The sequence below is a fragment of the Chanodichthys erythropterus genome, chromosome 7 (genome assembly GCF_024489055.1).
Source record: "Chanodichthys erythropterus isolate Z2021 chromosome 7, ASM2448905v1, whole genome shotgun sequence".
Lineage (NCBI taxonomy): Eukaryota > Metazoa > Chordata > Actinopteri > Cypriniformes > Xenocyprididae > Chanodichthys > Chanodichthys erythropterus.
The window spans coordinates 4,205,896-4,277,984 of record NC_090227.1 but is presented as its reverse complement, the minus strand read 5'-3'; the positions used below and the strand labels follow the sequence as shown (position 1 = coordinate 4,277,984).

The window sequence follows — 72,089 nt, the reverse complement described above, 5'->3', positions numbered from 1 at the left end:
CATGTACTTTGTTTGTTTTGTTGTTTTATTTGTTTATCATTTTTGTACTTTTAAATGTTATATACAGTACTATGCAGCCGAAGTCTTTAAGCGTGTGATTTATTGGATCATTCATTCAAACCGATTTGAAATATTCATTCAAACCAGAAAAAAAAAAAAAGATTAATTCAAATTAATTATGCATTTATAAATCGACTGCAGCAATTATTATTTTGTTATTACATATTTTGTTTAGTTGTCAACATAATAATGACAAGAACTGACAATGAACTGAAAAAGCACATGGCTTATATACACAGAACAAACCAATAATAATAATAATAATAAAAAAGAATAACAGGTGTGCAAACTGATCAAACAATGAAAAACCAAAGGAATGAACTAAAACTCGGACACAGAACTAAAACACTTAACACACCCACTCTAAACCGAAACAAATCCTTTACATTCCCCCCATCACATCCAAAACAGTCCAAAAGAGGAGGGCGGGAGGGGGCTTAAGAGGTGGGCGCAGGGTAGGCCCATGGGAGAAACACAGGAGCCAGGACGGAGCAATCAACAGGAGGAACCAAGGCGGAGATGACTGTCGGAGGAGGCAGGGTGGAACCCCATGATGAAAGCCCACGGTGGAGTCGAGGGAGAGAGGAGATTTGGCAGATGGAACATGGTGGACTACTGATCGAGACAAAGCTGAAAGGTGATGGAGACCTAGGCGGAGCTAAAGAGTCCTAGCCACACTGAAGGTCCTGGAGACTAAGGCGGAGTCAAGGGATGAATGGCTGAGGCGAATCCAGGGTGCCAGAGGACTGAGGCAGAGCCAGTGCACCCAAAGCCTGAGGTGAAGCCATAGGGAAGACGGAGGCAAAGGGGTGGAGGGATGAGTCACTGACGAAGTCTCGTAAGTCCATGATGATGACAGAGTAATGATTGACCAAGGCAGAGCTGAAAGACTGGGCAGTACAGGCAGGGGTTGAAAATCTCGGGAATGGCCTGACGCGAACATTTCAGGAGTGGCCCTCTTGGCCTACACGGAACAGGCACACATTTCAAGAGCGGCCCTCTTGGCCGATTATGTAACAGGCAGACATTCAGGAACAGCTCTCTTGGCCAATGCGGAACAGGCAGACATTTCAGGAGCGGCCCTCTTGGCTGGAACAGGCCGACATTTCAGGAGTGGCCCTCTTGGCCTACACGGAACATGCACACCTTTCAAGAGTGGCCCTCTTGGCCGATACACAACAGGCAGACATTCAGGAACAGCTCTCTTGGCCGATGCGGAACAGGCAAACTTTTTAAGAAATGGCTATCTTGGCCACTGTGCAAAAGGTAGAGAAGGTGGGAGTGGGAGGCAGGGTGGGAGCACAGACATCGGTGCTGGGTGACAAAACAGACTCAGTGGCTCGGAGTCAAGCTCATCCACACTTGCCTTTGCTGATGGGACAGGGCTCTACTCCATCCCTTCATACTCCACCAGTATTCCCTCAATGACGGTTGATGCTGCCGGCTTCCGCACCTGCTTAGACTGGTGCAATATATAGCACAGGCTTCGGCTCTGGCATTGTGGCAGGCTCTGCGTCTGCTATGGGATCTGCCATTATTTCCCTGGGGAAGGCTGCGGCGAGTGGCACAAAGTGTGGGCTGTAGTGTGATGATCCTCCTCCATTTCGCCAATGGTAAAAGTGGGCCTGCAGTGAAATAGGACCCAGTCCACAAACTCTTGAAAACTCCTGAAAGGCGCACTCTCATCTCTGCATTTAATCCTGCCCAGAAAAACACACACAGGCTATCGTCGTCATGGTGGACAAGGTGGCATAAATCCAGGAAAGCCTGCATGTGTCTCTTGAGGGAGCTGTCCCCCTGAGAGAGGAGGAGGATACAAACTGCCACTAGATCCATTATTTGGTCAGTTTTTCTGTTAGCAGCTGGTTGCAAAGGATGAGGTGAGCAGGATCTAAATGCAGCAGTATCAGATTTAATGATCAAACTAAAAGGGTTAGTTCACCCAAAAATGAAAATTCTGTCATTTACCCTTGTGTCGTTCCACATCCGTAAGATTTTCGTTCATCTTCAGAACACAAATTAAGATATTTTTGATAGTCTGAGAGATTTCTGTCCCTCCATAGAGAATCCAATGCAACTACCACTTTCAAAGGTCCAGAAAGGTAGGAATGACATCATTAAAGTACTCCATGTGACTCCAATGGTTTAACCTTAAAGTGCTTTGTTTGCACAAAAAAACATAATTTACCACTTTACTTACAAAAGTATTGATCTGCAAAGCACTTTCACGAGAGCTTCACGTCATGTTGTGTTGTGTTGTGTTCAGACTCGCACGTCAACTCAACGCACATGCCCTTCAAACCAAAACACTCAAGAACAGAACAAATGAACATAATAATAACAATAACTGACAATGAAAGAAGCACATGGTTTAATACTCCAAACAAACCAATCATTGAAATGACTAACAGGTGTGCAAATTAATCAAACAATAAAAAAACATAAAAACAAACTGAAAACTAAAACACATAACAAACACCCTATACAGAAACAAATCTAGATGATCCCTTACAATCAGATTGTTTTCAAAGAAATTCCATGTTATATGCAAGTACAAATCATTTCCCTTTTTTTTTTTTTGAAAGACCAGATGACACCCCATAACTTTTGCATTTCCTTTATAAAGTTGGGTCATCTGTTTTAAATAGTTATATCTTTCATGATTGTGACATTATGATTGATTTTATTCTCAGAAAGCTCCTCTCATTTGTCATTGGGGCATGCAGTATTTCACAGTAAAGTGATTTATTAAACTATTAATAATTATCGGTGTCCAAAGGTCAAATGTGTAAAGGACACCCGTGGGAGCAGAAAGGAAGTTGGAGAGTTACTACATGCAGAGAGCCAAATCATTTAACACATATTTAAAAATCATCTATGCTTTCACGCCTACAGAACAGGCAGCAAGACTGTGACATTTATAAAAAGGAGTTTAAGCCAGAAAATAAGGTGCTAATGTTAATCTGTGCTTTGTAAGTAATTGCAACAGGAGTCTCAAACCTTTTCCAGGTTAAGAACCTAACCTGAACCTTTGGTTTTGGTTAAAGTAAAAAAAAAAAAAAAAAAAGATATAGTATATTTTATATTTTGTTTAATTCACATTTAAATTTTTTCCCATTAAAATTATTTCAAACAATGAACAAATGTGTTAGTAAAGATGGTCTCATGTTCATATATTATTTTAAAATCATGTGACAACATAACAATACTATAACTATGGATTTTATATAAATAAATGGATATAAAATATAATAAACAAATAAATTGATTAAATACACTTTCAGGCAGTATCTAAATTAATCATATACAGTATATTGCTATGAATTTTAAGTCTAGTTTCTGCCTACGTGAGAAAAATGCATGCATAGTTATTTTAGCTGGCTGTGGAGAATCATGTCCTTTTATTTTGCTGCGCAATCGCTATTTGTCTTAAAGGTGACTTCTAAAGAATATCAAAGGATGTCTGTGGTTTTGGCCCCGAGTAACGGATGGGCTCACACATTTATCAAAAATATCTTCAGAAACATAACTTACATCTATGCACTGCCCACCCATGTCATCTCGACACCGTCTAAAACATGTGAGATCTGAAGATATCCTTCACAGTAACAAATCAAGAACAAGGATCAAAATCCACATCTCTGCTGATCTGAGGTATATACAAACCTGAAGTGTTTTTTTAAGGAAGGCCATTGGTTTCACATCAGAAGGTGGATTAGGAACAGATGGCTAGTCTAGAAGTCATTTGCAATTAAACCAAAAGATTGTGTATTTTTACAAACTGTAAAGGCATAGCTAGACAGTATTATAAACATGGTATGCTTGTGTGATCAAAGTGTAAGGTTATTCAGGTATGCTCCCATAGGCTAAAAGATCCCACCATTTTTGCATATATTAGCATTGCATTATACAAGGTGCAGTGAGCACTTGAAGACAAATTTGTTATTTCAGCCACATTATTATTTATGAGAATTCTGTTCAAGTGCAGTTCTCTATTTTCTGAGCAACACTGTCGCTTTGTTTCACATAGAAATGTATTAATGCATTTGAAATCACAATTTGGAATTCAAAACTGCGTTCCAAGGACATGCAGGGATTTTATACTTGATACATATGGGGCAGGTAATACATATGTAAGGTGCTGGGGTCTGATGTGCCGATTTAATCCAAGCAAATGCGTTCACTGTATCTGTGCTGGAGGATGAGATGAGACTGGCAGACACACTGATGGAAAATGCTTTGAAATAATAATGTGTGTGTGTGTGTACGTTCTATATAGTATGAATGTGTGTAGTATGTCACATACTGTTTTTCACCTACTATATAGTAGGGAAGTATGCGATTTCGGATGCAGACAGGGTGTCCCATTTAGGTTTCAAAAGAGTGCTCGCGAACGCCCCCCTTTGCGGCCGATATGAGCCCTCATTCTGCACTTTTGACAAGCCTGTGAGACTTCTTCCCGACAGTCAAAGTGGCATCACGTCATGAAAGGGTGAACTTCTGTGGAAGATTGCGAGGGCTTAGGGTTCCATTTGGGACAGGGCTCTGGTCAGGGAGTTGGACATTTTAAAGGCTGTCTCAATTGCAAAAACCTTCTGGTGCACTGAAACCTTCAATCCATAAAACGTACTGTGTTTGGACTGAATCAGTTGGATAGATTAATGATACTTGATCTTTACAGTTCAAAAAACAAAAAAACAAGCATGCTAATTCATCCCAAGTGTGCCACACGAGTCCCGAAAAGTGAAGCCAAAGCATCTTGATCGCACACAGGTGGCTGGATGCAGTGTAGGTCATAAACCCCGCCCTCTCCATGTAATGTAATGGGACGCGAGACAAACTAAACAATCAAATTGCACGTCAAATATTATTTCCCGAAGATGTTTCTGTCATTTCACGCTGATGTTAGTTCAAGTGTTCGTTCTTTTAAAAAAAATTGGTTTTAGTTAGTTATTTGATGCTAGAAAAATGTGGGTTTTGACGTCATGATTGACAGCTTCTCTGAGTGAAGTAGTCACTGAAGCACCAGCTTTTTTCTGGATCTTCAGGAGGTGATTAGAGCTTTAACTTTAATTTCTACATTTCTAGAACTGTTTATTTCACACCGACATAAGTTGTTCTGCAGTAAATTGTGTCAACCAATTCTGCGGGAGTGTGTGCGGGACCTTGATATCGCGGCTCCACTTCACGCTCACTACTGAGCAGAATAAGGCTCCAAGTTCACTAATGCACAGAGACTCAAGATATCAGCACCATATTGGCACACTGGCGACTTCACTTACTACAATGGAAGAGAGTGAAGGTGTGTCGTCCATCTTTTTTTACAGTCAGTGATGCCTAATCAGAGGTTCCATTAAATCCCTTGGATGATGCTATCAATTGAAATCCTTTGTTAAAATGCCATTGCATTAACCACAATGCAGCTCTGATATGTGTTTCTGTGGGGATTAAAGTGAATCGGGTGTGACCTTCATTCCTGTCATAAGTCCACCTCACGCTGGTCACAGAGCAGCAATAGTCACATTAACTTTGACTCTTAGGTTGTGATAAAACAGGTCATAGTGCTCCGCTGCTGAGCTTGATGGCACAGATAGGAGACCCAACAGTGTTCACAGAGAAGGAGAAGAGAGAATTGGGGAGAGGGGATTCCCTTGATGTTTTTAAATCAGACATCAGCATTCAATCTTTGTTGCTTTGTAAAAGGTCAATTACTGATGGTAGATATGCTGAGATGCTGGGCGGATGGTCTTTACTGCCTCAGTGGAGACGGTGCAGATGTCTGGCTCTGATTTGGAGCTTGTTTTAGCTAGTAGCATAATGCCCTGTGCAACACTTTTTTTAAAAAAAGAAAGGAATTTTGGAATGTGTAGTCTTCCACAACTTTTCGATTCCCAAAAAAAATGGTTCTTATGAGCTGTTTCTTTATTCAATTCAATTCACATTTATTTGTACAGTTTTACAGAGAATGCATGTCAACATTGCAATTTTAAGAATGTTAGCAAATAATGTAATAATTTAGGCAGTTAATTTACAATCACTGTTAGCAGTTTAACTGAATGTAGAAGCAATGAGCTCCTGGAAAAATGAATTACATATTAACAATATTTAGGATATATAGAAATTTGGGAATGTGCATGTTGATTTAGATGATTGCGTCTTCTGAAGTCCTCGCAGGAGTTGGCGCTGCCTCTTCATAGGTGTTGGTCATCTGAGGTCTTCTTAAGAGGCTAATCTAGATTTAAACTGGGTGAGCCCCTAACATTATCAGGAAAGCTATTCCAGAGTTTCGGAGCCAAATGTGAAAACACCCTCCCTCCTTTATAGTGAATCAAAACACAGTTTAACCAGTGTAGTTACTCTAGATTCCCAGCGAATGACTCTTAGGAGCCGGCTCTTATAAATGAATCAAAAACATACAGCTCAACCACAGTGTAATCAGATTTTCCAAACAAATGACTCTAGAAATAGAATTCATAGAATAAAAATCATGCAGCGCAACTTGTGTAGTCTGATTCTCAAACAGATGACTCGTACAAGGCCGTTCTTTTTAGTGAATCAAAAACATACAGCTCAATTACGGTGTGTTCCAAACGGGATATATCGCCCTCCGAAGGGCACTTCGGAGTGAATACAATCATGGCAAATACAATATAGTATTTTTCTATACTACTGTAATATTTAGACGAGTTAGATTTGGTACATTATTATGGTCAAAACGTCCTTTTTACTTCAACAAAAATACTTTACAGCTCCCTTTATCAGTCCTATCAAATGTTTCAAATACATAGACACAATATATAATGTGGTCCGATAAACCAAAAATAAATAAATAAGATAATGTTAAACAAATGTTGCAGTTTGCACAATCTACTCATCGTTCAGAGCGTGTTTTTTGGGTAGTCATTCTGCGTACAAAATGTGCAACAAATGTGCCTCCTTGATTGTCTTGTTAAGATGACGCAGAAGTGCGTTCCAAAAAATGAGGTTTTTTAACCCCTACACCCTCCATCCCTTCGAAGCTCTCACTCCGGAGGGTAAATCTTTTGAAGAGATTAGGGCATGGGGATGAGCCCTTCCGAATGGAACGCAGGGTTAGTCTAGTTAGATTCCCCGAACAAATGACTCTTAAGAGCTGGTTCTATTTAGTGAATCAAAAACACACAGCTCAACCACAGTGTAGTCTGATTCTTGAACAAATGACTCTAACGAGTCAGTTCTTTTCAGTGATTTGTTTATTTGAAGGAATGATTTAAAAATAATAATAATAAAATGGATTTTAGTAAAAATGACAATATCCTCTTTAAAATTATGGAGTGTGATATAGCACTGAACCCTGAAGAGCTGCGTGTGCAGTGGAGGTGTGACGGCTCTCACTCATGAAGGCCAAAAAGCTGTCAAAGAGTTTCATCAAAAGTGCCTCTAGAGGGAGAGAAATAAGAGGTTTGTGTGTCTGAAGAGGCTTATATAAACTCTTTGATCTGAGCCCATATGTTCAGCGATCTCACACATGACTGAATCTGTCACGAAACTGTATTCACCCTGTTCACTTTGACTCATGAGAGCTGCTTATATAAAGCTGTGAGTGCATGAGGGGCCTGGAAATAATACAATTTAGTTTACACTCATATTGAAGGGGGAAAAAAAGAACTAGGCTAGTGTAATTTGTTTTCGCAAATTTCACATAACTTTACCATATACAGTGGTGGTCAGAATTATTGGCACCCTTGGTAAATATGATCAAAGATGACTGTAAAAATAAATCTGCATTGTTTATCCTTTTGATATTTAATTCATAAAATTAGCAAAAATCTAACCTTTCATTGAAGGAAAAGAATTGAAAGTGGGGGAAAAATCACATTATGAAATTAAATGTTTTTCTCCAAAACACATTGGCCACAATTATCGGCACCCATTTATTTAATACTTTTTGCAACTTCCTTTTGCCAAGATAACAGCTCTGAGTCTTCACCTATAATGCCTGATGAGTTTGGAGAACACCTGACAAGAGATTTCTTCATGCAGAATCTCTCCAGATCCTTCAGATTCCAGCTCCATGTTGGTGCTTCTTCTCTTCAGTTCACTCCACTCATTGGTTCAGGTCAGGGGACTGAGATGGTCATGGCAAAAGCTTAATTTTGTGCTCAGTGACACATTTTTTTGTTGGTTTTGATGTTTGTTTGGATCACTGTCCTGATGGAAGATCCAACCACGGACCATTATTGGATTTCTAGCAGAAGCAATCAAGTTTTGATTTTTATCTGTTAGTATTTGATAGAATCCATGATACCATGTATCTGAAAAAGATGTCCAGGACCTCCAGCAGAAAAACAGGCCCACAACATTAAAGATCCAGCAGTATATTTGACCGTGGACATGGAGTACTTTTTATCCATGTGTGCACCAAACCCATCTGGTGGGTTTGCTGCCAAAAAGCTCTTTTTTTAGTTTCATCTGACCATAGAAGCCGGTCATGTTTGAAATTCCAGTCTTGTCTGACAACTGAATATGCTGGAGATTGTTTCTGGATGAGAGCAGAGGATTTTTCTTGAAACCCTCCCGAACAACTTGTGGGGATGTTTGATAATTTTTTTTGGCTTTCTGAGACTCAAGACTCAACTAATCTCTGCAATTCTCCAGCTGTGATCCTTGGAGAGTCTTTGTCCACTCAAACTTTCCTCCTCACCACACATTAGGATGATTTAGACACATGTCCTCTTCCAGGCAGATTTGTAACATCTTTAGTTGATTGGAACTTCTTAATTATTGCCCTGATGGTGGAAATGGGGATTTTCAATGCTTTAGCTATTTTCTTACAGCCACTTTCTATTTTGTGAAGCTCAACAATCTTTTGCTGCACATCAGAACTATATTCTTTGGTTTTTCTCATTGGATGAATGATTAAGGGAATTTGGCCTTTGTGTTTCATGGCTGGACAATATCATGTTCATGATCACCCTAGTGTGCTAAAAAATGTAAATACGAATGGGAATATACTTCAGAGATATTTTACTCATAACAAATTCTAACAGTGCCAACAATTATGGGCAATGTGTTTTGGAGAAAAACATTTATTTCATAATGTGATTTTCCCCCCATTTTCAATTCTTTTCCTTCAATGAAATGTTAGATTTTTGCTAATTTTATGTATTAAAGATCAAAAGGATAAAGAATGCAGATTTATTTTTACAGTCATCTTTGATCATATTTACCAAAGGTGCCAATAATTCTGACCGCCACTGTAATTTATTATTCATGCTGGCCTGTTAGTGCTTCCTGTTACATCTTTAACCAGTCTAATTTAAATGAATCAATTATTTCATGTCCAGGTCTGTTATTTTTAGGCACATCCACTTATAGTTATAATGTCCTTTCACCTTGCGCTCCAGGATCTTGTCAAGGTTAAATTTCCTCCCTCAAGTCTTATTCTATAATTATCCTGCAGCAGTGCAGTGGTAAAAATTATGATTTTCTTTTTGAATGATCAATTATTACTTGTCTTCTTATTTCTAATTATAATAATTCATGTATGCAGCATGTCATATGTGGAGTCATATCGCTATTCATTTGAATGTGGGTCATTCCGGTTTGGTTGTTTTTGAACTGAGCAGATATGTTGAACAAATGTTAAAATTGAATAATTCTTTAGTCTTGTCAGAGGAAGAAAATGTCAGTCTACCATAAAAACACACTGGTCAGGTGCTGGTTAGTATAACCTAATAACCTAATAGTCCTGACCATATATTTCACATGTGGTCTAGGAAATTTGTCCACTTTGTTACATGACATTTTACAATGCAGAGTCTAACGGGGTGGACCTTTTAAGCTAATAAATCCTGTTACTAGCTGGGAAAGAAAAACACGCTAGCAGATTACATTTAGGAAGAATTTTAATATATATAATAAAATCTATTAAAAAAACAAAAAAAACAAAAAACATTTTCATGTCCAGTATAATTTGACAACAGGGTGGACATGTGTTTAAAACTATTATGTAAGTCTTTGAAAAATGAGGAAAAGAGAGAAAAGTTTGACTTTGTTCTTGGAGTTTCTCTCTGAATAGGTAAATACTTTGTGTAAGAAATTCTGGTACTTTTATATGAGTACTGTGAATTTGGACATACTACTCTTGCCAAGTAGTATCTCCCTTCGCAAAACAATAAAGTATGCAATCTCAGATGCAGCTGATATCACTTTTAGCAAGTCATGTGATTTAGGGAATATGCTTAAGATTTTAAAGGGTGAGTAGCACCAATGTAACAGGGTGGAATGGAGTTTGAGAGACACACTAATTGAATGGATTTACACATTACAATAATATCACAATAAATAGTATTCAATGTCAAAAACAAGTATATACAAATACTCAAAATTGCTCATTTTAGAAATAAATATGTAAACTTTAGCCTTAAGACAGCCAAAGTGAAGTTGAAAAAACATGATTGGGGACATGGGAATTTTTCAAAGGCTTCAAAAAGTTTTAATTTTATGAATGGAAAACCACGTGGCATGAAAGTTGATTAACATTTTATGTAAAACGTAAGGTGTTGTTTCATGGGGACATAAAATCCACCAAACTGCAGGAATGACCCATGTGTTGTACTGCTACATTTCTATTCTCCATTTCCTATACACTCTGCAGTACTGCAGTGCCCTCTAGAGGCACAAGATGAAGAAAAAAATAGTGGCATGACAGAAAAACAAGCACCTTCAAAGTAGGTGGCCCTATTTTGCAAGCAAATATGCTCACTGCAGAGCCAAATGACATCCAGCTCCACCTCTGTGGCTCTAATGGGTGGAGGAATAGGGTTATATAGGTAGGACCTTCTAGCTCCACCCATTACACCGATATTACATCCAGACAGGGGGAGCTGGACTTTATGCTCCACACATGGCTCTGCAGTGAGCAGCTTCTCCGATTACGCCAGTTTTTGTTGGACTCTGATGCCACCTACTGACTGAGGATAGAAGAGAAACTGTACCAGCAGATCCCTCAACGTTTTTTTTTGTGGGAAAAGAGACTTACTAAGGCTCCTTTTGTAGATGGATTCAAATAATTATATCATATATTTTCCAATTACAACATTTTGTATGTTCACTAAACTAGTGGATAATGCTGGTTTCTCCCCACAATGTAAGCAAAATCTGACCCATACACACCACCACATGCAGACTCTATGATCAATGCAAATAATAATAAGAAGAAACACAACTTAGCTTGGTAAATAGTTTATATATACTGTATCTTTTTTTATCTTTGCAAATACAGCATAAAAAAAAACACATATGGTAACATTTCAAAACATTAAAGCGAGTCTGAGCCATTAAGACATGTAGTGAGAATGTTCATCTACAATTTTACAAATTAATAACAACAACAACAACAACAACAACGAGACACTCATCCTCACTCTCCTGACATTTCATCACTCACGCTATAGGCTGCCCTCCGCTCCCGATCCAAATTCACAGTTGGCCGTAATACTGATTCCATTAATGGTGCTTGTCACTTTACTCAAAAATATCAAACATTTAATGCAGTATTTAAAAGGAAAAAAATGGATACATTTGTATTTACATAAGCTTATCGAATGAGTTTCAAATACAATGCATATATCTTTTTTTTTATATATATATTTCTTTATATTTATAAATGCTTACTTCCCAGGGTTCTCTTCATCTTCCCAAATCCAGATGCAATCCCAATCCGAATTATAAAATCGGAATTCAAAATAGTCCGTTCATTCATCTTCTCGTTGCTCCACAATCCATCGTCCCCATAACAGGGTTTTCACAGGTGAGTGGAGCCGTGTGTATGAGCACGCATGCGTTACATTTTGAGCCAAAATAACACGTGTCTTGTCATCTTGTACAAAAATTGACTCTCTAAACCAGGAGGAGTCAAACTCAGTTCCTGAAGGGCAACAGTCCTCTAGAACTTAGTTCCAACCTGCTCCAGCACACATACCTGTAGTTTTCAAATAAGCCTGAAGTACTTGATTAGCTGGATCAGGTTGTTTAATTAGGGTTGGAGCTAAACTCTGCAGAGCTGTGGCCCCCCTGATTCTGACACCCCTGCTCTAAACCATTATACAGCTTTCAAATTACCTGCAAATACAAATGTATATTTAAAAAAATCTAAAATAATAAATCAAACAAGGCTTTCAGTACCAGTACATATATAGCGCTTGCAGCACAAAAGACATCATACATTCAGCATGGGGGTAAGAGACAGGCACTCTATGGACTGCTATGCTTTTGGGGTCCTCCCTCTCCTTGCGCAAACATTCACACAACTTTCTCTAAACTCATCAGAAATATATGCAAAACAAAGGACCGGTAACAAGAGTTTCTGTTTACGATCGAAACAACGTGATGTAGAAATAAGGTGCGGTCACATTAGCGAGATTTTTCCATGAAAAAGGGTCCATTGAGATGTATGAAGCACCTTCATTTTCAAAACAAGCAGCTTTCTGTTGGTTAGTGGCAAATTCACATGACCAACTCGAACATGAGCAAAATCTCCATAGGGAATTTTTTTCACCCTCACGATTCCTGTTGGATTTTGCTCGCAAAATTCGCTGAGCAACAGTAAAGGCACGTCCACATCAAGAGCGATGACTATATTGATAAAGATATAGTTTTAAGAATAGCAGAGTCAACAACACAACTATAACGATAATGGCACAGAGAAACAAGGGCTGCAACGATTAATCGTGATTAATCGTTTGCAAAATAAAAGTCTGTGTATATGTGTGTGTTCTGTGTATAATAATTATGTATATATAAATACACACACATTCATGTATATATTTAAGAAAATTTTATATTTATATATAAAATATTTATGTTTATATGTAATATAAAATATATATATATATATATATATATATATATATATATTTATAATACATGCATATATTTCTAAACTTTATACCTGTATGTATGTGTATTTATATATACATAATTATTATTATACACAGAACACGCACATTACGTAAACACAGACTTTTATTTTGCAAACGATTAATCACGATTAATTGTTGCAGCCCTAAACATAATCGTTGAAATCACTTTCAGAACTACTTTTTCCAGCTAATGTAAAGGTAAAAACATTAACAGCCAATCAGAATCCATCCAGTTTTAAAGAGTTTGAGCATTTAAAAAGTGGCAAACAACAAAACTGCAGCGCACGCTTAGAATAAACAGAATGATATCGAGTCTTTGTATAGCTTGCTAACCGCAACACCGGTTAAATCACTTGCCCACCGCACTAACATTTCGATTTTTTATAGTAATAAAAATCACTTAGTTTAGTTTAGAGAACAGACACTATAATTAAAAGCTGAACGCATCTGCTCAATGCAGCACAGACCAGTAGGAGGAGTCAGATTTCATTTATCATGAGAGTGAGGAGCTGACTGACAAGACAATGGCGGAAAATTTGGTTTCGAAGCGAAATGTAAAAGCACCTCTTTAGCAATATTTTGGATTTAAACCCAGTGCTAATCGGGATAGTTGTGTTTTTCATTAAGAATAAAAACCCAGCATTCAAGCACATGCCACCCCGAATTGGCGCTAATTTGCACGGGCATTCATAATGTGAACACTCGCTCTGCTCCGCACCATTTTGAATGACCGTGTGCATTTTACTCGAATCCTCTCTATTTCGAATTCGTCACATCCATATTATCATTATAGTTATTGTTCTTGGTGTGAACTGGCCTTAAATGCGACCACACCTATAGCCCTGCATGAGTGGATATATACCGATGCATCTGGAACGTCTCGCTTTCAACATCTCATTTAACACACGCACTAGTATTTTCTGTTTGAGAACACAAACACACTAAACTACACTGGACAGACAAGCACACTTAGCTTTTAGAAGCTTTTTGTAGTAGAGAACCCGTTCCATATTTATTCAAAGGCTCATGAGCTGCAGACAGACAAACCCTAGATCACACACACAATGACTTTTGGTATCTTAAAAAAAACAAAAAAAAAAACAAGAACAAAATAAATCGATGCATGGTCCCTATAATTACTATGGCCCAAAAAAAAGGTAAAAGAATGCCCTAGGCTGGCTGCCTGCCATAAATATCAAAATTATATCATTTTTCTCTCAACTTAGCAGAGGAAACACATCTCTGCATTATTAAAAAAAATGATTTCCGCACACACATCAGGATTTCCCAAGTCCCCAAACTAAAGGTGAACAGGCCCAAGGATTTGATTGGCTAAACGAAAGGAGAATAACAGTTCTTGCCACTTCTCGCGCCATATCAAAACCAGCTGCTTTCGAGTGGGAGTGTGACCTTCATAAAGTTCAAAACTTCATAATGATGTTGACGCTCAGATGCTTGAGTAAAATGGGCATGTCTGTCTGGCAGCAAAGATAAAAAAGGCAGGCTAGTTTCTTGGTTTGTGGTTTGAATTTCTGACACCATTTCCATTTTCTTTTTGTTGTGGTTTTGTTTTGTTATTTTTCTGAATATTCTATTATGGCACAAAGACATAAAGAGCGCATTCACACTTGCGCTCCCTCGCCTCCCGTTCCCGACCCCCCGTTTAAGAAAAGCTCGACCCCTCCGGCCTTCTCTCAGCCGTCGTCGGGTGTACTCAACTCTTCGGGAAACTCGTCGGACGAGCCACTCTTGTGGATGCGTCCGTCGCTGCGCATGCTGTGGAAGGTTTTCTTAAAGGCTTCCATCATGGAGTGGGCCAGTTTTTTAGCCTCTAGTTTGCTCTCACACTCCACAGCGTGGCAGTTCATCTGGAACGTCAGATCGTCGTTGATTTGCCGGTAGATCCACGCGAACACGTTCGGGCTAATGTCGTGATCCGCCGTGCAATATGCGATGCGAGCCACCTGGAAGGTGTCCATGGCGACCGTGGCCTCACCCCGCCCGTCCAGGTGATGCAGTCGTACCTGGAAGGGACGGATTTCCAGTATGGCATTGCTAGAGGCGATGGAGTCATCGTGGGCGACAGATGTCCGCTTTGTGTCGCATAATCCCACCACAGCCGACTCCGTGCAGCCAGACAGGAAATGAGTGCCGGAAATCGTCACATTGCCAAGGTAGGTCACCTGGTGAAAGCAAACACACAACAGAAAAAGTGAAAAGGGGTACAGGATTCGTGCAAAATGTCCACATGCATAACGACAGGCTCAAATAAATATAAATACTTATTTGTTTGAATTCAATATTCTGTACATTTTGGCTTTTATTATTACTAAATATATTCATATTTTTTGTCCTACTGAAAAAAAAAAAAAAAAAACATAATAATAATAATAATAAATATATATATATATATATAAAGCACTAGTATACTTTATCTGTGCCATGATACACAAACAGTATGTGCATGATATGAGTACTTAACCATTTTCAGATGAGTAATCATTTGTAAATTAGAAATTTTAATAAAATATTACCATTATTTGCAACACGAAGATGTGGTAAGTGGACGTTTCATAGCCAAAATTAAATAAATAAATAAAATTGATATACTTTTTGTCTTTTATGCTCACTAAAGCTACATTTATTTGAGTACAATTACAATAAAAACCGTAATATTGTGAATTATTACTACAATTTATAATGATGGTTTTCTATTTGAATATGTTTTAAAATGTAATTTATTCCTGTGATCAAAGCTGAATTTTCAGCATCATTACTCCAGTCTTCAGTGTCACATGATCCTTCAGAAATCATTCTACTATGCTGATTTGCTGCTCAAGAAACATTTTGTTGAAAACAGTTTTTTCTGCTTCATATATTTGTGGTACAATTTTTAAAAATAATAATACTTTTTCAAGTATTCAATTTGTAAGGAAAACATTTTACTGTTACTTGATGGTTACACCACTTCACGTTCCTAAATCAAAGCTTTTATTGAAAATGGTGTACCAAAATTTCAAAAACTTATGAAATCAAGAAGAATACATAAAAATACATGTCCATGGAAAGTTTTTTCCCCCCGTTAGACATTTATTTTTGTCATTGGTCCAGAGTTGTAAAGGTATACTGTTGTTTGCAAATCAGTAAACTTAAAGTAAACTGAGAGAATGAGTAGTTGAGAATACCTGTTCATGTTGTGTTTGAATGTGTGCTTTTGGCAAGAGTTTGGGAATAAAATGTGAAACTACAGAAAAAAAAAAAAAAAAACTTTGTCTGGCTGTGTGTTTTCCTCTTCCAGACATTCTGTTTAGTCTGCAACCACAAGGTCTAATTCTGGCCACGGCCTCTCCTCTCCCCCCCAACCTTTTTAACCCTCTTTAGAGAATACAATTAAACACAATAGTTTTTATTGCTCAACAAGACTGTATAAACTTTAAAGACAAGCAAGGGTACAAACATCTGTGCTGTACTTGGTAGGAGACTTCATACCAGACCAACTGTAGAATGCAAAGTCATTCCTCTTATGAACACGACTCGAAGAAAAACCAAACGCATCTGGAGACAGAGGCACTATATTAATCTCATTCTTTCTCGTGTCTGAAACAGAAAGAGGAGGCCTTGCTGCAAGCTGGGAGAGGAAATGCCTGTAATATCTTTTCTCTTCTGAAAACGATTTACATCAGAGTGAGAGAGGATGAGTGTTCTCTTCTGGAAGAAGTGTTGGAAAACATTAAGACCCTCACTACACTATGACAAACAGATGAGGCAGTGAGCGAGCATGTGTTTCCCAAACCCTGATGGATAACATTAAGCCTTATTATCGTAAATGAACACTATTACCACAACAAGAGAAATTGTGCAAATACTGTTGGTAAAAAAAAAAAAAAAAAAAAAAGTACACTACTGTTCAAAAGTTAGGGTTAGTAAGATTTTCTTTTCTTTTTTTTTTTTTTTTTGTAAGACATCAATACTCTTATTCAGCAGGGATGCATTAAACTGTTCTTTTGGATTAATTACCAAAGAGAAAAAACTATCACGGTTTCTACAAAACTATTAAGCAGCAAAAAACTGTTTTCAACATTGATAATAATAAGAAAAGCAAATTACATCAAATCACAGGAATAAATTACATTTTGAGATATACCCAAATAGAAAACAGGCGTTTTAAATTGTAATAACATTTCATTTTTTTTACTGTATTTTTGATCAAATAAATGCAGCCTTTGTAAGCAGAAGAGATTTACAGATCTTACAGACCCCAAACTTTTGAACAGTATTAACACATTTTTTTTTATGCACCCAAATTTCAGAAAACCCAAAAAATGCAATAAAACGGCCCACTGAAAAATATCAACTGAAACCACAAGTTCAACAGACTAGATGGCAAACTTTAAAAGAGCAGCAAGTACATTTTGACTAAAGATTAGGAAAAAAAAGTACAGATAATTTGTTCACAATAACACTAGGATGTAGTATTTGTTATAAAATAATAATAATAATAATAATAATAATAATAAAGCCCTTAAAACCAAAAAACTATTGTGAACTTTTCAAAACTACAATAATCCTGGTCCCTTCATGTATTTGATGTGTATTTTACTCTGTGGCGAGATGACAGATTACAGTTTTTTGTTCACATAAACCTTGTGATGTCTGTTCCTGGGTGGGTCTCTGTCTCTCTGTGTGTGTGTGTGTGTGTGTGTGTGTACCTCAGGTGGAAACTGTGAGAAATCATCAAACACTGAGGCAGATTGATGCTTCTCAGTCACCACAGAGTCTAGACACCAACAGAGCGCTCATTCATCTCTCCGGCCTCTTACCTCCGCAGGCGACTGAGAGCCTTCCAACAATATAGCTGCTTTTCCAGATCTCTGATGCACAGCTCTCAAAGTAAGAGTGCAAATATTGTGCAATTCATTAATCTGACATCAGGACAGTAATACCAAGCAAATACGGTGTCCTATGAGAAACACTTGTAAATTGTAGATCAACAAAATATATTATTTCTACACAGTTGAATCACATGCTCACACCTACACAAAGTACATGGAGAAACAATGTTGTTTGTCCAACACTGTTATGCAACATGTGGCCACAATTACTCACTCTGTGTGTGATTCACTAGTTCAGTATTTTATACTAAGGGCCAGGTGTTATAACTAAAAATAACTATTTTTCAGCCTTCTGATAAAATATTCTTGATGTTTATGTATTTACTTTGAGTATTTTTTTTGTCCAATCTGAAGAACTTTTGCTTCAACCAAACACACACTTTTGCCAAGTAGATTCAAAATGTATTCATGTTAAAGATACAATATGTAACTTTTTTTTGTTCAAAATTAACAAAAAGTAAATGTCAGTACAATCATCAATCCTTCTTCCAAAAAATGTTTTTGTCTTACCATGATTCACTATGGTAAGCCTGTTGTAAGTGTTTATACTATAGACCTGACAGGATAGTATTTGTGGGAATTTTGGTCCATACGTCATTCACCTGTGCGTGTCTCGTCATATCCGTAAATAGAGAAAAGTTGCTCTGGAAAAGTCTGCTGGCAAAAAGAGAACGCGACAGAACTCGTAATAAAACAAGAATCAACATGACTTGGCTGTTCAGAGATGGCGAGAACTGAGAGATTTAAAATGTTGTAAAAGCAATGTGGAGTTTACGTTTTTATTACTAAACAGGCGAGTAAGGCATTTTATTGAACAGATAAAATGCCATATGTAGCTCTCTAACAGAGTTAATTGTAAAGCATTATCTATTGTGAAAGCTCATTTCATTATGGTTGTTGTAGAGCTGTGCTCGAATTTATTTCTAAGGAAATACCGTGTCTATTAATGGGTATAGCAGTAACATCTTCAGCCAGTTATCTTGAGATCCTTTCTATCTAAACTGGTTATTTCTCTCTACTAGTGAATGTTTTATCATTATATGTTTAATCGCTCTCTTTTTTAGTTATGAGAAAGAACCATATTCATCCACAGTGTCAAACAGAGCTGAAGCACAACCAAAACAATGTTCTTCTGCAAAATGCATGCAACTTTGTTTTTAACCACTAGAGCGCACAGTTATAGTTACATAGTGTACCTTTAAAATTTTCAATCTCCATAATTTTCGCACTAAAATATTGATATGACACTCCAATTTGGTGTTCAAAGAACCATTATATATATATATATATATATATATATATTATTATTATTATTTTTTTTTTTTAAATGATTCATTATTTGGCAAAAATCATCCTTAATTTCCAAAAATATTATTTTTTTTTGTCCAATGGTGTGACCATCTGAAGTAACATTCTTTACCTTTAGACAACTTAAAGCTGCTGTCCGTAACTTTTTTTGGTTGAAATGATCCAAAATCAATTTTTGAGCAAGTACATAACCAGCCAGTGTTCAAAACTATCTCCTTACCTCAGCCCGATTCACAACGGTAAGCTTGTAATAATGTTTTATAATTCAGGTGGTACTGGTGGGTTTTCGCGGGAAATTCGAGCATGTCGCCGTTCGTCTTTACGTCATTGCGTCACCTCTGTATACATAAAGAATGAGTCCCAGCTAGTAGGCTAAATTGCATGTGAGGCGGATCATTTATAGCCTTTTCTCACAGCGGCTGCAATAATTAAACTTATCATTTTGATGGCGGATTGTATAGTATGACAAATTAACGTTAGAGATTAGACTGTACAGAAATTGAAATCTACAGGTAATGCTAAAATAAATACTCATAGTCACGCAGTGCTGATGTTGTTAACATTAACAATTTGAGAACAAAGTATAACGATAATAATAATCTGCACGGTTTGATGTGATCTGAGCTAAGCGATTGTTAGATTTAATCACCATTGAGAGCATGATTTATTGTAATGCTTTTTTCCCTCAGTTGGTCAGAACAAAAATGGCAGACATGTTACTTTTTCAGATGACATTTTCCAGTGAAAATTCTTACTTTGGAATCACAGATTGTGGTCTTGGAAGTATGACCAAAGTACAGTATCCACACCGATGTGGTAACTGACAGCAAACATTACATTCATCCGCGCTGAGGAGCCGTGCCGAGGCACATCCAACGTAAAAATGATAATTCCGCAAACAACTGCAATTGCAGGTTTCAAACAGAGATGGCGACAGAGGCAAAACTTACAGACTGCAGCTTTAATACTTTTATTTTAGTTATTTATTTATTTAAAATACTTATTAAATATAACAAGTATAAATGTATAAAATTACATTTATTCCCTTTTTAAAAAATCTTTATTTTAGGAAAGTAAAAGTTATAAACACTCTTTGGGAAACACAAAGGTGCATAATTACATATTTAAATTAAATATGTTCAATACATTACCCAGCCCTACTTTATTATAGACTAATTGATAAATAGCATATGTGTAATCGATAAATGCATGTCACAAAACAACAAAAATTTCCACTGCACATTCTTAAAGCTCTGTTTTACTTGGCTTGTGATTCACGTGTCCAGCAGGTGGCAGCGTGACAACAATCTAACTGGTGCTCAAGACTCTCCATGTATAATTGAGAAAAAAGGAATTCTTCACCAGTTTGGCATTCCAGAGCGGGACGTTAATGTTCCTGCCCGATTCCAGAATGAGAGGCGCATGTGTCCCCTGACGCAGCTGTACGATGAGGGCATGTGCACACATGTATACTGTGTACATTCACATGTGTGTATGTGAAAGAGTGCGTTTGTGTGCTTAAGCCAGAGAAAGTTTGTTCTGAGGGGAAGTGATGACTATATTTGGTGTGCGTGTCACTATGTTTGTTAACAGAATGTGTGTGTGTGTGTGTGTGTGTGTGTGTGTGTGTGTGTGTGTGTGTGTGTGTGTGTGTGTGTGTGTGTAAACAGCACACAGAACAGACTTTGTACATACTGAATGAATCTTTCACCTCTGACTCAATAATGAAGGCTTTCACAAAATACAGATCCAACATACACATAAATATACTCTTACCAAACACAAAAAAAGCATGTAAATGACGAGTCGCTAGTTCAAAAACAAACACTCATGCTATGAGTCACCCTCTCTTAGTGTTGCTACATTCTGAAGTCCAGACACATTCTCTAAACAAGTACTTGAACACAGATGCTAACAGCTACACAAGCTCAATTTCGTGCATCATTGCTTTTCGAAATTTGTCAGAACTCAAAAATACATGTTGGATTCTCAGAGTTGTGCGACATTTGCATAAACGTCATCTACAGTCGGTTTTCTATGTCATGGCACAGCAACAATCTGAACAGAATCTTGTTGAGAAAGTCAGTTAAGGTTCGTTAACGCTGACGTTTATATCTAATTACCTGAACAATAACGCATTAATGTCACGAACAGTTGACTTTAAAAGATTAGTTCACTTTCAAATGAAAATTACCCCAAGCTTTACTCACCCTCAAGCCATTATAGGTGTATATGACTTTCTTCATTCTAATGAACACACACTTTTTTCACAGGTTGAATGGGGATGGTGTAGGACGTAGCGTAAGCATTTTGAACTGTGAGAAGTGCTACACTTTCTTTGTAAGTTGAATACGCAAGGCGGTCTGATGAAAGCTAGATATTTTACTTTATAATTTGTTAAATATGGATATTTTTCTTACACAAACGCATCGCTTTGCTTCAGAAGGCCTTTATTAACCCCCCCCGAAGCCGTGTGGAGTACGTTTATGATGGATGGATGCACTTTCTTCAGCTTCAAACTCGTTGGTCCCATTCACTGTCATTATAATGCTTGCATGCATCAGAATATTTATTAATATATCTCCGGTTGTGTTCATCAGAAAGAAGAAGAAAGTCATATACACCTAGGATGGCTTGAGGGCGAGTAAATCTTGAGGTAGGCCTAATTTTCATTTTAAAGTGAACTTGAATTAACTGAATGTAGAAGAGGACAATTTATGCTAATATCTGCTGTAGCACCCCTTGTGGCAACACTGAGAATGCAACCGCTTTAAGAACTTTGTTCCGACACATTTTGGAATGCAACCATGTTCCGAGGATGCACAGATTTTGTTTGCTAGGGTCTAGAGACAGGTTATTACAAGTTGATCTTCGTTTAACTTAAAGTCGCAATGAAACAGAAGTAGAGATGGATCTTCTCTTCCGTATTGTGATGTACATCCGAGTGTAGGGGGATTATTAGGAAAAAAAAAGTAGGGTGGGAACTTGATTCTATGCATCAGTTGTTGAGAGTCCTGCATACGTCACAAGAGAAAAAAAGTGTCATTTTCACCCAAAGGTCTAGGTTTGACAATTAAATTAAACATTACGAGGTCAAAATTGTAAAAATATCAAATATGGGAATGGATGAAAATTCACCCTATTTTCTAAATGCATTTCATGCCAGCTTTAAAAATGTAGTGCTCATGGCGTGACACACATAAGACTCATTGCAGTGGTCATAAGACATCCATCTGGCACAAACTTCCTTAAACCAACAATCAAAAAACAGTGCAGCGGCCCCTAACAATACCCAGAATGCACAACAGGTGAATACTACACCTACTTCAAACCGGAGTACAATGTACCAAATCTAGAGTACTGTATACTACATACTGCATAAGCTGTGTAGTCAGCATCTCGGTTTCTTTAACAAGGTCTTGGTCTTCTCAATTGCATTTTCAACTCTTGGAAATCAGGGAATAAGACGGAGACATCAGGGAAGAGGAGGAATGTGTTTATGCCGGATTGTGGTGACAGTTTAAACACGTGTGGTCCTGATCAAAGTATGGCCGATTCCACAAACCCTCAGAGTTGTGAGGAGATCAATATAGAAACCACAGTTACTGACACACAACAACAAACAAACATGGAAAGCAAATATATCCCATGTGTTCTCCAAGTAGGTTTTGGTAAAAAAGAAAAAAGAAAAAAATGTTATGTATTATTTAACAAAAATCCTGACCTTGGCCTTTGGTCTTCTGTGCTCAATGTGTGCATTTGTGAGACTCTATTAGTGCTTCAGTTCACTCCGACTCACCCAGAAAAAGCACACAAGTTGTTAGAAATCAAGACTAAGAAAAACGTGACACGAAATTCAACACCTAGAAACCCCCTAAAAGTATCCGTGTATTTTCTTCACTGATTTAAATATCTCTAGACCAGAACTCCAGCTGTCTGATGACAGTCAGAATGACAGTTGACAGATGTGAACATGATACCGTCTTGAACAAAACGGATATATTCACCTCAGAGAAGAAAGTACATGGATTGTATTTCATGCTGCAGTTTTCTTAAGGTGATGATACACGGGGCAACTTTTTGAGCAATGTCGCAGAGCAATGTTGCTTGGGCACTTTCCAGTTAAGAATGGCAAACAAATGTCTATCTGGATACTTTAGATCGAAATTTGTTGCCCATTCTCAATGGGAGTGCCCATTGCCCGGCAGCATTGCTCAAAAAGTTGTCCCGTGTATCAACATATTTAGTCTTTATTTCTCACAACTTACGTTCCTTTTCTGGTGAGTCGTAGTGAATTGCGATGCTAATAGAGTCTCACTAAAGCACACATTGCATAGCTGTGCACAGAAAACCAACGGCCAAGGTCAGGACTTTATTGGAATATACATTGGCAAATTCTTTGGCATCTTTTTTAAATACCTTGATGCTGGTCGCTATTCACTGCCATTATATGGATGAGCACAAGGGGAACATTATATATATATATATATTATATATTATATATATATATATATATATATTATATATTATATATATATATATATATATATATATATATATATATATATATATATATATATATATATATATATATATATATATATATATATATATATATATATATATATATATATATATATATATATATATATATATATATATATATATATATAATATATAATATATAATATATATATATATATATATATATATATATATATATATATATATAATGTTCCCCTTGTGCTCATCCATATAATGGCAGTGAATAGCGACCAGCATCAAGGTATATATATATATATATTTATTTATTTATTTATTTATTTATTTATTTATTTATTTATTTATTTATTTATTATTATATATAAAGGCATATGGCATTAGAACAACACCAGTGTGAATAAATGATGACTTAATTTTCATTTTAGGGTAAACTATACCTTTAAGGACAGAAATAAAAAAATTCATAAAATTAAGAGAAATGGGTTTAATCCAGAGATATTATAAACAAACCATTACAAAAAAAAACACAAAAAAAAACAAATTTTTTTACTAAAATAACTCGAATTAAATAAATAAATAAATAAAAAAAGTAGAAATATAAAAAATGTATATATTAAAAGATATTAATAAAAATGAAAAAAAAAAAAAAAAACATTAAAAAGTTACTAAAACATTAATTACATATATATACACATATAAAATAGTATCTCAATGATACTAATATAACTGGTTTAAACCGAGCCAGAGCAGACATTTCATGTATGCCTAGAGAGAAGTGAGCACAGGAGTGTGTACACACACACACACACAGCGGGGCCAATCGCCATGGAAACAGCGTATAGACTAGCTTTGTTGAGTTGTTACATAATCAAAGGGCCTCAATGGATGATTAGGTCGTTCTTTCTGTCTGTCTTTCTACCACTAACTCTCTCAAACAGCTACTCTCATGCAATAACACGTGGTCTGTTAAATCATCGTACTGGACATCGGTTAAAATGGCTTTTGCCATTTTAAGAAAAATGCGAATCATTATAAAACCGGTCTACACCCAAAAATGTAGACATGCTTGTGGTTGAGTGTGTGCGAGTGTGTTTAGGGTAGGCCAGATGCTTTATACCCTCTGAGGTCCATGTTAAAATACACAGATGAAAATATGTGAAATTTTTCAACTGAGCGCAAATATGTGCCCACAGTACATTCCTTTAATGTTAGAAATGTGGCATAAATTATACCGGGCCCTACAGCTTTCAAGAGAAAGAAAGAGAAACAGTAGTGAGGTGGAAGGAGCATGACAAAGACATAGACAGGCAGAGGAAGAGATGCTCTGTGTTTGTCTTAGCCAGCATTTTGCGATGAATGGATGCTGAGGTATCCATGGCAACAACACCGCAGCTTCTTTAGTAGGCCGACATCCTTGAGAGATTTTCTATATTTTTAGCTTATGTATTATTTGGCTGTTCTTCCTTTCAATACATGCATGTGACTCTACAATATTCTACAAGGACAGGTGGACCCACACAAGTACATGACTGTGTCCAAATGCATCAACCAGTTTATTTTTTTATGTGAAGCATGTCATATGTATGCTACTAGAGACGCTATATGGAACTTCAAAAATATTGGTTTCCTGATCAGACAGACAGACCAGCCAAACCCATTAAAGTGAGATTTTTCAACAGAAAAAATTTCAACTTTGAAAAAATATGTATTTGTTGGCCTTATTTGGGTCATTGTGGAGCATCATTTAAAAATTAGGTCGATGCTCATTTTTCTGTCCAGATCTATTATTTATATATACACATATACACACACACACATATATATATATATATCTATATATCTATATCATTTAATAATACATTAAAATGTATTAATGTATGCATTAAAAAAAATACATTTTGATGTTTTTGGGGGGCAAAAAGTCAAAATTGTCAGGATGACAACTATTCTAATATCATAATGAGGAAGAATGAATAATAAGCCTCATTAAAAGTATGACATTCTTGAAAAGAAAATCATATTATATCCATTATATTATATACTATCCATTACCATTTGAAAACTGATTGTCAGCCAAGCCAAAGTCATTTGGTGCAACCAACACATTTTATTTTTACATTTGTTGTCACAAAATGTAAATATATCTTTTACCTTGAAAAATATATTCAAAAACTTTGTTCAAAAAGTAATGATAAAGATCACATGTATTCACATGCATTCAAGGTGTAAGGTAGAAAAAAAAAAAAAAAGGTTATTAGCTTTTTATTTGGTTGATGATGGGTGCACCACATGACATTATATTTAAACTTTTTAACTTTAAAAACCAATTACTGTAAACCCTAACGCTCAAAATACTTAATTGGTTTGAGTAGGACAAACTTAACTTGAACAAATTTGTTCAATTAAACAGGTTGTTTGCACATGAATCCTATCACAAACTCAAAATTCCTATGTTTTGCATCGTTTATGGTTGCTCAAATCTATCAAACCGAGAAACCACAATGAGCTTTTATCGTTTACCTAACTTATATCGTTTTTCAACTTTAAAAGTTGTCAGCTTTTATAGCGTTTTGCGTCTGCTGATACTGAAATGAATATTACCTTTTTTGTTTTTGACTTGGTTAAATAATCGTATTCTATATTAAATAATTGTACACCTCCTCAACCTGCTTCCCTTAGTGTGTTTTTACACGTAGAAAAGGCGAAAATTGTATTACACCGTCCATTTTTTCCCTGCGACATTTTTCACAATCACGACAGAAAATCAAAGAAACGGTCCTTAACGTCACTAGTAGAAAGGCAGTGTGATATAAACAAATCAGACTGCAACTCGTGACGGCAGCTTCACAGTCTCTATACCTCCTCGTTGTCAGACAAGTCTTTCAATTCAGTAGAAAAATCGCTCCTCTTCATAACATAAGGTTCACGTCCAAAATATGGTGTGATTTTCTGTTTATGCCTTTCTAAACCAGCACAGAACGGACTTTTCTCCATCTCTTCCCTTCTTATTTTCACAGCTTGGCCTCCACATTAATTTTGCGCGTCAACAGAACCACGTGATTGCAAACAACCTATTAACTGTTATAAGTTATTTAGAACTTTTTTCTTTTGATTTCGCAGCACTGACATATTTCAAGTAAACTGTACATTGTCTTGAGTTGTATGAACTCATTTATTTTCATTTAGACTAACTTAAGTCTGCTGGACATCTGTGTAATGAATAATTAGACTCACCTGTGGTTTAATTCTTGTTAAATTAGGCATCTGTAGTCTAAAATTTAGCTTTGCTCCAGAGACTTTCAGTGGGGTGTACTCATTTTTGCATCACCCTAATTTGAGTAAAACTGAAAATGTTGTTCTCTAAGTTATATTATTAACCTAACTTTCATGTTATAGGTTAAACAGATGTCATATTAAACTTAGTCTTGTCAACATTTTGGAAATTGTTTTTGTGTTCAAAGGGGGTGTACTCATTTATGCTGAGCACAGTATCTAACTCAGCTAACTCAGTACTTCAAGTTAGGAGCAATTAACATGCATGAGTACTACAAACTCAAAACTTGATCATTCTGCTCATTTAAAATTGGGAACATCATAACTCAAAAAATGTTTTAACTGGTTACCTCAATTTTTTTTGAGTTTGCCCAACTTGAACGATGAACATGAATAAATAAAGAACTTGGTGCATGTTTTAAACTAGATTTTTCCTGTTCTTTATCACTGGAGACTCTTATTTGTCATTGAGCATTAAACATCCTTTGGGAGTAAATGAATGCAAATGGATTTCAGCAAAAGTTGAAGGCATCATTTTTAAATTCAGATGGTCAGAAAATATTTCAAAATCTACTCTTTGAATCTTGATGGCAGATATCCGCAGGTTCTTTACCTTATATCCTGTGTGTGCGCGGTTCTTGTTATGAGGTGTGGTGGAACACAGCTCGATGGCTTCAGGTTCATGAAAGATCACCGTAGGCAGCGGGTCCTTCCGGAGCGTCAGCACGTTGAGTTTGGTCTTAAGCATTGTCTGTAAATGCTGAAAAAGAGTTTGAACAATGTTTAACAAACACAGCTTCACAGATGCCTCTGCTTTAACTTATAAAACACCACTTCCACAACCTGGACAGATGAATGAATTGTTTAATCATAACATCCAAGGTACTCCATAAAGTTAATGGCACACTTGTGTGATATTACACAGATGTCCGTCTCTCTTTCAAACCACTCTCATTTTGTAATATAGAGTGTTATTTATATATAATAAATACAATATGAGACCGCACTCACCCCCCAAAAAATATTTGCTAAGGGAAAATTAAATTAGATTCATGTAAATTATACAGGGAACCTTCTAACTTGATACATTACAAAAATATTAATAAGAACAACAGGATCCAAATTATGAAGTTCAACTACTATTTATTGAACAGACATAATCAACAACCCAAAGCTGTTATGGTTACAATGTATATAAAAGTATTATAAAATCATAAACACTTCAGTTATAAACTCATGAAAGAGTATTTTTGAATGATTAATTTAAAGAAACGGCTCCAAAGAGCTCATGAATGGGACTATGCCAGTTATTATTAGCTATTTCCATCCAAAGTTGTGAATTGAACTTGTGCGCAAATTTGGAATATCACATAAAACATCTGTGAATAAAACAATTTCAATCCCATTTGTTCAAGAGAACACTTTCTGGGAAATTGGTGCAAAATAAATGTAATAAAAATGAAAGTTGCTGCAATCAGGGAATCTTTCTGATACAGACTTTGGATTCAGAATGAACAAACCAACATTTGAGATGCTGTGCAATAAGATTGGATAACTGGACTAACCAGCAGACCAATCACATCATTTGTTGAGGCAAAGTCACGTGATTTTGTTTGTTTGTGCAACAAGGAATTTATTTGGTAAATGTTTTTTCATTGAGTTTATGCACATTTATTCTTATTGAATAAAAAATTAAAAAAAGAAAAGAAAATTATACAACTCAACTGAGAGCATTTTTAGAATTTTTTTTGCGCATCTTGGGGTTTCTATCCAACATTTTTTCATGTGGTATCCCAAAATTCGCATGAACATAGGTAGATGGAAACATAGTTCAAAAGAGTCATTTGTTCTTAAATCACACGTAATTTAAACATAGTAATATGTTAAACATGGTAAAAGGTACTACACTCTTACTGGTAGCTGACAGCAAAGTTAGCTAAAACATAAGCTAAACAAGCATTTATGGGGCAGGGTGTAGAACTTGAAGAATGACAGGCGTTCAGATTCATCTGAATCTGACTCATCCGAGTCACAGATGATATAAGATTCTGAAGGTAGAGAAGAAGGTGGAGAAATATAGAATATGGAAAAGGAGGTGAGACAGAAGAAACGAGTGAACGACAGAAGCCACATGTATAAACGCACCATGAGCCCAGAATCAGCACTTTACAACTTTCAGAGAGAAAGAAACATTCCTGTGGTCTGAGGATAAAAGAATAAAGAGAGAAGCAGAAAGAAAAAAACAGAGAGAGAGGAAGAAAGAGAGGTCTGTTCAGGGGAGGGTGAGGTGTTGAAATATATCTGGAATTTTATTCATAATATTTTCAATGAGTTTAATTTTTATTCTCAGTCAGGAAGTCAAAAAACCCTTCAGAGACTATAGGAACCTGACTCTATTTACAGCTTATTCGACAGAAGACTGGAGAGATGGACGTCTTCCATGAAAAACTGCATGTGTTTGTGTTTAAATGCACTGTCATTGTCATTACCTTGCTTGAATACCAAATCATTTCTGTCTCTTTCCGCAAAGTCATAATAAAATGCATCTTCTAAAACACTGACAAGTCAAACTTTTTGGTATGTCGACCTTAAACTTCCCTTCCTGAAATAAGATATTGTTTTCCAAACTTTACCTCCTACAGAGTGAAGGGTTCCTCTCTAGAGAGAGAGAGAGAGAGAGAGAGAGTTTCTGAGAAAGAGGGGGACATTCTCAGAGTTGGATCCTCATTTCAGGAAGGCACATTTTCTCCATTTTCTTGAACACTGGATAAACATTTCTGTTAACTTAAGCAAGTTTTAAATGGCCTGATCCACAGTTTCACTTCGGTTTGTGGTGGCCAACAAAAACGAGTGCTGACAAAACATCTCCTGACCTTTAAAAAAAACTTTAGTACCAAAGCAAAAAGAATTGTCAACAATTCTGAATTCTTTTGGATTTGTTAGATGACGCATGTAACAAGAACAATGCGACAACAAAACTAGAATGTATTTTCTTTGCGTTTTTCGCGAACAGACGATCACACGGACCTGCGAAAATGACAAAATGCTGTATTCTGCTGCCAGGCCAGTAGATGGCGAGGTCACTGTGTTAATAAACACTACACCCCTATAGATCGAACACGTAATATCCATGTGCATGACATCAGTTTTCACAAATTTTGAAACCGATTTTCAAAAGTTTGTTTTCAGGCCCCCAAAAATGCCGCTGTTGTGTAAATGACTGGCCAAAACACTTTTTTAGTTTCCTGTTTTAAGTAAAAACGGTGTTGTGTAAACTGCTCCTTATCCGATTATTTTTATTTTCAGATGATTTTCTGTACACACACATACATTACATATACAATCATTAAATATGGAGGAGTAATAGTTCATCATGTACTAAGGGTGTAACGGTACACGTTTTTACTGAAAATTTTCAGTACGGGTCTTTCGGTTCGGTACAAGTCTATGTTTAGCTACATAGACTTAAATGAATGAGTATATGCATGTCAAATAGACAAAGCAGATTATACTTGTGCTAAAATATTTTATAACATTTTGCATTCAAAAGTATAAGGACTTATTTTTCTAACTCGAACCCAAGTCAACTACAGTCTACTAATATTCTAATGTGAGTTAGTTGTGTTGTGCATGTGTCTCATGTTTTCCAGACTTTATTTTTTATTAATGAAAGTTGAAAGTATTAATGAAAGACATACTGTCAATCTGAAGATATACTGTCAACAGACTGTTTCCATCCCTCACAGCCTAATCTTCATTCACATTAAAAATGGCTTCTACTCTTATTGGGATCTACGTCCTCCATCTCCCAGCATACCAAAATGCTTTCACTAGGCTTATTTTGAACCTCCAAAACGTTTCTTCCATTATCTCTCTGCTGAGGTCTTCACGATGCCTGCCAATGTCTGCTACAACTCAATTCAAAACACTGTTCTTGGCCCAATCTGCTGCCAATGAGCTTCACTAAATGACTTCCACACCTGAACTACTAATGCCCCGAGTTTGTTGTCTCCAGACAATCTTTAGGGTTTCATCTGCAGCACAGTGCCATCCTGACAATGAATTAAGCCAGTGGTTCCCAAAACACAATGGATTGTTCTCATCAATTCATCAGTAGTGACTTCAAGAGCAAAATAAATGGGTGTCAAATAAATGAGATATCCAAAATGTGTACTTCTGTGGGGCCTCTGTGAATCAGGTTTGGGAATCACTGAATTTCACACATGCTTTATCACTGGGTCCGAATCCAAGTTTGATTCCATTATTTGGCACATTTGCGTCATCAACATGAGTGCCAACATGTGATTAGTGCCAAATGGACAAAGGTCCACAACATATTCTCTAGTGTGAAAAAAGGATGGCTAAATGTTGTTGTAAAAGTAAAACTTAATGTTAATAAAAAAAATAAATAAAAAAAAAAGTAATTTCAACTTAATAAAAAAATATTGAATACAATTAACAAAAAGAGAAAAACATGTTAATAGAGCAAAAAAAAAAAAAAAAAGGCCTACTACAGTGAAAAAACAATATTGTTAATCTGTATCTTGGTAAATTTGTCAATTAAGTTGAATAACTAGCAGTTACCAGTCATAATAATAGTTGAAGTACATTCAGAGACTAAGTGTCTGTTAAAGGGATAGTTCACCCAAAAATGAAAATTTGATGTTTATCTGCTTACCCCCAGCGCATCCAAGATGTAGGTGACTTTTTTTCTTCAGTCGAATGCAAATTATGATTTTTAACTGCAACCGCTGCCGTCTGTCAGTCAAATAATAGCAGTGGATGGGAACTTGAACAATAACAGTAAATAAAACTTGCTCAGACAAATCAAAATTAAAACCTGCGGCTCGTGACGACACATTAATGTCCTAAGACACAAAAAGTTGGACATAGTGGTGTATTAGAGATAAAAAATTATATAAATACTGTTCGGTTTCTCACACAAACCGATCGTTTCGTGTCTTAGGCCATCAATGTGCCGTCACGAGCCGCAGGGTTTAATTTGGATTTGTCTATTTGTCTATTGTTCAAGTTCCCAATCACTGCTATTATTTGACTGACAGACGGCAGCGGTTGCAGTTAAAAATCATAATTTGCGTTCGACTGAAGAAAAAAAGTCATCTACATCTTGGATGCCCTGGGGGTAAGCAGATAAACATCAAATTTTCATTTTTGGGTGAACTATCCCTTTAAGAATGTAAATGTAGATAAGAAGGAATCTAACTTACGTCTGTGAGGTCTACATCAAACATACATACATGCACAAATTCACGCAATGTTTAATTGTGTGTTTGATAAAGGGAGGTATATTAACTTATCAGATCTGAAATAAATGGCTGTAGTGAACCATGTATAAATGTGGGTGCCCATGCCTGTTGTGTGTGGGTGAGAGATAGACCAAACTTTGTCAGTGTTTAACACATTATACGGCTGTTTGTGGGTCTGTCCTGCAATGATGGGTTTAACAAGACCAGGAGTGTCTCTGGTCATTCATATATCACTCACACAGAGAGACAGAAAGAGAAAAACATGAGAGCTGGAGTGAGTTAGCGAGGTAGCGAGACAATGGAAACAGTTCAGGCAGATCTCTGGCGGCTATCAGCTTGATTACATCTGACAAGCCTCATATTTCATACGCACACAGATTTAGCTGACTTCTGGCGACATTCCTCAGCAATTTGGACCCAAAAATATAGGTCAGAATCACATAAACAGAGTCTTTTCCCTTAAAGGAATATTTTGAGTTAAATGCAACAGTCTTCACAATGCCTGCCAATATCTGCAACAATTCAAAACACTGTTCTGCTGCCAAAGGCCTTCGCTTAATGACTTCCACAACTGAACTACAAAGCCATGAGTTTGCTGTCTCCACTCATCTTCAGGGACATTTGTAGCCACCCTGACAATGATTTAGCCAATGTTTTCAAACTTTGTTTAACTGTTTGGTCCAATCTTGTTTTTGAAACTTCCCTCTGTAAGAGTCAGTGGTCATCTAGTCATCAACTATATATATTTAAATTATTTTAATAATGGCGTATTAGTTTAAAAAGTAATATTCTACCAAAAATTTGTCTCCAGACCTCTGCATCCCGTTTCATCTATAAGCATAATCTAGCAGTTTCTTCACGTTAAAGGGATGGTTGATTATGATGTCTATTTTTTATCATTAGTTAGTGTGTAATGTTGCTGTTTGAGCATAAACAACATCTGCAAAGTTACGACGCTCAAAGTTCAATGCAATGGGAGATATGTTATTTTACAGAAATCACTTTTGAAGGACTACAACAAACGGCTAGAAGGGACAAGCTTCTTCCCAGGTTGGTGACATCACTGACCCTAAAATTTACATAAACTATGCCCCCGAGAACATGCAACAAAAAGGTCGAGGCCATGTTGGGCTGCTTTAGAGAAGAGGAAGAGTTGTTGTAGTAGAGTTATCAGTAGTTGTTATCATGCCGTCATTTTACGCCGGACTGCTTCACAATTAAAGGTCAATTCAAAGTTGGATTTGCACAGAAGATTAACATGACACGACACATGCTAGTGGATGAGTTGAATCAACTCCACAGCAACTACATAAATTTATCCACTAAACATTCAGAAACGTCCAGTTTCATTCTAAAAGTTGTAAGTTCTTCCCGAGTCTCTCCATCAGTGTCGACTCCGGTTTGAACAATATAAGGCTGAACACTGTTACTGACAATCCTCATTTTGGCTGCGTGAGATTCTCCAGCTTTGTTGTTGTTGAGCTGTTAAAGCTCCGCCCTCTTCTGGAAAGTGGGCCAGGAGCAGCAGCTCATTTGCATTTAAAGGGACACACACAAAAACAGTGTGTTTTTGCTCACACCCAAATAGGAGCAAATTTCTCAAGTTATAATAAATGATCTGTGGGGTATTTTGAGCTGAAAGTTCACAGACACATTCTGGGGACACCAGAGGTTTATATTACATCTTTTAAAGGAGGCATAATAGATCTCCTTTAATTTGTCTGATCTGGTTACTTTCTAAAGAAGACTGATTAGTCGACTACTTGTTTAAGTAACCCACGACTAGTCAATTTTAAAAATACTGGATTGGCAAAGCTGCACTACTACTATTATTTGGTCTTGGTATTCTTGTGGTGCCATCAGCATTGTCATTTTCCTGCAGCTCATTTACAGCTCAGGAGTTTGGCTCAAAATAAATGTGCCCAACAAAACTTTGCAAGTGATGTGAAGAATGCGAGTTGCTCTCCAAAGGCGATTTATTGGCCCATTTGAAAGCCGACTTTCACACAGAGATGGTATACACCAATGGTAGGTTGCTAAGAATGAGAATGTGTCCAGACAAAGCTCGTAAGTTCCAGTGTGGGTGCCTGTCAGGGTGTGCATATAACTTTATGAGGGTCTGTGTTGGGTTTCACATGGAACTGCCAGGGCCAAGTCAGGACAGACACGTAGGAGGTCCATTACTGCCATTGGTGGATGCCACTCTACACAAAAAAGCAACAAAAATGGCGTGGGAAGATGCCAATGGCAGCGGAAAACCTCAAAGGCAATGCTGGCCCCACCCACCTTCCTAAAAACACCAATCAATGTCAAGTAACACTGACGCAAAGAGACCGTTAAATCAACCACTCTCTCTCACACACATACACACACACTAATAAAATATACATCGGTTAACTGTAAACGCATTCATTTTCACATATTTTTCAGGTGCAAGTGCACACATATCCCAGCATAAGCCCTCTGTGAACCCTGTAGGGCAATATACCAGACACTACACAACAACAGACATATCTGTGGTTTATCCTAAACTCACTCAATACACACACACACACACACACACACACACACACACACACACACACACACACACACACACACACACACACACAGAAACCAAATGATATTCTTGGAAACTCTGCATTGTAACAGAATAAGGCCATATTGTGCTGCAGTTCTTTCAAATAATCTTTTAAAGAACACCCAAAACACATACTTCATACAAATGCCAAACCCAAATCTCTCCTCTCCATGCGAACAAACTACAGAAAGACTGTAGAGGGTGGGTTCATTTCAGTTCACTTATAACACTGGTACAAGGTGGGATGGAAATTTCAACAAGTGATTTTGTAATGGGACAGGGAATAAGTAGCTAACAGGGACGTCTTTTCTGGATAAACCCGAATGTTTTAGTAAAACCCCCTTTTTCATTGCCGCTGGTTCCGGAAGTTTTTTTTTTTTTTTTCATTCATTTTTATCACAGGAATTTTAAAATAGTCGTTGTTAGAGAGTTATAAACCATGAACCAAGCCAAGCAGCGGTGAATCACAACACTACAAACTTTGATTTGAAGCAAAAAGGTTTTTAAAAATCTGACAAAAAGACAAAGGTACAAGACTGTGGACTTAACGGTTTTAGTGAGGGGAAGAACTACAATCCCATGAAGCATTGCGGACAGCATTATCGGAAAAAATATTTCAGTACTTTAAGAGTGTAGGGAGATCGACTCGTTAATTTCATTTGCATTGCTTCGTGGGAGTGGGTGGAGCTAAAGAGCTATTTTAGAGCATGTCGCTTTTTTTTCTGATTGGTGTACTTTTCTGTACAGCATCATGGGTAATGTAGTTTTTCAACAGGAATTCCACTGTTAAACAATTATTTTTTAAAAATAAGCTGAAATAATGTGGGCTGATGGCTTCAGCAGGAGCAAATATTGATTAACAACCTTGTAGCTAACAGTAGGGCTGTCTTTAACGGTTTATTAGTAATCATTCAAAATGAATTTCCTTATGTTCCTTATGAGTTTTTACTTCCGTAACACCAACTGTTGCACTCTTTTGTCACAAGACATGACATTTTAAAACTTACTCTCAATAAATGTAGAAAATCTGGTAATATTGTTTTGGTTTCTACATTTTCTTTTTCTAAAAAAAATGCAGCCTGCATTTGTCTCGTGATCTCTCTTAACAAATACAGAAGTGCATCACGCTTTGATTAAGAGGGAAATGAAATGGAAGTGTTAACAGAAAATAATGATGACTAAGTAGATATGGAAGGGAAAGAAGAACTTCTTGCGTCTGTTGTAACAAAAAATAAATCTATGTTGACATAATTTGGGCATAATTTCTGCTGTTTTGAGCATTGCAACATGATTATAATTCTGGCTTAGACAGCCATATTGATCACTAGCAAAATCTAAAACAAAAGTTCCCAAACAACAAATGGAAATTCTGTCAACGTTTACTCACCCGCATGTTGTGTTCAGCTCACTGACTCACTGAAATGAGCCAGTCTCACAGGTTAACATCTCACTGCAGCAGAGGTTTATAACTGAACAGCTTAAATTTAAAGGGATAGTTGACCCAGAAATGAAAATTCGGTTATCATTTACTCAATAACAGAAATATATTCTACATAAAATAAGATATTTTGAAGTATATGGGTAACTAAACAGGCCCACGGCCCCATTGACTTCCACAGTAAATGGAAAGTCAATATCTTTTGGAAAAACATTATCTTCTTTTGTGTTCATCAGAAGAAAGAAACTCATACAGGTTTGGAACAACTTAAGGGTAATTAAATGATGACAGTATTTTCATTTTTGGGTCAACTATCCCTTTAAGTCTGTTGCTCATTCAAACTAATCATATGATTTAAAAAAAAAAAAAAAAAAAAAAAAAACTTTGGTTTGACTTGTGCTGTATTCAATCACTTAAATGGTGCTTCTGCAACCTTTTTGAAGCTTGAAAGCTTGAGTTGCATGAAAAACAGCCTTCAGATTTTCTCTTTTTGTGTTCTGCAGACAAAATAAAGTCATGTGGGTTTGGAACGACATGAGGGCGAGTAATTTTTTTTTTCTTTTTTTTTTCTTTTTTTTAAGAAGTGGGGTCATCTTGCAGTTGTTATGACTGCAAAATGATCATCGGATTATAAAGGACAGATCTGGAGCCCAATTTAAGTTTCAGGACCATAAACAGAATACACCAGAACGGTTCCAGATCACAGAAAGGGAGTGAAGAGAATGAGACTGAGCATCGCCATCAACACAGCGATGCCCGTTACCATGGAAACGCCACAAAAAGAGAGCCTGCTGGTAGTCATGGTTACCATGCAACGGACACTGAGAGTGCTTCACTGCATTCTGAGAAAAGTGCGTTGGGAAGGAATCGGTGTAGACGAGTGTTTGTGTGTGCCGAGGGCTTGAGAATTGGATCTTATTTATTTGCATTGTCTGAAAAAAAAAAAAAAAGAAAAAAAAAAAAAAAAATCAATGAAATCCATTTGTTAATATCAACATCACTAGGGTGACATTGATAAAACTGTACCATGTCTGGGTCGTCTTTGGGATCTTTTGGGATCACTGTTGGGAAAGTACTGTGCTCAAATCTCAGTGAAACCCTCCACTCCGGGGAAGCGATACCCTAATCCATATCTGATCCCATGGGCCAAGCACCCACAGAAAAATACAAGATATTCTCCACTATCTTTTACCAATCAAAAAAAAAAAAAAAAAAAAAATTTCAAATCTCAAATCGACAGATTTGAGAACCGCTCTAATTGGTGGATCTCACATCGTGTCCATGCGGGTCATGATACACAAAAATACCTTGATCTTTAGAGTCGATAATGAACTTTTGTTTGTTCCATTACCAAAATCAGCCAGTAATCTCAAAAAAATGCAAGAATTGAATCAGACTTGTTATTTATGATATTGACCTTCGTTCATTTCATACTTCGGCGACTCTGTGATGTTTTCAACATGAAATAAAAAGACTGTACGGATGTTTGTGCAGTTTTCATAATCAGTAGCTCATATTGTGAACACATGGTGTTTTATATGGCAGTATGCTTCAAAGTTGGAAAAAAATAAGCAGGATATTTGTATATTTTCTTTGTGAAAATCTCTATGTACAGTTAGAATGAACATCATTATTTTGGTTTTATTTGAAAAGACAGAAGCATGCTGAATGGACTCCGAAATTAATCTCCGGTTTCAATGGCTCTAATAAGTAATAAATAAACAACATGATATGTGACCGGCTAATGTTAACTCTATTATAAAAAAAAACACAAAAACACATTTACCCAGTCTCTATCTGCAAGGTGTACCTAACACATTTTTTCTGTGTATTGATGTCAGTCTTTATGATAGTCTGACGACTTGACACCAGTGGTAAAGCATTTGCAGTCCGTGTGTTTCTCTTTGCGAGACACAAATAACTTGAATTCTTCATCAAGTGCAAAGACTGTACTCTTGAAAAACTAACACCAAGAATAATTTAGTATTGCGTAATGAGCCAGTTAAATCTTTTTTTTTTTGCATTGTAGGGTGGGCACCCACTGGCAGAAACATAAATCGCCGCCTATGCCCTGATCTGTGGTGCTGAGAATGTGTGTTTGTGCAACACTGAGATTACACCGGTCAGAACGCTCTGTATTATTTTAGATAGCAATGTAGGAGTGATCTGACGTGTGTGTTTGTCTTAAAACCTCTTGTTCACTCACACACATATAAATACACACCAGAGTAGAGAGAGAAAATTTCCAGTTTGACTGAAAGCCCTCAAGTTGATTGAGTTTAACTTGTATTGAACCCAGAATATTCCGGATTCAAAACAATTTAAGATAAATCAATATTCACTGAGTGGATTTACCACAAAAATGAATTGACTCATTGCTCCTTTCCTTTCAAAAAAAAAAGAAAAAAAAAAGCGAAAGGTAAGAATACAGTGATGTACTTACAATGGAGGTGAGTGGGGCCAATAAGCAAACATTATACAGCCACAACACATAAACATAACATGAGTTTAGTGTGGGAATTTTTTACTTAACATAACATAACATAACATATAACATAACATATAAAATGGTTATGTTATGTTATGTTATGTTACCATTTTACAACACTGTTGCCAACTTGCCATGACAATTTAACACGTAAAACAATCATTAAAATGGCAAGAACTTTACAGCACAAATAACATACAAATGTTAACAGAAGAATGATATGTGCATAATCATGCATGGAAGTGCATTCATAGTTATAAGTTTCACATTTATGCTTTAAAGTTGCCATAGAATTGAAAACTGAATTTATCTTGGCATAGTTGAATAATAAGAGTGCAGTACATGGAAATGACATACAGCGAGTCTCAAACACCATTGTTTCCTCCTTCTTATATAAATCTCATTTGTTTAAAAGACCTTCGAAAAACAGGCGAATCTCAACATAACACCGACTGTTACGTAACACTCGGGATCATTAATATGTACGCCCCCAATATTTGCATATGCCAGCTCATGTTCAAGGCATTAGACAAGCCAGTATTAACGTCTGGATCTGTGCACAGCTGAATCATCAGACTAGGTAAGCAAGCAAGAACAATAGTGAAAAATGGCAGATGGAGCAATAATAACTGACATGATCCATGATATCATGATATTTTTAGTGATATTTGTAAATTGTTTTTCTAAATGTTTCGTTAGCATGTTGCTAATGTACTGTTAAATGTGGTTAAAGTTACCATCGTTTCTTACTTCACGGAGATCAGACTCATGACGTTATTTTCATTATTAAACACTTGCAGTCTGTATAATTCATAAACACAACTTCATTCTTTATAAATCTCTCCAACAGTGTGTAGCGTTAGCTTTAGCCAAGGAGCACTATCAAACTCATTCAGAATCAAATGTAAACATCCAAATAAATCCCATACTTACATAATCGGGTATGCTGCATGACGAACACTTTGTAAGGATCCATTTTGAGGGTTATATTAGCTGTGTGAACTTTGTTTATGCAATGTATTATAGCGTTGCGAGCTTGGGGGCGGGGAGCGCGAGCATTTAAAGGGGACGCGCACTGAATCGGCGCATATTTAATTATGCCCCAAAATAGGCAGTTAAAAAAAATGAATAAAAAAAAAAATCTATGGGGTATTTTGAGCTGAAACTTCACAGACACATTCAGGGGACACCTTAGACTTATATTACATCTTGTGAAAAAGCGTTCTAGGGCACCTTTAAAATCCACCATTCACAGTTGTAAGTGCTTTATTGTAAAGAAAAATACAAAAAAAAGTCCAAATTATTTTATGTAATAATCAACATCAACAAATCTGGAATAATCCTTTAATAAACACGACAAGTTTCACAGTTATCAGAATACTAAACCACACTACATTAGTTCTCAGTCAGATCCAAGTAAGAACATGTTCTGTCTTACTTCAAAATGAACAAAGTGTGAAAACAGCAGTATGAGCTGGTCTGCACAAAGTCACAGTACCACAAGGGTCTACTAAAAAACAAATGGATCTTGAGGCCGGTTCTTGTTGAGATCCAAAAGAGTGGGGTTTACGCTGGGTGGGGTGCTGTAAAATGACAAAACTCTTAATGCTAATATATTCTTCATGGCCAAGATATACTTTGGCTATTGTGAGATTATCTTGTTACATCATGAGATCTGATTACAGTGTTTGATGGTATAATCCCATCAGATTCAGACCTCCATAATGTAATGCTTTCTTAAGACATCCCATGGAATACACTGAATCCTACTAAAGCCAGTTTTTTTATGAGATTATAAAAGAGTTCACACCAGATCCACAACTATTAGCTGTCTTTAAAATGTACACACTGTAACTTTTGGCCCTCCAGCAGTTACAAAACAAAACTTCACGCATTTTGCAGAAGAACATTGTTTTGGTTGCGCTTCGGCTCTTTGTGACTGTGCGGATGAATGAGTTTCGTGGCACTTGTGAACAAATCCAAAAAATATGTAATCCAAGCATGTAATTTTTTTAAGCCGTTGTTTTTTTAATGAATGGCATTAGAAAAGTTGTTATGAAGAATGTCAGTCTGAGATGGTCAAACGTTGCGATTTTTTTTTTTTTTTAAAGGCCTAATTGACTATGGTAGTAACTCATTTATAAATTGCCATTAGTTCTATAATTTTTTGCCTCTATTAGTGATATATTAGATATATAACCAGTTTAGATGGTCGTTTTATTACAAGCTCTGTTGCATTCTCGTTTTGCCAGCAGACTCTTCCCCGTTCTGTGTTTTTTAAAACAGGTGATTCCCCAGAGGTTGGAGATTTACACTCTAAAAAGTAATTCAGGGGACCTGTTATATCACAACTTAAATAAATGCATAGAGTTCTGTTGACATAATAATGTTGATCATTACATCAACTTAATATCATCTGTAATTTAAACTCAAATTTCTCCATTGGCTTTTTTAAAACATTAGGTTGTAGTAATTTAATGAAATTAATTTGACAACTTTGGAAATTGGGCAGTGGATTTCTAGTTCCCAGCATGCTTTGCATTAGGACTAGATAAGGAGAATAAATGTTGAAATTAACTGTTAATTTATTTGTTTTTAGAGAAGGGAAAGACCTGTTAGTGTTTAATGCTGTTATGTTTGACATTTAAAAGAGTTTCTGTAATGTTTTTGTGGTTACCATTGTGCTAAAGTGTAGATAAAGGTAAACAAGGTAAACACTATTGACTCTATAAGCAATGACTGCGCTAGTGTCAGTGACAAAAAATATCTTACTTGTTCATTAAATATACATGTCAAATAAGTTACATTAGCATGTACTATTATTGCTGTTGATTTGAACTGAAATAAGATTGTTTCCAGGGCTACAACTCTAGTAGTTGGAGTGACTTAATTTTTTTGAGTAATCAAACTAAATTTGTGTTTATGCTACAAATTATAAAGTTCCTCTAACTCAATGTAGCTTGTTGGTTCTCACTCGTTGTGACGACCAACATGTGCCGACAACAGACCAAATGGAAGAGTAAAAGAGCCTTCACAGTGTAATGAAGAGTTCACAAGGAAACTTTTGTCGAAAGATGAAGCAGCTAACTGTACTGGATCTGACAGCAGCTGCATTACAAACCATAAGTAAATGATTTCATAGCGCTTTGTCTGTAAATGACGGTTTTATGTGGATAAAGTTCATATGTTCAAAACACTTACTCGCGTGCAAAAGCGAGTGGCTGTTGATACTGTTTCCTATGCAATGACATTAGCCAATCATAACAGTGGTCGTTTAATGACAAGCCTTAAAGGAGCCGCCCCTTGAAAACAGATCATTTCAGACAGAGGGAAAGAATGAGGGTTGAATATAATCGTTTTTCCAGTTGTTTTGATTGTTTGTTTTGTGCAAAAAAAAAACCAACAACTTTATTAACACTGTAAGTGAACCTGAAGGAATGTATTTAAATAATAATAAAAAAATCCATGTCATGACCCCTTTCATTATTATTTAATTTCACACACAATGTGACCCTTTCAACTGTACAGTAAGAAAGCATTAGAAATGCTTTCAACACTGATATTTATTTATGAAGTCAATGTTGTCCACTGACAGAAGTGAGCATATTCCTGAATACTATGTTTGAAGTTTTAACGGTGATCAACTCAGAACAGGGACTTGAATGGATTTAGGTTATGGATCTTGGTCTAATAAGTAACAGGATGGTTTAAATCATGAGAAAAGTCAGTGAATTACCACAATGACCTATATTGTTTATAACGAACAACCATTCTGACTACGCTTATTAAATACAGCTATAATCTACGTGACTGGTTCAGGAAGAAAAACTTTTGATCTTGAACCCACTTTGCAGAGATCTGTGGTAGATTAATAAAATCTTGCTGTCGTTACATGGTTTAAAATTGCTTATAGTGGTTCAATACAAGCATTTTGCTACGCATAACAGCACATTTTGTAGATCAAATCAGTTGAAGCAGCTTTCAAAAGAGTTTACTACGCTATTTAATCAGTGTCGCCATGCCAAACTCTATGAGGAAAGATTGTGCAAGTTCTTCTGGCATAGTCTGTCCCGCTCCACATCTGGATAATATTACAAACAGTGGAGACGTGAAGCCCAGCACCCCAGGAGATAAAAATACTTGACGTGAACTATTTTTTTTTTTATTTAAAAGGAGATTTACAGGTAACTGATGGACTTCTAACTGGATGAATCCGAATGCTTGGAGTAATCTGGTTAAATATTATGCACAAAAATTGGATGCCAGTGTCACTCACCTCCACGGTTACAATGCAAAAAAAAAAAACAAGACGCACAGCTTGTCAACAGATGTGCTGCATGTATAAACCCGGTTTGAGGTGCCATTCAGAAACCATACTGAACGCAGGCATCTTGAACTAGTTTACTTGACACGCCGACTAAAAACCATAGTGTGTATTCTGTTGAGTGATATAACCAAAGTCCATGTCATGCCTGCATACTTCAGGATTCCCATACCATTTATACCAGTTTCTATGACTTTTCCCATGGACTCTTCCCAAGCCAGTAGCTGTGTTCTGGAAAATGGTAGGTTTCTCTCAGGTCCATGGTTATTAGCTAGTTCAAGCTGGTCATTAGCTGTCTGACCAGCTCCCATGCTTCAAAGACCATCTTGAACACTTTAAGCTGGTAAGGCCAACTGTAAGTTAGTTTATTGCTGCTAACGACCAGTTAATGACCAGCTAGAAACCAGCTACCATGATGAACAGATTTCATTTAAGCTTTTATTCACATATAATCACAGTGACTCAAAGGGTTAGTTCACCCAAAAATGAAAATGCTGTCAGTAATTACTCACCCTCATGTCATTCCAAAGCCTCAAGACTTTCGTTCATCTTTAGAACACAAATGAAGATATTTTTGATGAAATCTGAGAGCTTTCTGTCCCTCAATAGACAGCTACATAACTACCACTTTGACACTTCAAAAAGTTCATTAAGAAATCGTAAAACTAATCCAATTGAATTGAGCGGTTTTGTCCTAACTTTCTGAAGAGAATCGATCACTTTATATGATGGATAGAGTGAATTTAGGCTTTTATTCACATATAAACATTCATCAACTCATCAGTTGTGGTAAACAGAAGCTCAAGCATGTTTGCTGGATGCGTATGAGAACCAATGAGGTTCATTCTTGTGTTACGCAGCACGTTTGAGCTTTCGCATGAGGTTTGTTCTCGCGCATCAAGCAGGTTCGGTTCAGCTTTTGTTTAATCAAAGTTAATATGTAAATAAAAGCCAAAATTAAATCTGTTCATCATATAAATCAATCGAGTCTCTTCAGAAAATGTGGACTAAACTGCTCAATTCATATGGTTTAGTCTTACAGATCTCTTGATGAGATCTTTACATAGCGGTCTATGGAGGGACAGAAAGCTCTCAGATTTCATCAAAAAGATCTTCATTTGTGTTCCAAAGATGAAAGAAAATCTTATGAGGGTGTGTATGACAGTATTTTCATTTTTAAGTGAAATAACCCTTTAAGCTGATTTGCTGGTTTTATAAGTGTTATAGCCACTTTAGGCTGGAAGACCAGCAGAACACCAGCTTGAAACACCCAGACTGGGAGACCAGCTTAAACCAGCTAAAACCAACAAACCAGCTTTGGCTTTTCAGCAGAGAATTTGTAATCGTCTGGACTTTCCATGACTTTTACACATTTTAATCATTTCTATGACTTCTCCAGGCCTGGAGATCACAATTTTAAAACTCCTTGATATTTCCAGTGGCCAGTTGCATAAACTATATCTAGCAGTACTACAAGCAAGTCATCAATTTATTTATTTTTTTTTCTTTAAGACTGGTCAGAACTTTTTCCGTCTGTTTCACAAAAAGAGAGATTGGTCTAATCTGAATCCCAAAAGTAAGACAGATTAACCCTCGGCTGACTGCTAGATGGTCACTCTAGTTCTTAAGACATTATTAACATAGTGGTTGTGTTTATGCAACTGGCCCCAGGTCTTCCATGATCTCGGGGCCCCCGGTGTTTAAGAACGCGTCCTGTGTGAACGCATCCTGAGGAATCTCAGAAGAACAGCAAGTTCCAGCAGAACAATGCCATTTCAGAGACGGCAAACAGACTCATCAAATGGTATGAAATGGCCTTGGGTCTGGAACGGCATGATATGGTTCAGAAAAAGCTGTAAAACTTCAGCTCTATTTTGCGAGCAGGCTCTCAGCTGCAGTCCAGACCCTCTGAGCTTCAGACGTAAGGAAAAGTTGAAGAGCCACACAGCGTCAGTGTAGCATTTTATCAGATAAATGGAGGCTAAATGAGGTTTGCTGGATGAGAAGCTTGTGCCCACTGGTTGGCCTGCACGCTGTGGCTCCAAAATGAACGACAGATAACAAAAGCGTTTCTTCTAGTAATTAGACGTCCACTCTTACCTGCAATCGCTCCGACGCAGGCTGCCACATTTTAGTAGATGATACGCTCGATTGTCAGGCTGGAAACAAGGATAGTCCAGCTATAACATCTGCTCGCTGGCGGCGCTTTCTCGCTCCTTCTGTCTCCTCCACCAATCCCGAGGAAAAAAATACAGATACAGTGAATTCCAACGGTGCGCAAGAACGAAACTCCGCCTGCGAAAACACGCACGGGCTCTTTTCTTTCTTTCTCTCCCCCTTTTTCTCTGTGCCTCTGTGTGTCCTCCGCCCCCTCTCTCTACTGCTGTTGTTTTCAGACTGTGAACGGCAGAGGGCGTTAAAGTCACCATGAAATCACACTCTTTTTTTCTTTTATTTAATGTAATATTGCAGTACTTATATAAAATATTATCTATGTACATCATTGTTATTATTTTTTTAATTATGTGCCTCATAATGTTTATTCAAATAACTTCCCCTCCTTCTTGCAGCGACATCTCTTTTCTCTGATGACGTGTTTGCCGGCGCCAGGGCGGGACCACCTGTCATTCAACCACAACGATCCAATAAAGTCCCGCCTAGCATTTTTTTTTGCAATAAGCAATTTCAATCGGATATGCGTCATAATAGAAAACAAAAGACTTTCTCAATTTCTGTTTAATGCCGAGTTTAACTGCATTTCTTTCAGTCCGCAAAAGTTGTTCCTAGCATTTCATATGCATTACCTGCATTAGTCGCTGACCAGCTGCACTCAAATTCAAAATTGCTTTGTTGATGGTAGAGGAGGTATAGCAAAGGCCTTGAATGATGATTTAAGAGGAATATCTTTGTGATATAAAAAATATATATATGTATATTTATTACTTTTATTTGTAAAGTTGGCATCTTCTACAGCATATAACATGTAGGTATGGAAGAGGATTAGGGCCAAGCAATAATAAAAAAAATAAAATCATCTCGAGATTAAAGTTGTTAAATTTCAAGAAAAAACTTGTTAAATTTCGAGAAAAAAGTCAAAAATAAATTGTTGAGAATAAACTTGTTAAATTATGAGAAAAAACTTGTTAAATTTCTAGGGAAAAGGTCGGGATAAAATGTTGAGAATAAACTCGTTAAATTACGAGAAAAAAGTCATTAAATTACGAGAACAAATTCGTGAAATTATGAGAAAAATGTCGTTAAATTTCGAGAAAAAAGTCTAGATAAAATGTTGAGAATAAACTCGTTAAATTACGAGAAAAAAGTAGTTAAATTATGAGAACAAATTCGTTAAATTATGAGAAAAATGTTGTTAAATTTCGAGACAAAAGTCGAGATAAAATTTTGAGAATAAAGTAATTTAATTATGAGAAAAAAGTCATTAAATTACGAGAACAAATTCGTTAAATTATGAGAAAAATGTCGTTAAATTTCGAGAAAAAAGTCGAGATAAAATGTTGAGAATAAACTCATTAAATTACGAGAAAAAAGTAGTTAAATTACGAGAACAAATTCGTTAAATTATGAGAAAAATGTCGTTAAATTTCGAGAAAAAAGTCTAAATAAAATATTGAGAATAAACTCATTAAATTACGAGAAAAAAGTAGTTAAATTACGAGAACAAATTCGTTAAATTATGAGAAAAATGTCGTTAAATTTCGAGAAAAAAGTCTAAATAAAATGTTGAGAATAAACTCATTAAATTACGAGAAAAAAGTAGTTAAATTACGAGAACAAATTCGTTAAATTATGAGAAAAATGTTAAATTTCGAGAAAAAAGTCGAGATAAAATTTTGAGAATAAACTCGTTAAATTAAGAATTTGTTCTCATAATCTAATGACTTTTTTCTCGTAATTTAATGAGTTTATTCTCAACATTTTATCTCGACTTTTTTTCTCGAATTTAACACGTTTTTTTCTCGTAATTTAACGAGTTTATTCTCAACATTTTATCTCGACTTTTTTTCTCGAATTTAACACGTTTTTTTTCTCGTAATTTAACGAGTTTATTCTCAACATTTTATCTCGACTTTTTTCTCAAAATTTAACAAGTTTTTTCTCGTAATTTAATGAGTTTATTCTCAACATTTTATTTAGACGTTTTTCTCAAAATTTTACCAGTTTTTTCTCAAAATGTAACAACTTTAATCTCAAGATGGTTTTATTTTTTATTATTGCTTGGCCCTAATCCTCTTCCGTATGTAGGCCATTCAACAGTTTTCAACAAAACTTCAAGATTCAAACACTTATGAAATTCAATTTATAAAACAACAACAATGGAAAAGGCCAAAATATGTTGTAACATTTCAACATATAAAACAATTTTGCCCCAAACTAACATTTATGAAGAATGACCAAAAAATAAAAAAATCCTTGTCTTCATGGATCACAGTGTTCACTTGTTTTTTCAACAGCTATAGCAAAATTATATTACATTTTTTGTTAGAGAAAGATGCAAATATATATATAGAGAGAGAAATCAGGCATTTATGACCTTACGAAAACTAGCCCAGTCTCTCCTACATTAAAAGTTTAATTATGATTTGGTAAGACTGAAATTTATAACCAGGCATACGCTTTCAAAGCAGATGTCCACTGAATCAAGGGGTGTGATTCAGTGACTCAAAGAGAAGCGGTGTGGTAAAACCAGACCTTCTGAAACCCTCATGAGGTCACAGGTCAGAGATTGACCCTACCTGTCTATAAACGGTGTGTTAAATTGGGATTTTCCAGGATTTACAAAGCAGTTAAACCACCATATCTGCTTTACACCCATAGCCCACACATTCAGGGTGCGGATTTGATGCAGCTGTACAAATCTCTCATTCACACACATATTTTTACCCATACATAATTTATTCCACAGTCATTTCAAAAATGACAATGAGATAAAGTGAATCATTTTTAATGTTTTGTTTTGTTTTTTGTTTTCTTTTCAAAAGCACTTTTAATATTTTATTGGTAAAACTTTTTTTTTTTTTTTTTACACCTATTGTAAATGTGTGTTTTTCTGTTAACTTCATAAGCATTCACCTTTATACTTAATGTTGTTCTTTTGGCACGGTTAATGACCTGTACATCAGCTTTCTATAGCAGAGGGACGCAAATGTTCCTCAAGAATTTGAATGAAATTGGCAGCATCCATTTTCCCTTCAATCCTGACCAATCGCCCAGTCCCTGCTGAATTAACACCCCTACAACATAATGCTGCCAGCACCATGCTTCACAGTAGGTATGATGTGTTCTGGGTGGTGTGCTGTGTTTGCTTTTCACCAAACACTGTGCTTGGAGTTCAGTCCAAAAAGGTCAATTTTGGTCTCATCAGACCATAACACCTTAAACCAGATGGCATCTTCCAGGTGTGTTTTTACGAGACAGTGTGGCACAAAGGCTTCTTTCTTGCCACCCTGCCACACAGGCCAGCTTTGTGTAAAGCTTTTGAGATAATTGTCACATGTACAGACCGACCAGTCCCAGCATAAAGCAATGGTAGTCCTTCAAAGCTGTCTTCAGCCTCCTGGAAGCTTCTCTGATCAGTGTCCTCCTGGCTCGGTCATCCAGGCAATGTGTTGACAGTGCCATACACTTTCCACTTCTTAATGATGCTCTGAACAGAAGGGTATGGGAAAATGTCCCCTTGGGGTAAAACACCCCCCTACTGTTTTTTCCCAAAATAACCACAAGATAAAGTGAAGATACATTTTTGTTGTTGCTATGGACTAAGTTGACAAGAGAGATGTAGAAGTATTAACTGTGAAGCTTACACTGGTGAAATACAACAGAGAAAACAGATTTCATGGTAAATGATCTAATGTTCAGCAGTAAGAAAAAGTGTTTTAAAGCTTGTTGTTTTGCAGAACATCATAGTTACATATGATATGAGAACAGTAAGGCCTGTAGTGAAGGAATACATGTTATTTAAGAAAATATAATTATATTTGTCAGAATGACATAATTGTTTGTATTTTTTTTCTAGTCTGTGGGTTAAAGGGGGGGCATCACTTCCCACTATCATAATTACTGTATGTTACCATGTTCTGAACCTCACATCCTTCCATCAAATGTAATCTAACTAGGAGGTTTAATAAAAATATTTGGACTTTATATTTAAAAATTACCTTAAGTTAGCATCAGTTAAAGGTGCAATATGTAATATTTTTGCAGTAAAACATTCAAAAACCACTAGGCCAGTGTTATATATTTTGTTCACTTGAGTACTTACAATATCCCAAATGTTTGCAACTATTTGTAAATCGTGAGAAAATTGCTATTTTATCCAAGGCTCCGGGACGTGTGAGGAGTCGCCTAACAATTGCGTCATACCCGCGTTACCCTCGGTTTCCGGTTTTATTTTGTAGAAACCAAGGAAACACCACTTTAATATATTACACATTTTAATAGACAAGGGAACAACTGTTTTGATATATTTATAGACAGAAAACTAATTATTGTTATATAGCTCAACATGTTTAGTCTTATTGTTTACATCTAATTTTCTCGATTTTTTACGAGTACCATGCTTTATCATGCCTCAGAGAAAAACACTATTTTGTGAAGCAGCTAACATAGCATAATCAGATGCAGCTTTATTTTTAGTAACAGTAATACAGCATGTTCTCCATCATATGTTTTAAAATTAATTCCATGCCATTTATCAACAGTATTTAATCTGATATTGTAAAATGGATCTATCTTACTGCAGTGTGTAACAGCGTCTCACAGCAGCCGCCGAGCGAATGCACAGAGTAACGTTATAACATCATTTTCAACACACTCAAATGTATATAATATGATAAACAGAGCTGTGTTACCTCATACTCATGACCGGAAAAGCGGAAGCGGCGCCAAAGACTGTGTCATAATAAAAAAATAAAAAAGCATGTGTTGTGCAATCGCTCCAGCTCCTCGTTCAGCTCAACAACACTCGGTCCTGCTCTGCTTCATACTACAGTAACATTAAAAATCGCATCCATGAACATGATTTCTTCCCGAGTCCTATCCTCATTCTTTTCCACCGGCCGTTGAGGTGAAGACCACATGTCCCAATATTCGGCTCTCAAACTTGTCGTCATCAAGCTACACCTTTGTTTTGAAGCAACCTCTAGCGGACATAATTCTTACATACTGCACTTTTAACTAGCCAGTTAGCATCAGCAAACAATATTTTTCAAATAGGCTGATTTTCAGCATGGTTCATTAATAAATATTCATATTTATCTACTGTTATTTTCGCTTGTCTTTTTTATTTTAAGCTAAAATTGCTTGTACTCTGATTTTGTTGTAAATGTATAAAGCAAATTGCTTTCTCAGAATGGGGGCATTTTACCCCATGGTGCAATTAACCTGGTGTTTGACCTGGAAGTTGATTGGTTGCAAGTTTATAATGGCCCTGTCCACACAAACATGTTTTTTTTTTTTGAAAACTGCAGCTTTTTCTATGTGGTGTGGCCGTTCGTCCACAGGCAAACGCAGTATCAGGTCACTGAAACTGAATGGCAGAGGTAGCCAAAATATTGCTGCTAATAACCGTTTTTTTTCAGGCTTCTACATGGCTTTACGGTTAGGGTTATATCGCCACCTGTTCGTTTGGCATGCTCTTGACAGTGTGTTTTTGCTTGTGTGGACAAGATTTTATTTCTTTTTTTTTAAAGGAGGAAAAACTCTGTTTATAAAAATACCTATGTATGTGTGGCCTAAGGGATGATCACTTTACCAAACCAGGTATTTCACTAATTAATTTTTAATAGAATATTTTAAAATGTTATTTTCACTTTAATTATGAGGGTTATAATGTGTACATACAGCTCAAAAAAGTTCAAATTTATTAATTTATTTATATATTTATTTTATTTTCCAGGGTATATGATGACTTTATATCAGCACTGTATGTAGCTGAACAAAGGCACTGATCTCTGTTCTGAACCAGAAACTGCTTATAATAGACATCCACAGAAAAGAGCAAACACAGAGGTCAAATAAACACTTGAGGGGGTCAAAGGGGACCTTAGTCTTTCTCTGAGGTCAAAGCCATCACAAGGGTGTTCTTTCTTCCTTGCAGTGGGGTGATACTGAGTGGCCAGAGTATCATCACGGTACACCATTCTTACAGATGTTTACTTTCAGAACATCTGGAGCCCACACAAGGTCACTGAAGGGTTTAGGACATCGTTTGAACTCCATATAAGGGCACGGCCAGCTGGGGGACATTCCATGTGCAGACAGTCAAAGGCATTCCGGCTGTGGAAAACACATCCTCTCGTACGCTTACCGTCTGCATCTGAGTGTGTGTTTCTCATCTTGAGACACGAGACATGATTGCAACACTGAATGGTTTTACAAATGTCAAGTTTCAAAGTGCACTACACAGAAAGTGCTTATGAGTTTGGACTGTTTGGGGAGATAAAGTGTTTGTGTGTGTGTGTATGAGACTTACCATCTGTTCTTTGGTTTAAAGAAAACACTTCTGATCTTTCAAAACGTCTTGTTCCCTGTGATATGAAGTTACTCATAGTGCTCCCTTATCTAAAATTAAATATCTTCTGCATGTACCAGTCACTTACATACCACAGTGAGTAATTCAGACTTTATTACGAGTAACATCCATCATGATGTGTAGTTTTAAAGTATATCTCATTTACTGTAATTGTAATGATTTCACTTTTTTAACTTTAGTTAGTGTGTAATGTTGCTGTTTGAGCATAAACAACATCTGCAAAGTTACGACGCTCAAAGTTCAGTGCAAAGGGAGATATTTTCTTTTACAGAATTCGCTGTTTAAGGACTACAACAAACAACCGGTATGGACTACAACAAGCTTCTTCCTGGGTTGGTGACATCACTAACCCTAAAATGTACATAAACCCCGCCCCTGAGAACACACAACGAAAGGGGCGGGGCCATGTTCGGCTGCTTTAGAGAGGAAGAAGAGTTGTTGTAGTAGAGTGTTGTTGTCATACCGTCATTTTATGCCGGACTGCTTCACAAACGAGGGTCAATTCAATGCTGGATTTGCACAAAAGATGAACATGACGACACATGCTAGTCGATGAGTTGAATCGACTCCACAGCAACTACATAAATTTATCAACTATCCATTCAGAAACGTTCAGTTTCATTCTAAAAGTTGTAACTTCTTCCTGAGTCTCTCCATCAGTGTCGACTCCAGTTTGAACAATGTAAGGCTGAACACCGTTACTGATAATCCTCATTTTTACAGACACATTCTGGGGACACCAGAGACTTATATTACATCTTGTAAAGGGGCATTATAGGTCCCCTTTAAACATCCAAGCATTAAAACAGGCTTTAGGGTTTCACTTGAACTTTTATTAGTATACATCATTCCACATATATAACCAAATGGGTGTTATCTTTTATCTAACAAAAACTGTGCTTGGGTTAGAAGCTCCCCTTCAGTACTGATCCTAGACCAGTTTATAACACCAACAGCGTTAAAGTGTTCATTCACCTAAAGATAAATCACCCTCATGATGCTCATTTCCTCTCTTCTGTAGGACACTAAAACAGGATAATTGAAAAATGTCCGAGCTGCTCTTTTCCATAAAACAAAGGTGAATTGTGATTAGGGTTGCAAAGTTTCCATAAACTTTCCAGGATTTTTGGAAACGTGCCAGGATTTTTGGGAAATTTTCGGAAACTTTTGGAAAGTTTCTGGAAATTTAGCAGAATTTTTCAGCCCCTATGCAACCCTAACCGTGATATATTGTCAAGCTCCAAAATGGACAAAAACACAGTAAAAGTGCCAAAAAGTCATACAATCAATGTCAATCCACTATAGCTCCCAATCTCATTCACCCTTTCTTTCAATTCAAAAGACTAAATGAGATCAGCCATAAGAAACCTGGACAAATCATTTACGATATCGCTCAAACCAAACTTGGCACAATGTTTCAATACTCACAAACAAGAATGAGATTTGAAAGCTATGGCAGATTTTTGGTAAACACCTTGCTTTCAATCTGCTTATGAAATGGCTTCAGAATACCTTGAATATAGTGCATCATATAGACTGTTAGCATGTTTTTTTTCCCCCAGCACTTTCATTGCAAGGAAAAGAGCAGCCTGAACATTTAACTAAATAACTCATTTTGTGTTTCACAGAATAAAGAAAATGCCAGTTTGGAACAACATAAGAGAAATTCATTTTAGTCAAACTATCATTTTATTTCAGCCATTAAAAGGCATCAAAACTAGTTTTAGATCAGCTACAGAGGGAAACTATCCTACTAAACATAGTCGATTATGTCTTAAGTGAACGTAAACAGTTGAGAAAGAAAACACTTGTACAGTATCAGACAGTACTGGATCTGTGCATTAGGCCTTAAAGTGACAGCAGCCTAAAAAATCTGCTGCTGTCTGTGTTTGTTTTTTGTCGTTTCATTAACATTAAAAACAAAGAAAAAAATCACTCACTGCTCTTGACTGAATAACTTTTGCAACTTTAATAGGGATTCATCTATGTATAATTTATACAGTGAAGACTATCCAGTGTTTCGTTTTAGTCAAACTATAATTTTATTTCAGCCATTAAAAGGCATCAAAACTAGTTTCAGATCAGCTACAGAGGGAAACTTCTACCCATCTATACTAAGCAAGAGGATAACCATAGGAATACAATGAGTATAAGTAGGAGCAGATATGGATGATAAGAGCAAGAGAGATGGGTAATGGAAAGAATGAAAACATCTTATGAGTACCACTCCAGCCAGATGCAAATGAAGAGAGAGAAAGAGAGCTGGAACCCATTGCAGGAACACCAGAAGCGAGCGGCAGAAATATGCTGGTCTTAACCAGACTCCAGGACCTGGCAGAGACACTTCTCTTGTTCCAGTACTCTTACCATGAGCTCACTAATGTCTCAGCAGATACTAATGAGGAAGGTAATCTTATTCTTGGCTGCTATTTTTAAGTCTGTTTCTATGCCAGTAAACATTCTGTACGGTTTGAAAGTTCCAAAGTTTCCTAAGAATTCTCAGTCCACATTATTTTCTCTACAACTCCCATTACGTAGGGAGCATTTTCAGTTCTCGATTTTTCCATTGCGTTTCAATGCACAATCTTACACTGATTATGCCTAACAACCTGACAACATGTAAGGCCATGTAAATGCCATACACTGTGTCCTATTATAGGGTAAAAGTCAAAAAACTAACTGGCACACTTTGATTTTTGCTCATTACTCCGATTTTTTTTGTGTTCTGGCGGTTTATTCAATATGCGCATGTCTATTTACATTTTGACCAAAGTACGCGTAACACATCACGTCATTTCTTTCAAAATGGGGACAGGAGAGGTATCAGTCGATAAATGTGAAAAAGAAACTTGCGTCACTTATTTGAAAAAGTTACTTAAATATTTTGTTGTCAATTGAAGAAATAATGTGTTACTTTACTAGTTACTTGAAAAAAGTAATCTGATTACGTAACTGAAGTTACTTGTAATGCGTTAAACCACACTGGTTATTAGCATTTTACTATCCGAGTAAACGGACTCATTGGTTTATTTTAAGTTTTTTTTGACACTCTTTGGTAATTTGCAGTCACATTAGCGAAATTTAGGTGAGACTTTGCAGCCAAAAAAGGTTGTTTGCTAATATTGTGGCGATGTATGAATGTCCCTTTTAAAGCAAGCAACTTTCTGTTTGAATTCGTGTGATCAACCTGAACACAAGGGAACGTGGAACTCCCAACTGTACGAATTACTGGTTGCTAGGATGTTCTGGATGGTTACTTAAAGTCAAAAGAGTCCCAAATGCACAAATTCCATTTAAAATGACTGGATTTCACCCGTGAAATTTCGCAGAGCAGCGGTAAATGTGAGCGCATCTTAAGGAGCTTTAAAGATGTACTGGAACAGAGATGTCTTTAAGTTACATTCCATAAAACACTATAAACAGGAGTCCTAGTTTATTACTTACTCAGTGAAACGACACCATCAAATATTACTTATAAAAGCACTTGTGCTGCCTTCACATGGACAGTGGTATCGTAAGACTTTGCTAACACCAAGTTTATGACACAAAAGAGGCCACAATGAACAATAAGAAATAAACAGCAAACAACAATGTACATAAGGTTACAGAGTAATGCCAAACCATTGATCCTATCCATGCACCAGTAAGGCAACCTACATCATCTTATCTTTTAATTCATCTGTATAAAGTTACAACTGTGCTATGTGCTCTATTACTCCTAATTCTACAGATTTTGCTTTGGAGTGCTGCTATCATATTTGTAGTCCGAGTCTAGAGGGTGGCAGGGTTCGGTTAAACACCCCCTCACGCACATTTTGCAATGCAGTTTGTTATTAATTTACTCATATTCCACGAAACATTTGCGTCCGCAAACAAAGTACATTTGTTTGGAACTATTCCATTGTACTAATTCTGTGCAGCACCCCTTGTGCCTGATATTAATTAAAAGCTTCATGGTTTGCAATGGTAAAATATATCAATTTCAAATGATTTTTTCATTTTTTAAACCTATTTTCTGGAAATAAATACTGAACGGGTTGGCTCATTTTAAAGGCTGGAACAGTGGCTGTGTGTTTGCGGTGTGTGTGTATGTGTGTGCTGATGTATTGCCTCACAAATCTTTAGTTTTAATGAGTGCAACTAGAGGCTTGTCATCAGGGCTGTAATCTTCATAACTGATGGGAGTCGCATCATACATTGCAGGTCTAGATTTCTTCCCAAACCTGTAATTCAAACAAAGGAACAGTCTCATTTTCTCATGCATTAGGTTGTATGCAGGGCCTAAAATGAACACTCGCCAAAAGTATATGAAACGGTGTCAATCGTCAGTTGGCCGGCAACATATTTTTGAATTCTAACAATGCAATGTTGTGAGAAAATTAACGTTTAACGAAACGTGAATGACACTCGGGACAGTTGAAGGGCCAGTGCTGTATCGTCATGAAAGTTTAAGCCTTGCCAATTTAACTATTCAAGTACGAGAAGATGTGGAAGGGAACTTAATTCATTACTCGCACACTGTGTGTTAGTTTAAAGAACCGAAGCGCGCCCAGAAAGCTGTGTCTCAGACAGTGTGCGGATATTAAATTTAGCTCTCTTTCACGTCTTCTTGCACTTGAATGGACAATTTCACACAAAATTATGTCAAAAAATGCCTGTCTAGGCAAGTATCCTACTAAACATAGTCGATTATGTCTTAAGTGAATGTAAACAGTTGAGAAAGAAAACACTTGTACAGTATCAGACAGTACTGGATCTGTGCATTAGGCCTTAAAGTGACAGCAGCCTAATAAATCTGCTGCTGTCTGTGTTTGTTTTTAATGTTAATGAAACAACAAAAGTCAAAGAAAAAAAAAATCACTCACTGCTTTTGACTGAATGACTTTTGTAACTTTAATAGGGAGTCATCTAAGTTTAATTTATACAGTGAAGACTATCCAGTGTTATTATACATTTGATTACTTTATAAAATATCTGTACCTGAAAACCTACCTGAAAAGCATTTCATTTGTATCTTTGCTCTATTGGATTTACTTGTGCTATTGCTTGTAATTTGATTTCTTTCTTTTTCTTTTGTTTTTACCGTTTACGTGTCTTTAAAGGATTAGTTCACTTTCAAATTAAAATTTCCTGATAATTTACTCACCCCCATGTCTTCCAAGATGTTTATGTCTTTCTTTCTTCAGTCGAAAAGAAATTAAGGTTTTTGATGAAAACATTCCAGGATTTTTCTCCATATAGTGGACTTCACTGGACACCAAATGGTTGAAGGTCAAAATTAGTTTCAGTGCAGCTTTAAAGCATTTTACATGATCCCAGACGAGAAATAAGGGTCTCATCTAGAGAAACCATTGCTCATTTTCTAAAAAAAATAAATAAAAAAATATATACGTTTTAACCATAAATGCTCATCTTGAACTAGCTCTCTTCTTCTTCTCTATTTGAATTCCAGCAGTGTAGACGCTGCTAAGTGTATTACTGCTCTCCACAGGTCAAAGTTTGAACTAAATTGTCATTTACAATATGCTTGTGCAAGTATATAACAATTAGTTCAAACTTTGACCAGTGGAGGGCAGTAATACACTTAAAGCAGCGTCTACACTGCTGGAATTCTAACAGAGAAGAAGAAGAAGAGAGCTAGTTCTAGATGAGCATTTATGGTTAAAACGTATATAATTTTCATTTTTGTAGAAAATGAGTGAGTTTCTCTAGATCAGACCCTTATTCCTCGTCTGGTGTTGTTTAAAGCTGCACTGAAACTGTCATTTTGACCTTCAACCATTTGGAGGCCATTAAAGTCCACTATATGGAGAAAAATCCTGGAATGTTTTCATCAAAAACCTTAATTTCTTTTCGACTGAAGAAAGACATGAACGTCTTGGATGACATGGGGGTGAGGGAATTTTAATTCTGAAGTGAACTAATCCTTTAACATTCTCTGAAATATCTTCTTCTTCTGTGTTTTACAGATGAAAAATTGCATATGCGTGTGTGTGTAATGGTTTACCTTGCGTGGCGAATGGAGGCGATAGCATTGCTGAAATCGCTGTCAATACTGCGGCAGTTGTAAAACTCCTGGTAGGCGTGACGGGACGAGCCCTGGTATTCAATACGGCTGATGCGACAGATGCCAACGATCAGGATGATGAGCATCAAGACAAAAGCGACGCACAGAGCTCCGATAATTATGTACAGAGAGTGACGAGGCATGTTGGTCAGTGAATCCACAGGCTGAGCCATCTTCCACTGCAGATCTAAGAGAGGAAATGAGAGGAGGAAAATAACATAATAATGACAAAAGTGAGAAAAGAAAATGCGATTGAGTGTTTTGCTTTGAAAAACTGTTTGGTGGGTTGCTAGGGCATTGCTAGGTGGTTGCTCAAACTTCCTTAAAAAAAAATCTAGTTTATTCATATATTTTGCAGTTTAGCTGATAAAATGCTTTAATAACAAGCACAGACAAGTGTCAGCTAGCAAGGACATACGCACAGCCATAAACACGGTGGGGTATTCATGAAAATCTCTGAATGGTGAGAGAGTCACGTGGCTCCGCCTCCCCACACGTCACAGTTGTCCTGTTTCTCCCTGGTGCCATTATGAGCCGGCAGAGCGTGACGAGGCTCACAGGAAGTTAATGGTGCCTAGTCACAGCTGCCATAAAAGGCAGTAGCACGTCACTCCTCGGGGAACCGCTCTCTACCCCTGTGCATACATAATGGTGTCCTTGAGGCCTATGTCGTGACGGAGAAATGACTGAACTGCAGAGCACACCATGTCCCTTTAAGTCACTACCCCATGGACACTTTTTATGGTCACACTTTATATAAGGCATTTTTGTAGTTACATAAAACTGTGTTAGGTAGAATGTATGGTTAAACTTTATTTTAAAGGTGTCCTTGTTACAGTGTATATCACAGAGTGATATTAAAGGTGCCCTAGAATCAAAAATTTAATTTACCTCGGCATAGTTGAATAACAAGAGTTCAGTACATGGAAAAGACATACATTGAGTTTCAAACTCCATTGCTTCCTCTTTCTTATATAAATCTCATTTGTTTAAAAGACCTCCAAAGAACAGGCGAATCTCAACATAACACCGACTGTTACGTAACAGTCGGGATCATTAATATGTAATATGTACGCCCCCAATATTTGCATATGCCAGCCCATGTTCAAGGCATTAGACAAGGGCAGGACGTCTGGATCTGTGCACAGCTGAATCATCATACTAGGTAAGCAAGCATAATAACCGACATGATCCAAGATTACATTATATTTTTAGTGATATTTGTGAATTGTCTTTCTAAATGTTTCGTTAGCATGTTGCTAATGTACTATTAAATGTGGTTAAAGTTACCATCGTTTATTACTGTATTCACGGAGTCTAGAGCCGTCGCTATTTTCATTTTTAAACACTTGCAGTCTGTATAATTCATAAACACAACTTCATTCTTTATAAATCTCTCCAACAGTGTAACATTAGCCGTTAGCCACGGAACACAGCCTCAAACTCATTCAGAATCAAATGTAAACATCCAAATAAATACTATACTCACATGATCCGAAGGATGCATGCAGCATGCATGACGAACATCTTGTAAAGATCCATTTGAGGGTTATATTAGCTGTGTGAACTTTGCACTGTATAACTGCACTTATAGTCGAGAGTTTGGGGGGCAGGGAGCGAGAGATTTAAAGGGGCCGCGCAGCCTGAATCGCCGCATAGTTAATGATGCCCCAAAATAAGCAGTTAAAAAAATTAATTAAAAAAATCTATGGGGTATTTTGAGCTGAAACTTCACAGACACATTCAGGGGACACCATCTTTTGAAAAGATGTTCTATGGCACCTTTAACTAATAACATGTACTTGCTATATAATTAGGGTTAGTTCTTGTAATTATTCATCATTTACTGTTATAACGGTAAGATGTGTAACAGGGACACTGTAAAATAAAGTGTATTATGTTGTTCATGTCATAATGCACATTACCATTGAGGGAACATACGGGTAAGGGTAGTTAAAGTAGCTTACTATAAAGTGGGAACTGTTTATTAATATGTGTTTTCATTGTAAATAATAAAATCCTATCTGGTGGAAATTTGTTTCCTCCATATTTCTCTCCTTGTCATAATTGTGAGAGTTGTTGTTGTGAGTGTAGATCACAAGGTCAACATAAACTTACGGATCTCACAGCTTCCGCCGACCCAGCCGGGAGGACAATGACAGGTGTAGCCGTTTGATTGGTCGATGCAGGTGCCGCCATGGTGACAGGGGTTACTCTCACACTCGTTGACGTCAACCTCACAGTTTTCACCTACAAAGAGATAAAAAGGTGTGTTTGAAACAGAATACAAACCTACTACCACCAGTCCCCTCAAAAAACACAATAACTATAGGTGCAGCCCAATTTGCGTACTTATGCACTATCCTACACCATTTTGTATTATAAATATTGTGAGCTGTGTGTTCACACTGAAAATTCCAAAAAGAAAAAGTGCACCTTAAGGGCCCGGATGATCTACATATTCGACCGAAAAAAGGAGTGTGGAATGTTGAAGTGTGTCCCAATTCGCATACTTATGCACTATTCTATGCTGTTTTGTTGTATAAATAGCACAAGTAGATTGTTCAAACTTAAAATTCAAAAAAAAAAAAAGTGTGAATATTTATTTTACAGTCCTGTTTCACATGAACTTACTATGTACTTATTGTAGTAATGACACTAACTAGGTACTACCCCTAAACCTTAACTTAACCCAAGTACACTGTACCAGATCAGCACGGAATGGAACAGTTAAGCAACGAGAACAATTTGGCCTGATGGTAGAAAAGTGGCTCTAGTCATTGTACAGTATACACATGTAAAACTATAATTAGCTTCCAAATAAAATTTGATCTTTTGCAGGTCATATTTTGCAGAAGATAATCAGGTTGAGCATATTTTGTGAAGTTTGCTGTGTTGCAGGGGGACCAGGACCCCAGGGAGCAGTGGAAAATAAATACTAAAAATATAAAATAGATAAATAACTAAATTAATTAATTAATAAATACATCTAACAGCATAACACAGGTACAAAAAGCTATTGGGTGGTACCCTATCAAAAGGTACTAATATGCACCTTTTATGTTTTAATACCTTTAAGGTAATAATCTGCAACTTTTAGGGTAAATAAGTTACAAATATGTACCTTCTGAAAGGGTACTGCCCCAGTGACAGCTTTTGTACCTATAGTGTGTACTATAGGTAGCAAAAACGCATAATAATGTTAAAGTAATAGAAACTAAATATTTAGCAAATGATATTTAATTTTTTAAATTTTAGGATGGGGGTCTCTTGCATGAGTATAACAACATTTGTTTTGTTTTTTTGCCAACATAAAAGATTGAAAACCACTATATTAGGTCAACTGGGTATTCCATGCATACAGAAAATCAGCATGATTTGCACAATATGCATGTTACATACTGCAGAAACAGTAGAAGTAGTATTCCAAACACAGCCAAAGACACCCATGATCATAAAAACTAATATTCACCCATATATCCTGGAAGACACACACAGGATGCGTTTCTTCCTCCACTTTCACAATGTCCTCCATTCTGGCACCTGAGCTTCAGACAGGGGTCTTTATATATCTCACAGTGCTTACCTGAAATAACCCACATCACATCAGTCCTATTAATTATGTCATTTTTCTGGCATTTTTAAACCCAGATGCATTAAATATACATGAAATGTAGACGCAGTCCAGCTAGAGAAGAGAACGCACCTGTGAACTGTGGGGCGCAGATGCACTCATAGGCATTGATCAGGTCTCTGCATGTGGCATAGTTCTGACAGGGAGCAGACAAGCATTCATTATACTCCTCCTCACAGTACAGACCATGATAACCTAAGAGGACAGAGAAAAAAATACTAAATTATTATCTGTGACAATTAACATAGAGCTTAATTTCACCTTGAATATTCCTGCATTTTGTCCACTAGAGGGCAGTGTTTTGTTTTGATGGGGTTTACAGAATGCAAGCAGGAGCAAACTGAGACAGATGATTATGAGAAAAATAAGGTGTTTTTGTGTTTTGTGTGTGTGTGTGTGTGTGTGTGTGTGTGTGTGTGTGTGTGTGTGTGTGTGTATATTATATATATATATACATATACATACACACACACATATCTTCATGTATATATTTTTTGTAATATTTATATCTAAAAAAAAATGTGTCTGTGAAGAAACAACGGTAGCAGTTTATTTTACAGTACGTGTACTTTCCTGGTACATATATAGTAATTATGTTGTACATACAGGTAAAAGAGTGGTAACACAAGGTACTTACCTGACATGTATGTACATGGGAACTAATAAGAAACACTGCTGTACTTTCCAATGGTACATACATGGTAACTACTTTGTACCTATAGACAAGTGTTGGGTAATAACAGGTGCTTACTTATAGTGTCCATATATGGTAACTAACAGACATTACTGTACTTACTAATGGTATGTACATGGTAAATATTTTGTACTTACAGACAAGTGTGGGTAATAACAAGCACTTATTTATGGTAACTTGTAAGACACATTACTGTACTTACTAATTGTTTAAAATGTTTAAGCTTATTATTGCAAAGGTTAAAGAGCTGGTGATTCCTCTGTAATGTTTATGTACAAGGATGCACTTTATTTTACAGTCCTATTTCCATGTACTTATTATGAACGTACTAGTGAATATACCAGTTAGTTAATGCGTAAGTTACACCTGGTAAGAGCTGGTAATTCCTATGTAATGTTTATGTACAAGGGTTCACTTTATTTTACAGACCTATTTCCATGTACTTACTCTGAACGTACTAGTGAATATACCAGTTAGTTAATGCGTAAATTACACATTACTTAGGGTGAGGTACAAGCATGGTTCAAGATACGTCTTGAGTACTGGATGATATACTTTTGCGGTTCAACTTGCCTAATCTTTACAGGACAATAATTCACTTAATGGGGTATTTTGATGACATACATACAGATCAGTAACACTACTGTACTTGGTATACTCAGTTGTCATGTGTCAAAAGCCTTGCTTAAAAGGACTACTTCATAAGTATTAACACTATGAAGTGCTGTATAGTTACTGCAGTGTATCATTTTGGTAAGCACATTTGTTTCACAGTAGTTAAGTGTCTGTTATGTGTGTCCACACTTGTCCGTGAGTACAACATAGTTACCATGTATATACCACTAGTAAGTACAGTAATGTGTCTTACTAGTTACCGCACATAAGTGCCTGTTATTACCCACACTTGTCTGTAAGTACAAAATATTCACCATGTACATACCAATAGTAAGTACAGTAATGTGTCTGTTAGTTACCATATACGGACACTATAAGCACCTGTTATTACCCAACACTTGTCTATAGGTACAAAGTAGTTACCATGTATATACCATTGGAAAGTACAGCAGTGTTTCTTATTAGTTCCCATGTACATACATGTCAGGTAAGTACCTTGTGTTACCACTCTTTTACCTGTATGTACAACATAATTACTATATATGTACCAGGAAAGTACACGTACTGTAAAATAAAGTGCTACCGAAACAACACATAATAACATGTCAGGCACAAAATGTCTGAATATGTACGCATTCGGAATACAGCAGGCTACAGAAGAATTTCATGGCATTATTTTCTGGGCATCATTTGGCATTTTTCCTGTGTGCTTCCAATCACACACACACACACACACACACACACACACACACACACACACACACACACACACACACACAGACGCACACGCAATGCACACTATTATTAGTTTTGTGTGGCTATGCAGTTGCTAGGGGTTTAAGGGTGGTGGCAAGATGTTTATTTTTTTATTGTAACTAAAAAGAACCCAGCGCCAAGTGTCTTTTTTGTTGTTGTCTCTATAAATGTCTCCACTCCCTTCTTCAATATACAATTATGGGATTTTTTTTTTTTCGTCTATTGTTGCAGCCTCCAGTAGTTGTCTTTGTCATTGTTCACTCTCATATATTTTTTTTTCAACCATGAAACAACGAGCTGGGCCAGTGTTGCCACCTTGTGTAACAACTAATTAGCACAAAAAATAGAGGTAGTTTAAACTCTGTACTCATTTAAACTAGAGTTGTGCATATCTCTTAAAGGGATAGTTCAGCGAAAAAAAGGAAATTCTGTCATCATTTACTTACCCTCATGTCGTTCCAAACCCAGAAGATTTTCATTTATCTTAGGAACACAAAAAAGGATCTTTTTGATGAAATCTGAGAGCTTTCTGTTCCTCCATTGACAGTCTACGCAACTACCACTTTGTTGCTTCAAAAAGTCCATAAATAGATCATAAAACTAATCCATGTGAATTGAGTGGATTAGTCAAAATTTTCTGTAGAGACACGACCACTTTATACGCTAAACAGAGTTAATTTGAGGCTTTTATTCACATATAAACATTCATCAACACACACATAAGTTGTGGTAAACAGAAGCTCAAGCGTGTTCGCATGATGTACAAGAACCAATGAGGTTCATTCTCGTGTTACGCAGCACGTTTGAGCTTCCACAAAAGGTTTGTTCTCACGAGTCAAGCAGGTTCAGTTGAGCTTCTGTTTATGTTCACTGATCAATGTTTATATGTGAGTAAAATTAAATTAAATCTGTTCATCATATAAAGTGGTCAAGTCTCTTCAGAAAATGTGGACTAAATTGCTTAATTCATTTGGATTATTTTCTATATGTGGATTATCTCTTTATGAACTTTTTGAAGCATCAACGTTTCAGTTGCGTAGCTGTCTGTGGAGGGACAGAAATCGCTTATTTCATCAAAAATATCTTAATTTGTGTTCAGAAGATGAACGAAGATCTTACGGGTTTGTAACGAAATACATCTTCTCCATTTCTTGTTTCAGCTAGTGTTGCAACCTTGCACAAACTAATAAATGACAAAAACTAAATAAAAAATCAAGCCTCGTGTGCAAGGTGAGCGTACAGGGAGCATGTGTTTAAAAAAACGTGCTGCACTCGTACAGTACATTCGTACTATGCTGCTGATGAAATTTACATATACAGGTGCTTGACAAATGCACTAGAAAGTTTCATCCTCGTCCAATGTCTGTGCTATTGCTCTCCAGAAGTCATGACTAACAGAACTCACATTCGTTTAAACTTGCACGCGTTTATAACCCGAATTTCAGAAATGTTGGGACTTTTTTTACATTTGAATATAATGAAAACTAAAAGACTTTCAAATTACATGAGCCAATATATTATTCACAATAGAACATAGATAACATAAATGTTTAAACTGAGAAATTTTACAATTTTATGCACAAAATGAGCTCATTTCAAATTTGATGCCTGCTACAGGTCTCAAAATAGTTGGGACAGGGGCATGGTTACCATAGTCTCCTCTTCTTTTCAAAACAGTGTGAAGAAGTCTGGGCATCGAGTTAATGAGTTTCTGGAGTTTTGGTTTTGAAATTTGGTCCCATTCTTGTCTGGTATAGGTTTCCAGCTGCTGAAGAGTTTCTCTATTGGTGAAAGATATGGACTGCAGGCAGGCCAATTCAGCACCCGGACTCTTCTACGGCAAAGCCATGCTGTTTTAATAGCTGCAGTATGTGGTTTTGCCTTGTCCTGCTGAAATACACAAGGCTTTCCCTGAAATAGACGTCATCTGGAAACCTTTATATACCTTTTAGCATTCCTAGTGCCTTCCAAAACATGCAAGCTGCCCATACCGTATGCACTTATGCACCACCATACCATCAGAGATGCTGGCTTTTGAACTGAACGCTGATAACACACTGGAAGGTCTCCCTCCTCTTTAGGAGGCTCATGTATTGGATCATGTGATTTGAAAATCTTTTAGTTTTCATATTATTCAAATTTTAAAAACTTCCCAACATTTCCGGAAATCGGGTTGTAGAAAAATCAGGCTGCACTTGAATAGTACATGTGTGCTATGCTGATGATAAAATTTGCGTCTGTACACATATCCCAGTGTACGTGTAAAAATTTAAGCATATTTTAGGTTTTGCTTCGCAAACATTGCTAATCGGTATCAAAAGCCATGAATGCTGCCATTAAATAATCTTCTAATTCGTTTTGCTGAGGATCATTTAGTTTTCAGTCACTAGTGTGCAAAGCACAGCAATCCCACCGGGCAGTTTGCCAGAATTGCCATCTTTATAGTGCAATCCCACTGAACATTATTTGCAATCCCACTGGAGAACACGGCGGTCCCATCGGACACCTCTTATCAGAGCGGGGTGATATCAGTGGATAGACTGATCTGGCTGCACAGCTGGTGCAGTCACACTTCACAGACAATGATGTCTGAGCACGCAATACACAGGAGGCAGTTGCCATGGCAACCAGATGGAGTTGGAGGGAGTGAAGGGAGAGACGCATAGCTGTGGAAGCAAACGAGATCCTCACCTGGTACACACAGGCACCTATAACTAGTACCGACGCTGCGGCAGATGCCATGAGCACATGGGTTGAGGGCGCAGAAGTCCACCAGCTGGGCACAGGTGGGTCCGGTGAAACCTGCAGGACAGGTGCAACTATAGCCTAAACCAGAGCCCTGTGGGGAGCAGCTGGCGTTATTGTGGCAGGGCCCAGAAGCACAGGGATCAATCTTCTGCTCGCACATGGCACCCTGATAGCCTGAAAATGAGAAAGAGAGAGGGGAAGACACTGAGGTGTGCACTGCTGCATAAAGAGACCAGTCTAAATCTGATATGAATCATTTAGCTTTCAACATAAATAACTACAATCACAGCTAGAGAAAATGAAGAACATGAGAGAACATCGATTTTAAGATAAGTCTTGATGAAACAAAAGTAGCGACAGATCTTTTCTTCCATATTGTGACGTACATCCATAACCCAAGGGATTATCGGAAAAGAAATAATGTAGGGTGGGACTTGGTTCTGTATCAATTGTTGATTGGATGTTAAGATGTGGATGTGGCACTCAAAAGTGAAAACAGATGAGCGTGAGCTTGCAGGGGCGGATTGGAGAATCCTGTGTGCGTCACCAGTCTGTCGTGTTCACCAAAAGATCCAGTTATGACATCTGATTAAACATTAAAGGCACAATATGTGAGATTTTTAGATTAAAATATCAAAAATCATCTAGAACATTGTTATATATTTTGTTGACTTGTGGACTTGACGGACCGTGTCATTTCGACGCCTGTCATATGCGCCTTACTCTTGATTTCCAGTTCCATTTCAAAGGCTACACTCGACCTGAGCTTTATCAGCGCAGCTTCTCGTTGCCGCCTTTTCAGGGAACAGGGTTACAGTGAAGTAACCCGGGGCGTTTTACTTTCATAGGAACCATGGAAACACCAAAGATTCTTTAATATATTATGCATTTTATTATACTGGTGAGCAACTGTTTGGATACATTCATCAACTGAAAACTAATTATGTTATATAGCTCAACACGTTTAGTCTTATTGTTTGAATCGCCTGTTTTCTTGATTAACAATGAGTACCATGCTTTTACCATGCCTCAAGAGACAACACTATTTTGTCAAGTGGCTAACATAGCACAATCAGAGAGAGCCTTTTCCATCATACAATATATTTTTAAATGAACTGCAAGTCATTTAGCAACACAATGTCACAGATCCCTTGTCTCCCGGACTCCATTTCCCAAGATCCTCCTGTTCTCCACACCTGCACCCACTTCCCTTGTCAGCTCCTCATCATCACGGATCACCTGCACCTGGACTCTATCATCTGCACTCCCTTTATAATGCACTCACTCCCTGCACTCCTTGTCCGTTCTCTGTTTATGTTAAATGTATGTTTGGTGCCTCCTGCTTTGTTTAAGTAAAGATGTTTATGTATTGTGGAAATCCGTATCTGCCTCGTCTCTCTACACCAGTACATGTAACAGAACAACCGACCTAAAACGTTGGATTTTCACAAACTGGAATATGGAGACTTCCACCAGCTCCCTGGCTCCTGCTCCTCCAAGGCCTCTCTCCCATCTGGCAGCCGGCGATCGCCTCATCGGGCTCCTGCAGGTGGGTCGTTCGCTGGAGAGGTATGTGGAGGAGTTCGTTGAGCTTGCTTTTTTGACTAACTGGCCCGACGCTCAGTTGATCGCCCTGTTTCTGGATGGACTGGACGACAACACTATCCGTTTTGATGAACCTGTTTTTCGTTTCTCCTTAAGCGAAACCATCAATTTAATTTTGTGGTTAAATGGCTCCAAATTCTTCGTGGACACGGTTCATGATCAGTGTATGTCTCCAGTCCATCCGGAAACACGGTTGGCCAGGCCAGTCGGTCAATCTCCGTCTTCCTCCGGGGGGGGGCAAGTACCGGTGGGTGGGGGACATGTGGGCGCCACACATGTGGGTGGGCCTCTGACATGGCAGCCCTCTGCTCCAGACCCGCCGTGGCCCGCCAAGGCTCCTGACCCGCCGTGGCCCGCCAAGGCTCCTGACCCGCCGTGGCCCGCCATGGCTCATGGATCCGCCCTGGAGACCTCCACTCCAGTCCACTCATCCCCCGGCACCTGCATGAGGTCTCCAGGTTGTTTAAGTAAAGAAGTATATGTATTGTGGAAAACCGTATCTGCCTCGTCTCTCTACACCAGTACACGTAACACACAAGTCATCATGTTTTTATTAATGACATTCTAATATTGATCTAGACTACAAGTGTCTCATAGCAGCCACTGAGCGAACGCACAGTAATGTTATAACATGACTTTCAACACACTCTAATGTATTTAGTATGATTGTTTTTCCATGATTTCTGCCTGAGTCTGTCGGATTGCTTTCCATCAGCTATGGAGGTGATGAAGACGACAACTCCCATGATTCCACGCTCATTCACGGCATCATCAAGCTACGCCTTTGTTTTGAATAAGCAACCTCTAGCAGCGAAAACATATTACATATTACGCCTTTAAGGTCAATAATTTTTTTAAGAAACATATGCACAATTTAATTGTTCACAATAAGATCGATTTTATGCATTCAAAAATAGATTTTTTATTACATACTGACTTTAACCAGGTATCCTACAACCAATAACCAATTTTTCACACCTTTTCTTACTACATTCTTAAAAATAAAGAACCTTTAACATCTAACCTTTTCAAGGCACAAAAGTTTCTTTAAACTGGAAAAGGATAAAAATACAGAAGAGGATTAGGGCCAAGTAATAATAAAAAACTAAAACCATCTCGAGATTAAAGTTGTTAAATTTCGAGTTCTTAAATTACAAGGAAAAACTCATTAAATTTCGAGAAAAAACGTATTCAATTATGAGAAAAAAGTCATTAAATTATGATAATTTAATGACTTTTTTTTCTCATAATTTAACAATTTTATTCTCAACATTTTATCTCGACCTTTTTCTCGAAATTTAATGAGTTTTTTCTTGTAATTTAACGAGTTTATTCTCAACATTTTATTTCAATTTTTTTCTCGAAATTTAACAACTTTAATCTCAAGATGGTTTTATTTTTTTATTATATCTTGGCCCTAATCCTCTTCCGTAATAAAATGTTCTTAACACCAAGATAAAAAAAAAAAAGTTCACTGAAAGTTTTTTTGGGGGGGGGACCCAAAACGGTTCTTCAATGGCATCACTGCGAAACCCCCTTTATTTTTAAGAGTGTGCTGTAAAACATACAGCAGTATTCCATACCTGTAACTAACAGCTGTTCCCCTTAAATTAAACACAACCAGCAATGATTTTATGGCAAGGTCAGCTCTTGTTAACAAAAGTATACAGAGTGGGGACAAATTAATAGAAAATCCAGGGGATATGCTGGTTCTGTAATGATGTGGGGAAATGAAAATGATGTAAATCATATGCTATGGCCTTCACAGTCACCAGATCTCAACTGAATTGAACACCTAGGGGAGATTCTCAGTGCTCTCATCATCAAAACACCAAATGAGGGAATACAATAGTGCTCCATTCATCCAGGAGTAGAGTTTCCAGAGATTTGTAGAATCGATGCCAAGGCGTAGTGAAGCTGTTCTGGTGGCGCATGATGGACAAACACATTACTAGGACACTTTATTTTGTTTTTTCCTTTAATTTATAATAAACTACAAAGTAGTGTAAATCAATAGTTTAGGCATTATGAGCAGAATCTAAGACTACTAGTGCTGCTTGGTAAAGTTCTTTATGTTTACATTAGTCAATGCATTAGGTAACATGGACTAACACTGATCAATATTACTGAACAGTATTCATTAATTTTGTTTAAGTACATTTTCTATGCTATATTGTTAGGTCATGTTATCTCATAACTTACATTATTGTATACAACTTTTAAATACATTTCATTTTTAAATAAATTGTGTAAAAGAAGTTCATTGTTCCTGTTAACAATTACCTTAAATGTTTACATGAATTTTTAGGCTGATTATTCTCTTTCAGCAGCATATGCGACCGTTGATCAACACAGAAAATAATCCTATAAAATTACAACAATCAACAAAAATTGTGCTTACAGTGACACATTCACAGCGGAAGTCTTTGAAAAGAAAAGTCTATTTTTGGTAAATCACTAATATTCATTTTTTCCATATAAAAATCATATCTTTTTTTCAAACTTAGAGATGAGTTAATTATTTTCTGCTGTGCAACTGAACTTGTATTGAAGCTGAAACAACCCATTAGGTGCCCTAGAACATCTTTTTAAAAGATGTAATATAAGTCTAAGGTGTCCCCTGAATGTGTCTGTGAAGTTTCAGCTCAAAATACCCCATAGATCTTTTTTTATTAATTTTTTTAACTGCCTATTTTGGGGCATCATTAACTATGCACCGATATATAGGTTGCAGCCCCTTTAATTCTCGTGCTCCCTGCCCCCAGAGCTCGCGCTTGCCTTGAACAGCATAAACACAGTTTACACAGCTAATATAACCCTCAAAATGGATCTTTACAAAGTGTTCATCATGCAACATGTCTAATCCCGTAAGTATTGTATTTATTTGGATGTTTACATTTGATTCTGAATGAGTTTGATGGTGCTCCATGGCTAAAGCTAACATTACACACTGTTGGAGAGATTTATAAAGAATGAAGTTGTGTTTATGAATTATACAGACTGTAAGTGTTTAAATATGAAAATAGCGACGACTCTCTTGTCTCCGTGAATACAGTTAGAAACGATGGTAGCTTTAATCACATTTAACAGTACATTAGCAACATGCTAATGAAACATTTAGAAAGACAATTTACAAATATCACTAAAAAATCATGGATCATGTCGGCTATTATCGCTCCATCTGCCATTTTTCGCTATTGTTCTTTCTTGCTTGCCTAGTCTGATGATTCAGCTGTGCAGATCCAGACGTTAATACTGGCTGCCCTTTGTAATGCCTTGAACATGGGCTGGCATATGCAAATATTGGGGGCGTACATATTAATGATCCCAACTGTTACGTAACAGTCGGTGTTATGTTGAGATTCGCCTGTTCTTCGGAGGTCTTTAAAACAAATGAGATTTATATAAGAAGGAGGAAACAATGGAGTTTGAAACTCACATTTGGTGTTTTGAATTAAATTCAAAAACTGTATTTATAGTTCACCAACTGACCACATATGCTGCTGAAAGAGATGAATTAGTATTGAACACAAAACATTCCTTTAAGTACAGAACTAATGTCAGCATTTGTTAACATTATAGTTTACATGAAGTAACAATGAACAATACTTTTACAGGATTTATTAATCTTGGTTAATGTTAATTTTTACACAGATTCTAAAACACACACATATACAGTATGTATGTTGTGTGTATGTTTGTGTATTTTGCATTTGTAATCTCCTCTCAGTAACATGCACGCACCAGCAGATTACAAGCTTCGTTGCTATGATCCCCCCAATAAATGTCAATCACACACAGAGTAATAGAGCTCAGTGTGCTGATCCAACCACCACAGTTTCCCTGACGGAAGAGCTTTCATGCATTATCTTAATGAAACTCTCGCAACCTGACAGAGCCAACATGAATGTGTTTCACTGCCAGTATTAGAGGAATATTTCACCCAGAAATGAAAATGCTGTCATTATTTATTCATCATCATGTCATTCCAAACCATATGCTCTTACTTATTTTTTTGTGGAACACAAAAGGAGAGACTATGACCATTTTTTAAAACTGCACAATAACAGTCATCCATCTGACTGATTATCTTATTAAGTTGGACACCCAACTTAATATATGATATATGAACCTAACCAAGTCATGTCAACAAATGGAAAAGTCGCCCAGCTATTTATTATCATGTTAATTATTGTGCCTTTCGCCCCAACAGCAACAGCGCTTCTTACCCCAAATACCATACCTTTACATATTCTTCTATTATTGAAACACTGATGCTGTCACAGTTTCACTCAGTTTGGACTTTGTTTTCCTGCTCGCACCATTTCCCGCCACTAGGTTGTTGTCATGGTTTTTGATTTGAGTCATCACTGTCAGCTG

At 36.8% G+C, this 72,089-nt stretch overlaps 2 protein-coding genes across 4 annotated transcripts in view; both read right to left on the bottom strand.

Annotated features, from left to right (window-relative positions):
- Window positions 1-12,954: 12,954 nt before the first annotated feature.
- pid1 (phosphotyrosine interaction domain containing 1) lies at window positions 12,955-45,369 on the bottom strand. 2 transcript variants are annotated; one of them, XM_067389641.1, is made up of 5 exons: window positions 45,140-45,369; window positions 27,555-27,701; window positions 20,528-20,605; window positions 17,786-17,887; window positions 12,955-15,148 (listed from the first exon to the last, which is right to left on the bottom strand). In XM_067389641.1, the coding sequence occupies exons 1-5, from the start codon at window positions 45,167-45,169 to the stop codon at window positions 14,660-14,662; spliced, it is 846 nt and encodes a 281-aa protein (XP_067245742.1). In that variant the 5' UTR covers window positions 45,170-45,369; the 3' UTR covers window positions 12,955-14,659. The 2 variants fall into 2 exon arrangements, with proteins under 2 accessions (XP_067245742.1, XP_067245740.1); XM_067389639.1 differs by lacking the exons at window positions 17,786-17,887; window positions 20,528-20,605 and having other exon boundaries at window positions 12,961-15,148.
- Window positions 45,370-52,411: 7,042 nt separating this feature from the next.
- Window positions 52,412-72,089, bottom strand: part of dner (delta/notch-like EGF repeat containing) — a 42,207-nt gene continuing 22,529 nt past the window's right edge. For both annotated transcript variants that reach the window (XM_067388934.1, XM_067388935.1), the window contains 6 exons: window positions 66,048-66,278; window positions 61,364-61,486; window positions 61,130-61,243; window positions 59,776-59,907; window positions 57,598-57,844; window positions 52,412-55,813 (listed from right to left, as the gene is read on the bottom strand). In XM_067388934.1, coding sequence (XP_067245035.1) covers window positions 55,702-55,813; window positions 57,598-57,844; window positions 59,776-59,907; window positions 61,130-61,243; window positions 61,364-61,486; window positions 66,048-66,278 — 959 coding nt within the window. In that variant the 3' untranslated portion in view covers window positions 52,412-55,701. The remainder of the gene's footprint in view (window positions 55,814-57,597; window positions 57,845-59,775; window positions 59,908-61,129; window positions 61,244-61,363; window positions 61,487-66,047; window positions 66,279-72,089) is intronic.

Coding starts and splice junctions, on each gene's coding strand:
- pid1 (XM_067389641.1), bottom strand. CDS start 45,169: ATGTGGCAGCCTGCGTCGGAGCGATTGCAG. Junction 20,606..27,554: donor GCGCACACACAGGATATAAG/GTAAAGAACCTG, acceptor CTCATCGTACAG/CTGCGTCAGGGGACACATGC. Junction 17,888..20,527: donor CGCTCTGGAATGCCAAACTG/GTGAAGAATTCC, acceptor TCCTGATGTCAG/ATTAATGAATTGCACAATAT.